Here is a 72,089-nt window from a genome sequence, read left to right as displayed (position 1 = left end):
CTGCTTGTCTCAACCACTCAGAATAAGAAAAAGAAAGCATCAGGTCGTTGTTTAGGTTTTTTTTTTGTTTTGTTGCCATTTTCAACTGCAGTTAATCCGTATTGATGTACTACGTGTGTGTAGTCTTCTGTGGTGATGTTTTGGGGGTTCTTCCTCCTCTTACGTTGTGGAGTTGGTTATACTGCTCCCTCCTGGCTGTGGTGTCTTCTTGCAAGCCTTCATGTGTCTTGGTGTGTTTTTCGCTATACTGTTTGATCACTGAGGCTAATCTATATGTTGGGGTGGAGTTTGTTTTGTTTGTCACCTCGCCTCGCCTCCATGCAGCTGGAGGAGGGATGGACACGTGCAATGCAATTACGTGCACTTAATCTAACCCGCTGACACTGCAACATTCCAAGCGTGCAGCGCTGAGTGAAACCAAACTCGTCGCTGTCAAGTGGGAGACCTTGTATACTGTACGACTACAGTATGTCCAAAACTGTTTCTATTTCAGGAAATGGGGGGGAAATTAACCTGTATTTTAACAGGTCTAAAGTAGTTATTATTTAGTGAAAAGCTACTTTTCACTGGTCAAATGTTTATGGAGCCCACAGACTGCACTTAACCTGCATGTTAACTTTCCACTTATATATATATGCTGAAATTGTGGAAAATGACAGATCGATAAGCTCGCATTGTTGCGAGCTTATGCGAAGCGAGCTAATAGATCTTATAACAAAGTGGGGTATTTATTTTTGGAATAAATCACTAAAGGTTGAAATATGGGCATACAAGGTGTCTGCCTGACAGCAATGAACTGCTCCCCGCTATGCACAATCATGCACAATAGATACTGTAGTACACTGTGCACGACCACCTCTCCACTCATTGCTGCTTACTCACATGCTGGATATAGCTGATCTACAAGCTCTCAACGCGCCACATCACAACGCGCTGAGAGCTTGTAGATCTTCAATGTTTTCGGTATGAGTCATGCTTTACAGTAATAGGCTAGGCTAGTTGTATATCTCACACATTGACATCTATAAAATAAACAATTCCATTTAATTTAAGATGCGGCGCACACACACAGCAGGCCCCATTATAACTAGATACTTTTGGCAATCGGCCATAGCCTACTTCTGCCCAATCACCTGCAGCCAACGACCATCAGGTTCTCATTCCAAAACACACTGTGCGTCTGGTGAATTTGCTAATTCAATAAGTGCAACTAAATTGAGATTTAGCTAGCTGGTGAGGAGTTGGGTTTGAATGAAACTAAACTCATTAACTCCACAACAACATGCAGTACACATAAACATACAGGATGGAACAGACAGGAATAATGTGGTGGAGCATATGGATCATTCACCATCACAGTGAAATGATCTGATCATCAATCACGGAGGGATAGATTTCACATGATTTCATGAGGCTCACAACTGGCCGTGAATACAGATGAATTGCACGCTGTTCCTTTGAACAATACATTAATTAATTATGCACTGCCACCCGTCCCTGCTAGCCTATATAGGAAACAGGGCATCATCATTGCATTTGGTCCCCTTTACAGCTGTAGTTTAATTTGACAACTCTCTTTTCCCCCCATGTTTTAAGCCTGTTTAAAAGCAGTTCATTGATTGTCAGAGATCGATGAACCGTGTTGGCTGTCATTAGGTACCAGCAGTGAGTCACTCGCATTATGTCCTGTTGATCTGAGTTGTGTCCTGTTGATCTGATCAAATAATATGTACTTTTCGTTTTCATATTGTGTAAAGCACTTTCTAAACTTTTTATTTTTATTTTTTTGAAAACTGTTACACAAATAAATGTTTTATTTATTTATTATTATTGTTGTTGTTGTTGTTATTGTTATTTACACACAGCCTACAGCAGGGTTCAGGGTTGCCAGGTCCTCAGTTTGCGAGGTGGGAGGAGGTCTTGGCAACCCTGCCCTACAGTAATACCATTTCTGTGCCATGCCTTTTTAGGAAGTCCATTTGCCTGCTTACAGTTATTGGCAATGACAGATGGATGGATTCCCAGCCCACATATTGCTGGAGGGTTGACAACTAATCATGAACTCATCATGTACGGCTACACAAATCAATGTGAATTTTTTAAGAAGAAATTGAAATGTGATAAAGAAAAAGAAAAAAAAAAAGTAAAGAAAATTTAAAGAAATCAATCTTTTGTGAACTTTGTGCTTTGTGGGCCAGGGCGGTGTTTAGATCAGTTACATGTTTACTAAGTATTTCTTTTTGTTGAGCTACTATCGCACAATTCTTTGTCACTGTTTTGTTGAGCTATTGAAACATGTTCCCAATGTACGTGGAGTCCTGTGGTATTTATATAAAATGCAAGTGTGCTATACCATTTGTATTAAGACAATAAATGTTCTACTTGTCGCATGCAAAGCTATCAATCACCGACGTGTCCTCATTGTTCATTACATGACAGGTGGCACAATGAACTAGTCTGTCTAGTTGTCAGACCATTACTAGTATGCCCTGTTATAATGAATGTGTAATGAGTCTGACATTTATGAAATTTCACGCACGCACACACACACAAAAGAAACACGATAGCCTAATATGTTGGAATGTAGTTCTATCAGTGTCATATTCACAGGAATGTAGCCACTGTACTGTGTGCACCCTGACTGCCTTATAAACCAAAACGTAATAACTGTATGTACTGTACCGACCAAGAGCAGGCCATGCACTTTGTTTTTGTAGAGAAGTCCCCAACGTGTCTTTTACACAGAGCCCATTGCTTTCCCAGGGTGCACCCCCTCTTTCTCAGCAGGGGGCAATATAGGGTGCACCCCCTCTTTCTTAGCAGGGGGCAATATACAGTATATATGGTATTACCATACAGAACATGCAATATACAAAGAAAACAACGATAACCATTATTACCCTGTGTGTGCATTAAAAAGGCCCTAAAGAGAAGAGAGGGAACATTGCGTCTGAGTGCAGCAGGGTCAGGGATGCTCACTGCTGGCAACCACATGGGAAAAGCTGCCCTGATGAAGACCCTGACGGGTTGAAACATTGTTCTTCCTTTCTATTATTAAACACTTTACTTAGCTTTAGCAGAAAAGAGCAGATCGACAAGCACTGCAACACATTGGGCCTGATTCTTCAACGCGCTTCCGCTTATATATTGACGTGACGCTAGCGGAAAGGCATTTACGTGGATTTCCCACATTAATTTGGAATTCATGAAAATGGCCGTGAACTTGACGCTGTCTTTGGTTGGTCGGAAATTCCGCTAAATCCTCCGCCACCTCTTTAGGTGGCGGAGAAATTTTCGGAAGCATACACTTGCATATAGATTTATTCAGAAGGCTTTAGTCTTCATGCTGAATCAATAAATAGTCCCCAAATCTCAGATAAAATATGTAGGCATGTGTCCCCAACATATTGGTCGATCAGCACATAAAAAAACGATATATATATATATATATATATATATATATATATATATATATATATATATATATATATATATATATATATATATATAAAAGCCGAGTGCACTTGTATGCCTAAATGCATGCATTATAGGCAAGTTAGCCTATAGAGTCCCATACAGAAACTGCCCCGCAAGCACGACACATTTCTATTTATTTATTAGGATATTTATATCATGCGCGATTGGGGCTGCAGCTCACTGGCAGCCTTCTACTCGGAAGTGCAACGGTTGTGAGCTTGTAGATCGGATCTCGCGGACTCGCGCTGCATGTTAAAAAACAAATTCACAGTTATAATAAGAACATAGGCTTATCTGCATTCTGCACTGTACGAATCCAACATAGTTTAGTGTAGACAGTAATGCCTGCAGTAGGCGTGTGTGTGTGTGTGTGTGTGTGTGTGTGTGTGTGTGTGTGTGTGTGTGTGTGTGTGTGTGTGTGTGTGGCGGGGGGCAGACAGCAGCGTGCTGCCGATCCGATTCACATTGGAAAATGAATAGGGCTAATTAGCCCTATATAAAAAATAGAAGACCACATTTATAGCCTAATGAATGCAGCGTGTTTGAAAGTCGGCCAGTCATATCAGTTTTAAACCATGCAGCTCGCCTCCACTCGTGAACATGACGGACAGACAGACAGAATTTATAATAATGTATATTGATATTGATCACATGGATGCCACACACAGAATAGTTTAACTCACTGGATTATAATTTCTTCAGACAAGAGGATCCCAGGCCTATAATATATTTACTTATGAATGTATGGGCTACTGTTCTTTATCGCGCAACAGTGTCGAGGGCCCATGCAGCCCCCCTCCCTCTCTCGTCTCTCTCTCTCTCTCGCTCTCTCTGAAAAGACGACTTTTGCATTGACAAAAATATCGGATATGTTTTACCTCTGCAAAGGTGTGAGTGAGCACCCGCCTTGGTCCCGAACTTAATTAAATAAATTATAATTATATTGCTTCAGCGGAGCACGCACTGTTGTAAGCTTGGATATAGCAGTGACCGCGGCTGTGATCTCAGACAAACTGCTGTCTGCTGAGTCATGCTTGAAGCCTTTTATGGTCGATATGGGGCGTGGATCAATGCAGATGAGGTTGTCGGTTGCTTTTCCGATCACTTTGCACCCGCTGCTTTCAGTATGACATACACCTGCGATACGCCAGCGCACCTGTGGTACACACCACTCTCTGAATAACACGTCATCTCAACGTAGCTTGATCGGACGGATAAATACGATATCTGTTTCCGTCACCGTTACACTCTGGCGCATTTCGTTTTTGAAGAATCAGGACCATTGTGAGCACCACACTTTTCTTTTCAGGCTCCGTGCAGGCTGTATTCTTTTCTTTTTATTATCCGTTTTCATAAAATGTTTATCTAGTATATTCCATTTATGTTAGGAGGAAAAGAGTGAGGGATTTTACAAAATTGTTTCCAAAAGAATTAAGGGACAGAGCCTTGTTCTAGCCCAGGAATTGAAATACTTAATGCAGACACCTCCAGCGCCGCAGCGCGTGCATGACACGCGCTGGAGGTATATATATATATATATTAGTCTTTGGCTATCAGACAGAGTGAGGGATATGTCTGTCTTTCGTAAAATGTCCATCTGAAAAATGAAGATTAAGTGAAGGCAGCTTATGAAACTGAAACAACAGCAATCGTGGCTGTGAATACAATGTACACAACGGTTAGGCTAACTGTCATACTGCAAGAGGCAAGCACTCAGGTTGACGTATGACTTGGTGAGTTAGGAAGTAGAGATACATAGCATGCTGTCATTTGTTTCCCCCATGGCCATTATCAAGCACCTAGGAAAAAAAAGGAAATGAAAGCATGCAGGACATGCAGCTTGAACAAAAATGATGAATTGAATTAGATTCAAGTCATTATTTTGCTTACAGGTATACAGTAATGCAAAAAAGCAAGAATGAAATATGTGCCCCGGAGCTGTAGTGTGTAACACTACATAAAATTGTAATAATTTAAATCAAAACTAAAGGTGCAGCAAACTTAATTTACAACTTAAGTTTTGATCATAAGTAGTTTGAGAACTACTTATTTAGAAGGCATATATTTTGTGGAATCTGCCTCTGTGGAGTTCAGAACCATAAAATAATCAGGGCTCGACAGTGCGACTAGGTACTCGCATTTGCGACAAAAAATATCACCGTGCGACTTGTAAAATTAGATTTGTAGCACAGGTGCGACTACAGGATTTGACCATTCAATCGTGATAAAGACAAGTCTCTGTCTACAGCAAGTGCACATTCTATAGTTGCGGTTCTAATATTCTATACCTAAATTTATATTTCTGAACGGCGGTGTCGTTCAGAAATAGAGCAGAGCTACAAGCTAACAACGTGTCGAGGCTCAATGCAGTGTTCATTTGAAGATCTGTCCCCTTTGCTCCCACCGCCCCTCCCCTCACTGTGTTGCTGCTCCGTTCTCTTCCCTGTCACTGCTTGCTGACTGTCAGCAGCGAAGACGGAGCGAACTCAGCAGGATAGCATTAGCATGATAGCACAGATTCAGAGGGAATTGCTTGGACCCCGAAACGTTATTTGCAAAGTTTGTTTGTAATGTTCAAAGTTCAAACGTAACTTACTTTTAACCAAACACGGGTGAAACAGCGTACAGCCGTGCACGCACGCGCGCACACACACACATGGAGTGGACGGATTGATGTTTATCAAAAACAACCCTTGCTTAGCGTTTGCTTACAAAAGCGTGTGCCCAGCATAAATGATAATGCGAATGACCGAACTGGCTGGATTACCGTATTAATATCAGTCAGTCAGTCAAAGCCAAGGAGAATGTTACAATACTAATTCACCATCGAGCAGCCTCTGCACTGTCTGAATGTCACACTAACATGACAGAACAGCAGGATAAAAATGGATAGCCTGTCTATCCATCCATGAGCAACATATTCTATCTAGCTCTGGTCCAAAGCTCTAATGTGTTGCACGTATTAGAGCCTAGAGGTATGGAACAGAGCTACTATCGATCTATCTACAAAGTATTAGCATAAAACAAATTGATTATATAGATTATATGAAAACAAACATAACAATGATATCACTATTTTGTGATAATTGCTGAAAAGATAGTGATATAATATTTTGACATATTATTTTCCACCCCTACCTCATATCACTTCATTAAAGAAAAATCACACCCATGTTAAGTGAGGGGCGCTCTTGTCATCATACATCATCAGATATACAATTTACAATTTAGGCATTTAGCAGACGCTCTTAATCCAGAGCGACTATCATCTCATCATCATATCATGAGATATCTGGGTAGATTTTGAAGGTGCGTTTTACCAATGGAAATACATAAATTGGCCTCGCTCTGCGCACATTCGTATTATGAAAGGCATATCGGCCCGTGTTGAACGCACTGGCCCGTGTTGAACGCACACACATTATGGTTTACCGCGTTGCTGAATATTTTAGCATTGTGGGAGTGTCCATATGTTAATTATTTTCGCTTTGCGCAATTTGCTATTAAGCCCCTTGACCTAAAGACACTCAGCGCATAACGATTAGACGTGGGTCTGACCACCTCATAAACGCAAAAAGCACTGTTTGATTTGACACTTGAGCGGCTCTGAGAGGCTGCTAGAGTGTTGCCATGTCTGTTTATTATAAGCGGCTTATTTTTCTGTAAAGTTGCTTTCTGTGTTGTTGCTTTTCTTGTTTCTAAAGTGGTTATTTGGGCTTTTCTCCTAATGTTGTTTAAACCAGTGATCCTCACACAGCACATTCCCATGTCAAGGATCCCCAGATGAATGCATTTGCCCAACTAAGGACAGCTAATCCAAAAATTAAATAAAATGATTACTTTTGAAAATAGCAGATCTATACCAGCTCACAATGCATCACATTCATTCATTAAAACTATGAACTCTGACTGCAGGGGGATATATAATGATCATTATAACAATGTGCAAGAACATATTTAAAAAGAAGGAAGAACTTTATATTTGTGGACAATCAAAATATGTTTTTTTATTTTAATGTGGTGTCATTCAAATTAATCTGGATATGGCAGACTCACTATTTAGAAAATAAAAACATGGCACTTCATTTAAAATAGGTTACAGACCCCTGTTATATGCGCTTATTTTTATAGACCTATTTACTTGTTTCTATGAGACATGGCAGTTTTGCGTCTTTTTAAAAAAAATGTTGAGATTAGAAACGGCCATAATTCTTTCATTTCTCAACCTTAAAAATAAATAAAAACATCTCCATAATCCGTGGGAAATGTGCTTTCATATGCTGTATCACACCCGATTCAAGTCTTCTTCAATAAAATGCTACGAGCGAACTCAGCGAAGACCATACCATCGGGGCCACAGCATTACGCAGCACGCATTCAACTCATTCCTTCGTCGTGACTGAATGAAATAAAATATAATAAACGTTATTTTACTGGTGTTTTTCAATAGAAACAAATAAAGAGCGTGTGTAGGCTACTGTGTGCAAGTGCAACAGTGCATATACATGCATGCACTAGGCTATATTTCTTCCGTGTCGGGATGGTGATTGAGCTCTTCAAGTTCACAGCCCGTTTGGTCTTTCATAAAAAAACGTTGATATTAGCCTATAAACACTCATGGTTCTCTCATTTCTCAACCGTTTTATTAAATGTAAAAATCTCCATATTCCTTAGGAATCTTGCTTTCATTCACTGTATTGTACATGGTTCTATCGTTATCGAATTAATTAATTACCAATTTGCCAATATGCTGCTATCTACTCGCAATTCCATTCCGATCTGAAAGGTGGGTCTGTTCTTTTGAAGCATAAAGGTGACAGCATGCAGTGCAATAGGAATAATTAACCCAAATGTGACAAAGGCATGTCATGTCTTCTATGGTGCCAGCCTGAAGAAATGTCATACCACGATCCCCAAAGTGCGCATTCCGTATGTGACATCAGCTGACTGGTAAAGAGAATAGTACGGACATGTTGATTGGGTACGTCTCAAACACGCCTTAAACACACCCATGACTAATTCAAGGCCGTTTTGCGCACTCCGGGGGGTGTCAAAAGCGCTTCTTAACATGCCCAAAATTGCAATATGACATACTACACGCCCCCAGATCATAATACTGTAATTAGATTAGTAATATAGAAGTAAGTAAAATAGAAGTCCTAAATCGACCCCATCATCTCATACTGGCCAATCAGAATGCCTGTTGCCTGTGATTAGTTAGCTGATTTGCTCGTTTACATATGACATACATTATCCCTTAAATGTCAATGGCGTTTAATTTATGTTATATTTAGCAGAATTTTGACGTAATTTCTCTGTTGATTGTCAATGGCTCATTTTGAGATGTGTGGGCACAAAGGCTGTATATAGGAGGGGCTAGCGCCCCTTAAAAATACATCATTTTTCATCGTGCTCCTAAAATAAGTTGTGTGCTACTAGATTTTTCAACTTAGGCGCACACGTGCTACTTGGAAAAATGCTAAGCGTCGAGCCCTGAACATAATATCCCAGTGCCACACTGAAGGTTCTCAGACAAACAGCATTCCTGTGACGGTACGCAGTGTGAAACATGCTGTACCATGATACATCTGACTAGCAGATGTCAAAACCCATTCTGTGATGTTTACCAGCTGGAGAAACACACCCTGATGAACAATATACACCTCTTTCATGTATTTTGAGAGGATACAATAATGTTGGTTCTGGGCAGATGAACAGCATGCTACATAGAAGCATACAATATAAACAGTGGTAGTACATCACGGCGAACGTTGTGTGTGTGTGTGTGTGTGTGTGTGTGCGTGTGTGTGTGTGTGTGTGGGGTGTGGTGGGGGTGGGGTGGTGGGGGGTGGGAGACCGCACACATCATTGGTTCTCAAAGTGGGGAGGGTACCAGGGGGTCCCCAGCTAAATTAGTTTATATAGCGTCACAATCATTTTAACCACTTTACGTTTAACCACATTTAATTTCATACCTCGGCTTCAGAAATAGCTGATATGCAAGCTCATAGTGGTAAAAGAAAAGAAATAGGTGAAAAATTAACATAAGAATCATTGTGGTAGTAATTGATTAATGTATACTAACTAAGTTGGCCAGCAGCTTGTCACTATCCGGGGGGTGGGGGGGGGAGGGGGGGAGGAGCAGGGCAGCTGCCTGATTGACGCAGCAGCTGATTCACGCCACCTATACTGTGTTTACTAATGTGACCTGTACTGTATGTGTGAGTTAGCTAAACAAACCCATGATGATCGAATGGAAGGGGGTTGGCTGAGACGACACAGTGGTCTCTGTGGGATTTGTAACGACGTCTAAAATGAAGAATATTGATTGGGTTTGCGTTCTTCCTGGTCTCAAATCTTTGAATAGGCTATACGGATACATATGTTTTTATTTCTTTTTTTTTTAGTGGTGCAACCACTCCAAGGAACAGCAATTAAGATGTTTTAAGCTGTCATTCTCCCTCCCTCCCACCTCCCTCCCTGTGATTTCAGTCCACGCATTGTGAAAATGTAATTGTTCATTTTGATCACCCACGTGTGTTAATCATTGTAATCCGGTATCAGGAACGGTCGCCCCTAAACCATCTCGCCCCTCGATTATTTTCTGCCGACCGATCGGTGCCGCGGTTCTTGTATTCTTTATTTTGTTAAGTTTAGGTATAGGGTTAGGTTTAGGCATAGTTTTACTGAGGTTAAGTTTAGGAATAAGCTTAGGTTTAACCGTTTAAGCATAATTTACTTAGGTTACTTTAGGTATACCAGTTCCGCCGGCTGTACTCCCGGGGCGAGTTGGTAAAGGGGCGACTCGTTTGGTATTATGTAATCCTGCTCTGACACCCCAATGAATGGGGGCCGTTTGTCTATAATCGAATCACAGCTTCCGAATAGAGGGATCAACGCAATGTGATGGTCCCTGTAAGCGGCTTTGTGTCTGGTCAGCAGGCTAATACTGAAATAGAGTCTAAAACGCTGTTCAGCAGTCCATTAGCCATGCCTCCCTACTCCTCCAATTGAATTGGACAGAGCATGCAACGCTCTGTAGACTCAGAGAGGCTTATCTCTGCCCTGAGTGGATCCATTTTTGCACACAAAAGCTTTTACTTTTTTTTTCTTTTTTTGTACTCTCGCATAGCAATCAAAAAAATAGCTAGGAGACATCATGTTCTCTGTCGACTGCGGGCTGCACTCGAATGGAGACAGAAGGACGCTGGGCAAACACACACGGGAAAAAACTGCTCTTCACAGCAGCTGAGAAGTGTCAGCTTGTCTCTGATGCCTCTCTCTTAACCCATTCTGACCCGAGATCAGATTCATACGAAGGTTTCCACTGGACACACACTGGTCTGATGAACCCATTCTGACCTGAGATCAGATTCTAAAAATGTCAGTCGTTCTTCGATTTTTTTCAAAAATAGCAGACCTACAAGCTCGTGGTGCGCCACTCGGTGGCGCGATATGAGCTTGTAGATCTGCTATTTTTAAATATCTAAAGCATAACATGATGCCGACACCAAAATGGGTGCCCGTTCAGAATGGGTTAAGAATTAAGGGATAAGATTAGAGCAATTTACAGTACAGTTATCTTTGCATATACAGGCTCAGCATGTTTTATCCTATAAGTCACTGCTGGAAAAGCAAATGAAATCAGTATTATGGAAAAATTAATTAATGCATTTCTGGTTTTCTGGTATGCGATTGCGAACCCTTGTATGCGTGTTAGTCATAGTAGCAGTGACGTGATGCATGCTGGGTGTGAGTGAGCATGTGAACAGGTCCATCACTGCTCTGCCGTGATAGACTGCAGCGCAGTGATAGACCAATAGGTCCCATGGGCACTCATAAACCAGGCACCACAGTGTCTGCAACGCTGCTGCTGTACGCTGTACTGTGGTGGGGGGAAAAAGTACTCACATTTTGTTACCTGAGTGAAAGTATCGATACTGCAATATGGAAATACTAATCCGTTACAAGTAAAAGTCCAGAATTCAAAATGTACTTGAGTAAAAGTACAAAAGTATTGGCATAGAGAAATGTACTTAAAGTATCAAAAGTAAAAGTGCTCATTATGTAGAATGTCCCATTTCAAGTTTTCAAATTAAAGAAACTTGAAAATAGCCGATCTACAAGCTCACAATGCGTCGCATTGCGAGCTTGTAGATCAGCTATTTTCAAATGGATGAAATGCATAATGGGCTGACGTGGCTAATGTATGTTTTGTAATAATAGTCAAAATCTACAAAGTTACTAGTAACTAAAGGTTTCAAATAAACGTAGTGGAGTAAAAAGTACAATATTTACCTCTGAGTGGAGTAGAAGTAAAAAGTACTGGAAATTGGAAATACTCAAGTAAAGTACAAATACCTCAAATTGTTACTTAAGTACTTAAGTACTTGAGTAAATGCACTTAGTTACTTTACACCACTGACACTATAGGACAGCGTTTCTCAACCTTTTCAGGCTGTGAGTGACGTGGCCTAAAAATAATCCTATTTGAACCTTGACCCTTAGGTATGGGGTATGGTGTTAGCTAGGGTATTGAACTGGTATGGGGACCCCCCACGCTGACGAGCACTTGGAATTGTAGAAGTTGATTACATTTAGTTTGACTCGGTTCCACGGATACATTATTTTTTATTAGTGCTGCCAACGAATATTCTGATATATTCTAAAGAATATTCGAAAATAAAAAAAATGAAGAATAACCGAATATAAAAAAAGATAGGCTGCAACATTTTTATATTAAAATTATATACATTTAACATTCAAATCATTCAAACCCACGTGGTGGAATATTCAAATGTAATTTTTGGCCAATTCTTTTTATGGTGTAAGCTTGTACGTACATCTGCAATTTTTTTAAAATGTTTTGCCTCTTTCTTATATATTTCTTTGACAATTTGGCCAATGTTTGACCATTTTTCATAGTATAGATTGTTGATTACTTTTGATGCAGCAGGCCTAATGTTTTTTAATTAATTGTATTATTATTGCGACCACAGGTCGCATTTACTATGAAAACTTTGATCAAAGTTGATGCCATGCCAAGCAACAGCACTCGCCCAGCAGTCTGCCGTCACCCAAGCGGATGTGTGCACACGCTGATCTGCCCCAGCAGCGCGAACTCCACACTCTCATGGAGGAGACTGCCGGCGAGCGGCGGCGCCGTCTGGCCAGGGAACCGGTGCCTCCTGAATAGAGAGCAGCATTGGCGCCACCGCCAGAGTCTCACGTTGGACGCTATCAAGAGCCTCTGCCGCATGGACAGAGAGCAGCATTGGCGCCACCGCCTCAGGCACCAGCCACCTCTTGCCACGCCTCAGCAGAAGTTCTTAGTCGCCGAGCAGAATCTGCAACTTCAAGAGTGTGTCTCTCTGCCTCAAGCTCAACGCCTGCGGGCGGCGTCTGCGACGTCTGTAACCGGCCAGCAATTCTACATCTGATTCATTGACACCAGATAGATAGTTGCTTCTCAACTGTGCCGTATTAAGAAGCTCTGTTGTTTCAGCGCGACCTTCGGCAACTTACTGGTTATTATTGTTTTAGGTATTATGTATTAAAGATTGTCACTGTCATCTGGGACCCCCACAGGTTGAGAACCTCTCTCTCTCTCTGTGTGTGTGTGTGTGTGTGTGTGTGTGTGTGTGTGTGTGTGTGTGTGTGTGTGTGTGTGTGTGTGTGCGTGCGTGCGTGCGTGCGTACGTGCGTGCGTGCGTGCGTGCGTGCGTGCGTGCGCGTGCGTGTGTGTGTGTGTGTCATATCAGATCCTATGAGGATCTGAGTAACGAGCTTCACTGGACCTTGGAGGTTAAAACAGCAAAAAGACGGGGCTGCATTCTGCTTTCCATGGCCAAACAAAATGCAATAAAGCAAAAGCAGATCCCTTCAAAACCAAACTAAAATACTGTAGCTCTCGACAGCATGCCGGTGTTCCTTTTCCCACATTTCAGAGCACGTTTCCAATGCCACACAAGTGCAATAATGCTCATTTTGTCCACGTGTCAGGCTATTTGTGCTGCCCTGTATGGTAGACCACAGTACTGTACTGTATGTACAGTACAATGCTGTATGCGCTATAGGGTCAACTGTTCCGTTAAAAACAAACTGGAAAACATAACATAAATGCATAGCAATATATCAAGGAACAAAATAGAAAACGGAGGAGGAGCTAGAAGAATTACAAGTTAATTCAAATTAACTTAAGGGTATTGTAACGTTGTTCCTACTGTATCTTTGTATAAGTTCCATGAATCTTTGTGTGCGTGCCTGTCTGTCTGTCTGTCTGTCTGTCTGTCTGTCTGTCTGTCTGTCTGTCTGTCTGTCTGTCTGTCTGTCTGTCTGTCTGTCTGTCTGTCTGTCTGTCTGTCTGTCTGTCTGTCTGTCTGTCTGTCTGTCTGTCTGTCTGTCTGCCTGCCTGCCTGCCTGCCTGCCTGCCTGCCTGCCTGCCTGCCTGCCTGCCTGCCTGCCTGCCTGCCTGCCTGCCTGCCTGCCTGCCTGTCTGTCTGTCTGTCTGTCTGTCTGTCTGTCTGGCCCTCCCTCCTACTCCATTCGCCCAAGGTGTTGGTGTTGCTGAGCACCCAAGGGAGTGTAGTATCGGAGTGTGAAGTTAATTGACCGCATGAGCGCTTCCCCAGAACCAGTTTGCTCTGAATGGGCACCTGTTCTGAAATGGCGGCCACACCCAGAAAGGCCACTGCACAAGTTTGAATCGATTTCTGTCGGCCGGCAGGTGTCAGAGGGTGTGGAGATACATTCAAATTTATTACTAGACCAGGGGAATCGCACTGACATAAATAATATATACTCTTTTTTTCGAGGGAGCTCTTTCCAAGATATAGAGGCAATGCAATAGTTACAATAATCATAAATTCAACATTAAAAGCATTTTGGTGGTGAAATTGATAATCAGGATGGGACAAAGACTAGTTGTGTGAACCTGGTCTGGGTTCAGGCGTCAATCATATAGTGAGTGTTGCTTTGATCCTTCTCTACTACAAATGAATATAGGCTATTTAAACACATTTCCTGCCACACCCGTCTTATGACGGGTTCAAAAGGTTATCTCTTACCTGACAAGCCCGTCTTGCGACGGGTTACGACCCCCGTTTATGGCAGGCCTCTTACGGCACCTGTCTATGACCTGAACGGCATCCATCTTGAAACGAATGAGAGAGAACAAAAACAGTCGATAAAACGGTCATCCGATCTCCATAGAGTCCCATAATGGTCACGATCTTCAGCAGAGTATTTCTCCGAACTAATCCTCTGATTTGGTGAGATGAGATAAAGTATGCTCTTAGGATGGCACTAAAAGGCTGCCGCATCGCTCCGGTTAGCATATTATCGTCTCGCATGCTAGTTGGGGACCCGATTAAGTGACGGACAGGATGCGCTCTTACAACGGACCCGTGAATTGACATCAATTTGTAGTTTTTGTCTGGAAATCTACGGTAAGGTGCCCGAAAACATGCCGGCAGGAAATGATTGAATTAGCCGACCACTTAAGCAATCCTTTATGATCCATCCTGCTGGAGAGGTTCAGCCTCTGAGGAAGAATTGCGTTAGAATTGCATATGATATTGTTATTATGACATTATTATGACATTGCCATTTTGCTTAAATGGCACAGGCCTGATATGCAGAATATTGTTTGGGTACAGCTGGGACTCCGACTCCTCCTGCTTCATCAATTACAGCTTGATCTAATCCAACCTTCTGCCGTAGTCTGAAAACCCACCTTTTCAGACTCCATCATGGCCCATAGCACTTACCCTACCCCCTTAGATAGCATTTCTGTAGACTTAGATAGCATTTGATACAGACTTATAGCATGTTATGTAGACAGCACTATAATTGCATTGTATGTAGTACATATGTATAGCATATAGTAGTATATATGTATAGTTTCATTATATAGATATTCCACTGTTACTTTCTTTAGCTTACGCATGTTTCATGATAAATGCTTTTTATGTGATGTATTCCCATGCTTTTTTTTGTTCTTGCTTAATGTAAGTCACTCTGGATTAAGAGCGTCTGCTAAATGCCTAAATTGTAAATTGTAAATTGATCTGTAAATGTCCTTGACGGAAGGCGGGAGGTGCCTTTGAAAGCTCAACACAAACACTGCAAAAACTCTGAAAGCCATGGATAAATAAACCCTGCCTGTGCCACATGCAGCACAAGCTATTCTGTACTGTTTAATTTCATATCCTATAGGTTTTCTTCCACTTGACATTTAAAAGATTTCCTTTCCTTAATGTTTTTAGCATTAGATTATTTTCTCTGAGTTATTCTTTAAAGTAGTTGCTCTCTCTCTCTCTATATATATCATTACATCATCATAAGTATATTATATCCTCTCAGTCAGCCAAGATAAAGAGACTGAAGTCTCTGGAAAGCGGACTATACAATGTTTATATTGTATACGCACATTCAGCCTATAGTATGATGAATGCAGTCTGGTCTACAGTGAAAAATTCATTCCTGGCTCCCGGTGTGTATATACTGTATTGTTGTATTGTTCTTTCTGCTTTGGCAATGTAAACGTATGTTTTCTCATGCCAATAAAGCCCTTTGAATTGAATTGAATTGTGTGTCCTCCATGTACGTGTGTGTGTGTGTGCACTCACATGTGTGTCCTGTTCTGTTCTGTATGTGTTCCTTCATTTCCTCGTGTGTGTGTGTGTGTGTGTGTGTGTGTGTGTGTGTGTGTGTGTGTGTGTGTGTGTGTGTGTGTGTGTGCGCGTGCATGCGTGTGCGCATGCATGCGTGCGTGCGAGTGCGCGCAAGTGTGTCATTCATTGATTGTATCTCCACACACTGTGTCTTTTCATTCGTCCCTGTTATTTAACCACTTTAACCTCATACGGTTGACTGGAATCTCTCAGAGCTCTAGTGTCTTTTCTGTTATTGTGGTGGAAGGCTGAAAACAGATGCTATAGGTTCATTGCACCTGGAGTCCAAGAAAAAGGTTTTCTTTGTGGGAGATTGAGAGCTTTGGACTGGAGTGAGTGGTTTAGTGACACTAAAGGACACTAAAAGTGGAATAGCGACCATCACAAGTCACAACCTGTACTTACAAACTAACGGTCAAGCATCCTTGTCATTGTAATACTCTGAAGGCTAAAATCCACTGATCCACGGGTACAGCTCAGTGAACAACACTCAGTGTTTATCCTGTTGAACAGTTCAACTTTGGCCGTGTGCCCCCGAAAAATGATATGCCCAGACGGCCACAGTGGCCTCGGTGCCCATGTGCCCCGACCGGCGCCCACAGCAGTTAATTTTACCGTTTTGCCTCTGCGCAATTTTCCAGTCATTACGGTAACCAATGTTCCCCAAACGTCCCACGCAGAACAAATCTGTGTAGCGCACATGAACATGAACACCAGAGATATATTTGTGTATTGTAGTTGTGTTTCCATTTGCCAAGTGGTTTGATTCTTTTGCGTTACTTTGCCTTAATAACTACCCCCGCTGGTCGTCATGACACGCGTGCGCACAAACACACGTCACAGCGTCCAGCCAAGCTGCTATTCTGCTGTTAAAACATGAAGGGAGATGATGGCTGACGAGATTCAGAGCGGGGTAATACTAAAGTAACCGGCCCTTCACTGTTATAAATGCAGGTTTCATGTTAGGTCAAATTGATAAACTGCGTGAGCCACGCATGTTTTACACAGTTGAGCTTGTCGGGTACAAACGCAGCTACCTCTTTCCTCTTGTTTTATTGTTCCAAATACATTATTCCATCTGAAAAGTCCTTAATTCAGTAACAGCTTCCAACAACAACAACGCAAGACGTTGCTAACTGAAGTTGTGATCATGTTAAAAAAAAAAAAAACATCCACTCGTCTCTCAACCCATGCACAGCTGGGCATGGAGCGTTGACGACGCGCTGTCTGTCACTCTATCGCCTGTAGTCAATTCAACATACCGGTAGTAAATCTTCCCAACGTGTTTAACAAACTACACAACAACTACAACAGAAAGTGTGAATCTCTGTACAGAGCTTAAAATGTAACTGTAGCAGTGAGTGACATGAGGTATTTGTCTTTTCCTTAGGCAATTTAATGCAGACATAGGCCTGTACTTGTCTGCTTTTCTAAACTAAGCCCTCATTCAAATTGTATTTTCTGTGAATTAACTCACAGTTTAACCCATTGATCCTCAGCCATTTTAATTTCAATGACCCCCAAATGAAATGTATCTGAATTAGCCTAGGGTGACAGGGTCCTAGGCCATTTCATTATGATTTTCATCTCTGGACTGGGACCCCAATACATGTTACACACATGTTTACAATATTTTACATATATATATATATATATATATATATATATATATATATATATATATATTTAACAGTAGTTACTTATATTTTGTTATTTAAAGCTGTGATTATTTATTTTTACTTTTCTGAACCAATGTTCGTCTTGAAATAAAAATAATGTAATCAAATGTAATCATCCTTAACCTTTAGGCTAAAATCATTGTTTTAATTGATGGCCTTCATGCCCTGGCACTTGGCCTTGTGCCCTCAAAAAGTTGACCAAGGCCTGCAGGCAAGGCCAAGTGGCCTTGCCCCTAAAAGGATGAGATTCCAGGCCTGGTGTGGGTGTGTGTGTGCATGTGCATCATTGATTGTCTCTCCACACACTGTACCTTGCCATTCGCCCCTATTATTATTTAACACAGCCTGTACGACATACGAATTAACGGCAGGCACCCTTGTCATTTGTTATACTCTGAAGGCTAATCCACTGATTCATGGCGGTACAGCTCAGTAATAATAAAAATCACACCGTCACTCATTATTTAGCCTGATGAATGTTCACAAAGGGAATGGCATCCCTCCATTTGTATAGCAAGTGTCATCAATTATTTCTTGGGAGCATTCGACAGTATTTTAAGGCCCCGCCGGTGTAGGAAAGAATGACAGGTCCCATATTTGTGACTTGGTCATCATGTTCTGGCCCGTCACTGCCAGTGAAGGAATGTCCCTGGCTCTGTCACTCCTAATCTCTCTCTGATGAGTGTGATGTGTGACTGCCTCTTACTGGCGTCCCGCGACACGTTAACAAAGCATACTAAATAAGAGACAACTCTTGTCAGCAGAGCAAACGCGCGGATGCCTAATATGGTGCCACAGATAGGGACATACGGCAGTGTGATCTATGGGGTTTGTGTGTGTTTGTGCACGTAGTCAGTGTCCTCGCTAGTGCATACAGAATGTGTGTACAGTATAGTGTGTGTGTAACTGTACTGTATTTGTGCTTTTGCATGCATGCATTAGAGCGTGCATGCATGCATGCAGAATGTGTGTCCTCGTGTGTATGAGATTATTTGTGCCATTGAGCATCTGTGTGTGTGTGTGTGTGTGTGTGAGTGAGTGCGTGTGTGTGTGTGCGCGTGTGTGTGTGTGTGTATGTGTGTGTGTGCGCGTGTGTGTGTGTGTGTGTGCGTGTGCGTGGGGGGCTGGGTGGTGCTTATGGTTAGTGTCCAGGACAGGAGAATGTCCAGCAGCAAGCTAATGGAAGCTATGTGTTGTATTTCAAACACATCTCCAGTCCAATAGTAAACGCTTGACATGCGGGCAGTGCACTTCACTGTGTTCCCATCAGTACACTCCACTGCTCTTTCATCTGACCAAAGGACATGCTTCATTTACTCTCAGATATCTGCCGACTAGGAGTCGCCATGGAGAAAAGCAGCAAAACAATGATTAACCTTTGTCGTGTCTTTAAACTTGACCCACAGGGTGTGCTTGGGTATAGAGTTTTGGCTGATGTGCATGCACTTACTGTACAGTACAAGACAAGCCAGACCTATGGTGTAGCACTGTAGCTCATACTGCATACCAATGCCTTTCAGTCATTTTAATGCTTTGAAAGTGAACATGCGAAACGTTAGAACAGACTCAAGGGATACTTTGTTAGCGCTCCGAACACCATCATAATAAATTGTCATGGCAGCTTGGTTTCAACTGAAACAGACTTCCTCTTCCTCTTCAAAATAAAAGCCACTTGTGATTAGTCAACACTATTTTTATTTCTAAGTCTACTTACAGGACATAGGCAGCCGCAGACATTTGTAGTGCGTAACACCAGAGGCGCGGCGGACGCAGCCGGTGTGTGGTGGCCGGATTTGTACCTTTTAAAAGTAAAAATAGCAGAATTACAAGTTCACCACATGTCACAACGTGATGAGTTGCGAGCTAGTACGTTGTCGTTATTTTTGAACATGTTTTATGGCTTAAGTGTTAGATAAGGGTGAATAAAATAAACAGGAGTGCACAATAAACAGGAGTGCACTCGTATTGCGCAAGTGATCAAACAAAATGAAGCGGTCATTGACCGCTTCATTTTGTTTGATCACTTGCGCAATACGAGTACAAATCCGGTCACTATAGGTTGCATAATTTGGCGCTACAGATCTTGTCAAATTATACCTGAGGCATGGCAAGCAGCATGAGTGCATGCTATTTAAACACACCGGAAATAAAGTATGTGAATGGAAAACTCCTGCTGTCTGTTCCCATACTGAGCCCTAGCTACAGTTGGATTGTAAGGGATGGTTTATGGAATACTCGCTTTTTGTTAAGCCTAATTTATACTGTGCGAGACAAGCCATGGCCCATGGCTCACACTATGAGCTATGAGCCATGACTTGTCTCACGCTGTATAAATTAGGCTTCAGGGTCTGGCCCCATCACCTACTCCTCCACATGACATGCAATGTCATCGCTGTCTAGGCAACATGCAAGATATTCCCTTGTATCCCAGCCCCACCTCAATATCTCTGCATGCCTCTTCCAATTAATGCTTGCATAAGAAGTAACTTTTTTTTGAGGACTTTGTATAAGTTCTCTATTTAAATTGTTACTTTAGCCTACTTTTAATTTATTTATACAGCAAGTAAAACACAACAAACTAGAAAAAGTGCCCTTCTGGGCACAGGTCTCCACCAGGATAGGAATGTAGGACATGGCATGACTATGGAGATCATGTGTACCGATTTGCGTGAAATTTGGATAAAATCTGAAGGAGTAATAATAGAAAATGTGTTTTACATATGTCGGCCTCCTGGTGGCGCTATAAAGAGCAGATGTGAAAAATTCCAGGCAAAGGTTTTTCCTTGGCCTCTAGGGAGTTGGCATACAAAGTTATCCACAGATCCGTGCAGATAGAGGTAAAAACACTTTTCGGCCAGTTATAGCGCCACCTTGAGGCTGAGTTGAAATTGTTCATGTGGCCTTTCGTCCTCGGCCTAGTAGGAATGTGGGTGCACAATTTCACGGAAATCACGCGATGTGTTCATGATTTGCAGCATTTTGTTTGAAAGTGAGCATTCCTGTGAACTTTGGAAGCCAATCTTAACCAATAAGGATGGAGTCTGAGAAATGTGAAAGACCGGTTTCGTTGAATGGCTCTAGAGAGACTGTGTACCAATTTGCGTGATGTTTGGACAAAATCTGTAGGTGTACTGTGCAAAAACTTGTTTTGCACAAAGCGGCCTCCTGGTGGCGCTATAACAGGCCGTTCTGGAAAGTTTGGGGCAGAGGTTCATCGCTGGCATCCAGGGAGTGTGTGTGCAAAATTTGGCATCGACCGGGTTAACGGTGGCCGAGATTAGCTGCTCACGGACGGACGGACGGACACACACACACACACACACACGGACGGACGGACGGACGGACGGAGTGCAAAACATACTCTCTCCCCATGCCTTCGGCCTGGTGGAGACAACTAAGAGGCAGACGGGCATACGTACGGTTGGCAGTCCTACACTTTTCATGTCCAGCTGGAAATAATTCCTCGTTGGATTACGAAATGGGGAGTAATTGGAAGCAAGTATTCTTCTGTGAAGCAGTCGGACCAGCACATCCCAGTGCAAACTAATATTGTCTCAGATGACATCATGCCTTTTTTAATCTCTTCGTATAGCCATGTCACAATTTTCATTCCTCCTCCTTTTTGAGTACCTGTGAGTGTGACCTATTGTTGTTGCACTTTTGTTTATTTCCATGTGTCCCTATAGATCACAGCTTTGATTCACTGTACTCACATGTATTTTTTGTGGCTTTCGCCTTTATTTTATATTTTTTATAGAGAGACAGACAGACAGTAGGCTGACAGGAAATGGGGGAGAGAGATGGGGGAGTGACATGCAGTAAAGGCCGTCGGGATCTGGAGTCGAACCCACGGCACACTGCCAGACTCGGGCTTCCGGCCAAGGTGCCTGGACCGCTGAGCCCACGGCCCAGGCCTGAATTCCTCAATTTGATGGTGAAATTGGGCAGTAAGGGGGCAAGAACAGTGTAGGCTACATCTGCCGACATGCGTGGGCGGTTAAGACTCACCCGTGGCTTCCACGTGCAGTTATATAGGTTAGGGTTTGGGGTAGGGTGTCAGACTATTGTATGTCGGACTGTTAGTAAGTCGGACCAAAGATATGCACCCACTTGATAGGAGGTGGAGGTAAGAGGATTGGAGGTGTGGTCCTGCTCCTGAACTTCTGCTATAGGACCTGTGCAGTATTGGGGGGACAGAGGGACAGGGACTAAAGGGTGACATTGTGACGGAGAAGCAGACTAATATTGGAACACAAGATGATATTGTCTCCACCAGGCCGAAGGCCTAGGGGGAGAGTATGTTTTGCACTCCGTCCGTCCTTCCGTCAGATAGATAGATAGATCTTTATTTGTCATTGCAACGTGTACAACGAAATTAAAAGTGCCAACCAATCAGTGCATCATATCACAAAACAACATACTGTACAAGCTAAAACAAAAACACACATGACTTCTTGTTATTGCACAACCCCAGCAGCACTAATGCACAAACATGTCATTTCAGCTGTTATCGCACAACAAACCCTTATTGTACTTAAGATAGCAGAGAAACTAAAAAGTGTCGCAGCAACAGATCATTTTTTAGCAGCATTGAGTGCAACTACCGCTGTGGGATAGAAGCTGTTGCTGAATCTGTTGGTCTTGGACTTGATCACTCTGTACCGTCTGCCTGATGGCAACAGTTCAAACAGTGAGTGAGCGGGGTGGGAAGTGTCTTTTATAATGTTCAGAGTTTTTTTATGACAGCGTGGGGAGAGGGCAGCCAACGATCTTCTGTGCCGTATTTATGACCCCCTGGAGCTTTTTCCTCTGCGCCACTGTACAGCTGGTGTACCACACACATATGCAGTACGTTAGTATGCTCTCTATGGAGCACCGATAGAAGGACACCAGCAGTCTCTGTGTGATGTTGTTCCCCCTGAGCACCCTCAGGAAGTAGAGTCTCTGCTGGGCCTTCTTCAGCAGCTCAGAGGTGTTCGTGCTTCAGGTCAAGCCCTCCTCCATGTGGACTCCCAGAAAACGGCAGGAGGACACCCTCTCCACACAGTCCCCATTAATGAACAGGGGTGGAATGACTGTTTTCTTCCTCCTGTAGTCTATGACCAGCTCCTGGGTCTTGGATGTGTTCAAGAGCAGGTTGTTCTCTCTGCACCAGTCCGTCAGCTGCACCACCTCATCCCTGTAGGCTGACTCATCTCCCTTGGAGATGAGCCCTACTACTGTGGTGTCATCCGCGAACTTCACCATGGTGTTGCTGCGGTGGGCGGGGGTGCATTGGTGTGTGTAGAGGGTGTAGAGCAGCGGACTCAGCACACAGCCCTGTGGGGAGCCGGTACTGAGGCTGAGGGACGTAGACATGTGCTGTCCCACTCTCACCCTCTGACTGCGACCAGACAGGAAGCTTTTAATCCAGATGCAGGTGTTGTGTGGAAAACCCAGTTCCCCCAGTACATCCACCAGTCTGTGGGGGAGGATGGTGTTAAAAGCAGAGCTAAAGTCCACAAAGAGCATCCGCGCGTAGCTCCCCTGCTGCTCCAGGTGGGACAGTGCAGCATGGAGGGCTGTGGCCACGGCGTCCTCTGTGGATCTATTGGCCCTGTAAGCGAACTGGTGGGGGTCAAAGCCACGGGGCAGGAGTGATGTGATGTGACCCCGGACCAGCTTCTCAAAGCACTTCATCACCACTGGTGTGAGTGTGACTGGCCGGTAGTCATTTAGACTGGAGATGTTGCGCTTCTTGGGCAGGGGGACTATGGTGGAGGATTTCAGACAGAGTGGGACAGTGGACTGGGCAAGGGACTGGTTGAAGATCCTGGTGAAGACCCCAGCCAGCTGGTCCGCGCAGTCCTTCAGTACACGTCCAGTGACGCCGTCAGGACCCGCAGCCTTCCTCGGGTTGATGGCCCGCAGCGTGCGCCTCACCACGTGCTCCTCCACTGTGAAGGTGAAGCTGCTGTGAACCGTGGGGTGTGACGTTGCTGCCTCCGGTGGCTCTGCCTCGAAGCGGGCAAAGAAGGTGTTTAGCTCCTCTGCCAACGAGACGTCACCCTCGACAGCTCCGACGGTAGTCCTGTAGTTGGTAAGCTGCTGGACTCCCTGCCACACCTGCCTGCTGTTGTTGCTGTCCAGATGGTCCTCGATCTTCCTCCTGTAGTCAGCCTTGGCCTCTCTGATGCCTCTCCTCAGGTTCGTTCGGGCTGTGCTGTAGTTAGCCCTACCCTCAGACCTGTAGGCGGTGTTCCTCTCCTTCAGAAGCCGCTGGACCTCCCGGGTCATCCAGGGCTTCTGGTTGGGGTAGACCCGGATGCGTTTGTCCACTGTGACATTGTCTGTGCAATTTTTAATATAGCACAGAACACTGTCTGTGAACACATTCAGGTCCTGGTGTTCAAAAACATTCCAGTTGGTCCTGTCGAAGCAGTCCTGCAGCTGCTCAGAGGCATCCTCAGGCCAAGTTTTGACAGTTTTTGTGATGGTGGGGGCAGTTTTCCTTAGGGGGGCATATGCAGGAATTAAAAGCAGGGACATATGGTCAGACTTGCCCAGGTGCGGTAGTTGTTTTGCCCTGTAGCCAAGTTTGATGTTAGAGTAGACCTTGTCCAGAGTGTTAGCTCCTCTCGTAGCACATTTAACATGCTGGTGGAATTTGGGGAGTGCTGCTTTCAAATCCGCCTGGTTAAAGTCCCCCGCTACGATGTGTACAGCGTCAGGATGTCTGCTCATCTTTTGTCCGTGTGTCCTTCCGTCCGTCCGTGTGTGTGTGTGTGTGTCCGTCCTTCCGTCCGTCCGTTATCAGCTAATCTCCGGCACCGTTGGCACGATCCATGCCAAACCTTGCACACACACTCCCTGGATGCCAACGATGAACCTCTGCCCCAAATATTCCTCAACGGCCTGTTATAGCGCCACCAGGAGGCCACAACCTGACCTGCCCTGGTGGAGACCTGTGCCGATTGGCACTTTATCTAGTTTCCCCTGCTCTGCACAGGGACATTCAACCATGGCTCTTTGTCCTGTGACATTTCGGGCCCAAATCCCCTTATGTTTAGTTCTTGATTGAATCCAGGCTGTACAGCTGCGCCAACGTCTCCAGACAGTACTCTCTGTAACAGAAAGGTCTCTCTGTGCGGTGTAACTCAAAACAAAGGTTGACTAAAACCATTCCTTTACTAAATATATGATAATAAAATATTTAAATTAGCCTATCTACAAGCTCACACTGCATCATATTCATATCTTCACACGTTGGGAGCTTGTACATCTGCTATTTTTTTTTTACTGTGGACCACCAGTGCCGCAAATATAAAAGCAGCTGGTAATAATATGACTATGTCATCAATTCTTGTTTTTACTTTAAATGTATCCCACGATTGTGCAACCCATTTATTCACCCAGTGTCAATTATCTAATATAATCCTGACAGGGGGGAGTTTCCCCAGCTGGACGTAGCGCATGGAAGGAACACGTTATTCCAACCAGTTCCTTCCCCCTGCATGTTTTTTGTGAGGGTACCTATACCTACCCTATGTGACACGGGGAGAACATGCAAACGCCACACAGAAATGACAGACACATTCAGTCCAAACTGCCAGATAGACACCCCCTCACTCCCAGACACCCTGAGAATGGGGACACATTTGTCTGAATGCATCTATATGAGGAAGAGCCAAAAGGACACAATCTGCTGCCATTACTGTACTTCGAGTATAGTACGATTTACTTACCCAAATTTGTCAAAGCAAAGATCAATTGTTTCTTTCCAAACGTGCAGTACATTCCACGCATACAGTACATGGGCTTTAAAAGTCTGGTGTAGCCCGGCTGGTATACCAGCTCACTTGCTCTGTTAACGGCCATTGGTTTGTTATGATCTGGAGTTTCATTCTAAAGGTCGACTGCAGACTGGACGCATTTTTCGAACAACGGCGGAAAAATGCTGCTAAAAATCCGAGATGCTATATAGAAGGACAAGACCTGAAAAGGTCAAGTCTTCTTTTAGCATCTGTATTCTGTTTGAGTTCCATCTCAGCCTCTGTATTGAATGAACTGAATGTTCTCTCTTTGTAAACACTTAAATCCTGCTCCTGTGGTTTTTACTTTTTGTCTGTACTGGACTGGTTCCTATTAGAATAATGTTTGCCTGTGTTGGACATAACTCGAGAACCGTTCACCCCAAATGCGACACACACGTTCCACACCCCCGCAGGGAGTGCAGTGCCTGGTGTCGAATCGGTCGGACCCACGGTTGTCCAGAACCGCCACAAAAGGCCTCTGCCTGCGATCTGGACAGCGCCCCTGCCCAGGCTCCATAATGGAGCTGGCCTGTTCTGAAATCACAACATTCCATATTTGGGCATGCCTGACACAGAACTCCATATAGGAATAAAGTGACACAGAGAGACAGATACAGAAATCTCCATATATGGGCATAAAATGGACACAAACATATGGGTGGAACGGGTACTCTGACATGGGTACAACGGGACACAGAACTCCATATATAGGAATAAAGGGACAGAGAGACAGATACAGAAATCTCCATAATTATATTGACATGGGTACAATGGGTTGCTATTGCATAGCTGGGTGGGGCATGGATCTCCAACTTCCATTGTTACGAAGACTCCAGCTTGCGTGCGTGTGTGCATGTGTGGTGCATGTGTGTATGCGAGGGCATGATTAGCCGCTGGTTACCGTGGCTACAGACAGAAAGTGTAACCAGGGCACAGCTATGTCTCGCCAAAATTGAGTCAACACAGAGACTCTCGTTGTCATTCACCTTGACCCTCCCTGTCTGCAGCACAGACAGACAGAGGGGTCGTCTTGTTGTCATTCACCTTGACCCACACAGAGGGTGACCCTCACTGACCCTCACTGTCTGCAGCACAGACAGACAGAGGGGTCGTCGTGTGTTTGGAATGTGTCCCAAGTGTTGAATGAAGATCATCTGGACATGTTGTTTTTTTTGTTGTCTCCGCATCATTAAGAAGGAGGACTACCCTTAGCAATAATCCATGATGGAAATCAATTGAAAAATGATGGCATGGTAAATGGTAAATGGTAAATGTAAATGTGTGTGTGTGTGTGTGTGTGTGTGTGTGTGTGTGTGTGTGTGTGTGTGTGTGCGCTTGTGTGCGTGTGCGTGCGTGCGTGCATGTGCGTGTGCGTGCGTGTGCGTGCGTGTGCGTGCGTGTGTGGTTGATGTGATTTGCTCGTTCATCTGTTTGGACAGTGAAAGATAATGTAGCCGGAGAAGAGATGGATTTTACCCAGGGGAAGAAGAACAGATAGAGAGAGGTGAAAGAGAGAAGGACGAGAGAGAGAGAGATGGGTGGGTGTGTGGGGTATTCACATGTGTGTGAGTTCATAGGGTTTATACTTTAAAGTATGAAATACTGTGCACAGCTCAATCTCATTGCTTTCCTAACCCTTCCTAACCGAACCTGCAGACCATAAAAATGTAATTACAGTCTCTCAGTGATTAAAGGACTTTTTTTTCAACCAAGGTTCATGTTTTAGGTTGTTATTAGAGAAAGTAAATGATGAGTGTTAATTTCTTTTCATTTGCTGCTTTCTTTTGTTTTAACGATTTTAGCCATTTTCTTGGCAGGGCGGCGGCCCGCGGGGGCATTCGAACAAATATGTCTTCTTTTTTCTTACATAAATGTACGGCAATTTCTTTATTATTATTTACTATAGTCCTACTAGACCCCAGGAAATTACATCTGGCCACAAAAGATCACGGGATCTATTGAATGTGAAGAGGGAGGTAGTAGGTACTGTGTGTCGTGCATCGTTTGTCACCTCGACCATCACATTCATTGAATCCCGTGATCTTTTGTCCAGGCAAAGTTAAACAGTTAAAAAAGGGATTGCTTACACACAGAACAAGAACAAAGTTAGTGAAAGCGAACGCTCAATTACAAAACTTCAGCCTCAAACATGCTACTAATAAGAACATTCTCAGCCTCACATTTTGCAGACATTACACACAGTGTTATGCATAACACTATAAACCCATTTTTCAAAGATCTAACATTAGCCATTTCAAAGCACACTGCCTTTAAATGACCAATTATGAAACCAATCATGCTGTACACAGTGTACACAGTTTAAGTTTTTAACTTAAAGTAAAAGTATCAATACTGCAATGTAGAAATACTCTTACAATTAAAAGCCTGGTATTCAAAATTCACTTGAATAAAAGTACAAAAGTATTGGTATCAAATTGTACCAAAAGTACTCATTAAGCAGAATGTCCTATTTAAAGTTTTCAAATAAAGATCTACAAGCTCACAATGTGTTGCATCGCTTGTAGATCTGCTATTTTCAAATGGCCAAAATATATAGTACATATAGGGCTGAAATGGTTAATGTAATGTTTTTGTATTCTACAAAGTAGTACAAATACCTCTAAATTATACTTAAATACAGTACTTAAGTAAATATACGTTAGTTACTTCACACCACTGCAGACACATTGGTGCTTAATAATTGTAAACTCACCAGTAAAAGCGCTCTAAAAAAAAAAGACAAAAAAAAGGCAACAGGCTAGTGTGCCTGAGGCTAGAAGACTGTTAGTTATATTATTCGGGAGAGAAACAGACTGCAGTGCAAGGATTCCAGAGACAGTGCAAGGACTCGCCATTCATGATTCTTCCCTTGCGGCTTGCGGTCTTGTGAGAGAGAGAGAGAGAACATAGCCTGTGTGATCTGAACGCTGTACTCTGGTCAGATCCAGCTTAGTTGAAAAGATGTCTTTATCTTTTGACATAATTTATTCAGTTTGTGTCTCCACAAGTATTATTATTATTTTAATCTTTGTGAATGCATGCATGAGTAATTGACTGCATATAATAATATTTTCCTCATTGTGCAGCACTGGTCTTGGTCTTGTGACAATTTGAAACATATTATGTTAAAAGTGTTTTAGATTGAGCAGTGTTAACAATGTGTGCGCCATACGTCGATTTTTTATTGATTGATTTATTAACAGTTTGCAGAATTACAGTACATTTCAAGTACAACTCAATACAAAAACTGTTAACAGTGAGTGGACGACACCATAAAGCATTACACTTGTTTACAATAGGGCCCACCATTTTCAATTCATCAAAACATTTAGAGACGTACGAATATACACAACTATTATAGTCAAAAGGAAATCATCATAGGAGGTAAAAAGGGAAAAGAAACATATACAGTGAGGGGGAACAGGGGTGGGTGGGGGATTCAGATTTTACGGGGGCCAGTTTCGAATTGCAGCCGTCCTTTCCTATTTTTGAAATAAATGATTATAAAGCTTTGAATAGTGGTGAAGTGGTACTGTATCTGTGTCTGTCAACTCTCGTTTTTATCTTCCACTGGGACCACACAGAGCACGTAATGGTACAATCTCCCCGGCTCAGTTCCAGCTAGAGAGCTGTGCTGCATAATCTTCTTCATCTGTTTTCCTGCTCAATACATTAAAGGCTAAATTGCTTAGAAATAAGCTTTATATCTGGAGACCCTAATTTGTCATGTAATCTCAAATATTTTCAAAAGCTGAGAAAATAGCCCACAGCTCACAGGGCCAAGTTTAGACCCCTGGTGGACACCGGTCAACAAAGCACATTGGATTTAAGTGGTTAATAATCTTAGTAGGTCCAGGAGTAGGGTTGTCCCGATCCAATCACGTGATCGGAAATCTGGGCCGATCATGTCATATTCCAGTTTTTGGTCGGAATCGCAAAGAAATTTGATCGGAAACATCCCTTGTATCAATAATTAAATCCATATCATGATATTAGACTGGATATTGTCTGTGATTTTAGATATTGTACTATTGTGATATTGCACAAGTGTTCTATAATTTATTTTTTTATTTTTTATTTACCCAGGGAAGTAGCTGAGCACAGGTGCTCATTTTCAGCAACGCCCTGCACATAGAAACACACAGACAGACACACACGCACACACATTAAAACCTGGGAGCTGACCAGTACAACCACAGTCTTATACTGTTGGCCACTAAGCAGCTCCAGGGGGAGCAGTTGGGGGTTCAGTGCCTTGCTCAAGGGCACTTCAGCAGTGTTGGGTGAGTGATGACAATCACTTCCCCACCCAGAGTTTTCCTGCCCGTCTGGGGAATTGAACCGGCAACCTTTCGGCAACAAGGGCGCTCCTCTAACCCTTAGGCAACCGCTGCCCCAAAATCAAATCAAAATCAAATGATCAGAATAGAATAATCGGGAGCAAAAAAAAAACATGATCGGGACATCCCTACAAGGAGCATTTAGAACAGCATGAGAATTGAGAACGCCTGACATTGACAAGGTATATCATGGGATATGAATGAGCATCATTGCATCCTTCAAATGACTGCTCCTGTGGCTGTCTGTCTCATCCTGGACACATCATCGTCAAATGACTGCTCATCTAGCTGTCTCATCCTGGACACATCATCATCATCGTCTGCAAACTGTCACACTGTCAAGGCCCTTACAGATAGAAAGCATCGTTGATGATGCTGTCAGCTGTCGGGGGGCTTTTAGAGAGAATGACATTGAGTCATTGAGACATTTTGTTTCGCCCTTAGAAAAAGGGTTCAATAAAGCATACCATTAGAGACTATTCAGAAAGTTTGTATTGGAAAATATTAAAGACATTGCAAGTTACAAAATAAAAAAACGTGCACTCTGTCGGCAGAATAATGAAAAAAAAAAAAAAAAAAAAAAAAAAGCTTTGGAGTTGTGTTCACTGAATCCGTTCTCTTTGTTTGAGCTCACGTATCTAGCGTGATGTTTTGGATCCGCTGTGGATTAAAATGGTCACAGTCTCATAAGTCTCCTTATAGGAGAGCGGGAAGTGAACTTGTTGAGCCAGGGTGCTCTGAAGGCTAAGTTCAACCGAGACTAATGTGAATGACAACAATTCTATACTTGTTTTGGAGTGGAGCCAAATAACACTCTCGTCTGCAGTGGGGAGCTATTAAGGCCTGCCACGATGTTATGCATGCAAATCATGTACACAAACATTCCCTCTTTTGGTTGCCATTTCTTCCTGAATGGCCTTGCGTGCTCTCATCACGCAGGCTAATGTTCACTGTGGCAGCACAGTGGAAAGTAGGCCAGTAGAGCGTACCCAGACCAGTGTGATTGGATGCATGCTGTATTGCAGATAATATCTTCATTACTGTAATTCAACTAGTGATTACTCAAAATAGGGGGGAAATCATTTAATACTGCTGTAATCCACCAATTACAGGGAGGCATACTTTGGTCCGACGGACCATTGGTTCGAAGGAGCATTGGTCCGACTCGGGGTCAGGTTTAGGTGTGCTGGCCCGTGCTCGCGGTTATGGTTAGGGTGAGGGTTTGGGGTAGGTAGTCGATGGGACCAATGGATGGGACCTATGCCCCCTCGGACAAAAGGCATGCACTCCCAATTACAATCAGAGATTGTTGTTCCTTGCTTGTAATAAATAAGTAGAAATAAACATACCTGGGGTTTGATTTGTAATAACAACAGGAGGGGGGGGGTATCATTTTATTAATACAGAACCCAGCGGTAGAGTTGTCAACGGGCCTGAAAATTATAGCCCGGCCCTGGTATGAACGGCAGCTGGAGGGTGCGTGAGTACCAGGAAAGTATTAATAGACAATTAGACAATTTGTCTACCAGTCTAACTGCATTTCACTGTTTTTAAAAGGAGAACAAGGGGCATCTTGTATGAAACAATTCAAGGCTTATGTTGGGACAGGATTATAGGCTAGTTCATTCATGGGTCACCAATGTGACCAATGTTGTCTGGATTTCTCCTTTAAACCTTATCATTCTTCTTTGCATGACACATAGCTCACATTGCATCACACCCGGGGTTAACGTGAATAACAGTACATCTTTAAATAAATGTTAAATTGTCATATCAGTCTACGTTTCCCAAAAGGAAACCCATGTACCTACTAGGATGTATCAAAAGCAGAGGCATGGATCCATCCCCCTCCAGCAAACCTAACCTTGTTCCTTGTTTATCAGCCTGATGGTAGAGTGTCAGTAGCAGCGTTTCTTCCTATCTGATTAAAATAAACCCGATTGAAGGTTTTGGATCAAGTGTTTACATGTGGCACGATCACTTTAAGGCCCTCATTTATCAACCGTGCGTACGCCAAAATATGGGTGCACGCCGAAATTAACGAAATTTTCGGCTTTTACCATTTCCGCCAAAGCTTGAAATTGAACTTGACAAAGTTCAAAACTCACGTCTGGTCGGGAGCTGTCGTACGCTTTGTCCTCACCTGTTTTTCTGTCGTAGAACAGCGGAGCAGCATTGTTTGACCAGCTGAGAGGCTGTCACAGGCATCTAAACATATGTTTTCACTCCTAAAATGTATAAAACTAATAATAGCCTACATGTGAAAAAAATATATTTTGTAAAGGCATGTCATATGAAATTGGTAGGATATTACCAAGTGTGCAAGCTTATTAAAATTGTGCAATTAAAAACAATGCTTTAAGCCAGGGGTCCCCAAACTACGGTCCGCGGGCCGTATACGGCCCGCCATGTCATTTTATGTGGCCCGCCCGCCTGCCTTTTCTTTTTTTTTAATAGCCAAAATATAGGATTTTATTTTGATTCTTCATTAGCACTGGATGAGAGCACGGACGTGCAGGACACACACAGCGCAGCTGCTCATTTTTATTAGTGGAGTTAGCGCAAACTTTGAGATGTGCGAGGAGCTGGCAGCCCTCCAAAGTCTCAAAGGGACTACATCACGACTGACGGGGCTCCTAGTATGGTGGGCGCGTCTCGGGGTCTAATAGGACGCATGAAAGGGAAAATGAAAGAACGTGGTCTCACCGCCCCGCCCACTGACCACCCAGAGAGGGTTATTTGGTTATTATTTATTTCATAAATAGTGTTATTATATATTTCCTGACTTTATTTTCTCTGTGAAGAACCCAGAGAGGGCTATTTGGTTATTATTTATTTCACAAATAGTGTTGTGTATTTCCTGACTTTTTTCTGTGAAGAAGTACGTGCACTATGCAGCCCTGTAGTGCTGCATGTACAGTACAAGCACTATGCAGCCCTGTAGTGCTGCATGTACAGTACATGCACTATGCAGACCTGTAGTGCTGCATGTACAGTACATGCACTATGCAGACCTGTAGTGCTGCATGTACAGTACATGCACTATGCAGACCTGTAGTGCTGCATGTACAGTACGTGCACTATGCAGACCTGTAGTGCTGCATGTACAGTACATGCACTATGCAGCCCTGTAGTGCTGCATGTACAGTACAAGCACTATGCAGCCCTGTAGTGCTGCATGTACAGTACATGCACTATGCAGACCTGTAGTGCTGCATGTACAGTACGTGCACTATGCAGACCTGTAGTGCTGCATGTACAGTACGTGCACTGGTTATTAATATTTGGTTATGTGTGGCTTTCTGGAGAAAAAAAAATGTTTACGTTTAGGCACCCCTGCGATCATCACACTTTTTCTGTTACAAACGGACCCCGGCCCCCATCAGAGAAGGGAAAAGTTACGTGGCCCTCACAGGAAAAAGTTTGGGGACCCCTGCTTTAAGCCATTTAAATAGTGTTTTGCATGAGCGCATACCGGTAGCCCCCCCCCCCCCGACCCCCCCTCCTAACTTAATTCCATGACTGGATCGAGAGGCATTTGCACTGCAGTGCTGCAGCTTTAGATTTTCTTTTCGTAGATAAGTAAGACTGGGACCGAGGCTATGCAGCTATAGTCAAGTCTACCAACCAACTGCAATCTACAGCCATGTCTTTCTCGCGTTACGTCTCGTCCTTTTAATTAAGGATAAACCCGACGCGCTCGAATGCCAATAAATGTGACATGCCGAAGTCGAGGCAGCGCAAAGTGGGGACCGCTTCTTTTTTTTTGTCATATGGAAAATCACGGGGTGCCAACTTCACTTCCTAAACTTTAGACTGCATAAGGAGGCAATCTAATATACAGTGAGTAATGTCATAAACGTGCATGCAGGTCAGTGACAGAGACAGACAGAACAGGAGCGGAGGAAAACAGCATTTGTCACGGGCTGTGCGTGTCCAAACTCATTCCAATGACGTCGTGAGCAATGTTATTTAATTAATGCTTCACATAATCACAGGTTCAGGTTTTCGTTCACTAATCTTGTTGTATATTAAATTAATAAACATTTTAATAATTGCATATACAACTAACACACAGTGACAGTTGCTTGCAAGTTGCATGTGCGTGCGTCTGTGTGTGTGTGTGTATGAGAGGGGGGTGAGGCGGTCAGCAAGTCAAGGAAGGCTTGACTTGACTCATGTAACTATGGTTTCCAAGGTCGTACTGCAGTTGTTCATGTCGCAAAAACGAGGACGAGGCTTATTTCATAGGGCGTGCCAGATAGATTTCAGCCGTCACATTTATTAACGTCGGAACGAAATTAAGGAAGGATCAGCTGTTTGCGATCCCTTTATAAATGCCGTGGCGACGTGGGTGTACTACGAAACCTACACTCAAATTTGAGGCATATTTTACACTCAATTGATAAATGAGGGCCTAAATCAGGTTAGCTGTGTGTATAATGAAATCAGACCCATCTGAACAGAGTGGTGATGTACTGTACTCGTTCTGTACTCGTACTGTACTCGTACTGTACTGATACTGTACTCGTACTCGTACTGTACTGATACTGTACTGTACACATGTGCGACTGCGTAGATTTGGTATAATGAAGATTTATCATCCGTCTCTGCAGGCCTAATCACTACAGCATACAGTACATCTAAAAAAATGCAATAAACGTTTGCCTCTTGTCAGCAACACCTGCTGGTTGACTGTGTCTGTTTAGCAATGGTACAGCATGGTAGAGCCTTCAGACGTCGGAGTTGATTGATTTCCTGCAGCTTAATTTGTGGCTAGTAATTAATTCCCCTTATGGTCTGAGTCGTGACTCGTCTTTATACTATTTATTATTAATTCAGCTTTCACATTTTACCCTCAATTTACCTTCCTGCAATGGAAAGAATATATTAAATGTATATCTATATACAATGAAAAATATTAAGAGTACATGGCATGCAAGCCATTTAAAATGTTAAATAGGCTAATGTGGAATTGTATGCAGGTGGTTCCAAATGATAAATTGTGCAGATGTGCAGAAAGAACATGTGCAGAATGTGCATGTGCAGAAAGAAGTGCAGAAAGAACATAACAGATTCTAATCGGGTTAAAAAGTCTTCTGAAAGAATATATATTCAAAGATTTGTGCCGCATTTTCACGATTTTTCAAAAATAGCAGACCTACAAGCTCGTAGCGCGCCACCTTGTGGATCTGCTATTTTTCAATAGCTAAAGTATAACATAATGCTTAGTTAAAACACCAAAAGGAGTTCCCACCAAAAATGGGTTAAAAAAAAAAGTCTAGACCAGGTAATACTAATCCAAATCTACAAAGTAACTATAGTACAATACAATATTTGCCTCCCGAGATATAGTGGAGTAGATGTAAACAGTATTGGAAATTGGGAAATTATACTCAAGTAAAGTACAAATACCTCAAAATGGTACTTGAGTATAGTAGCCTACTTAGTTACTTTCCACCACCTGGTAACCACATGTACTTTCCATGATTCTGCAGCCAGCTGGGGTTGTGCCATTAGCAGCCAGGTGACCATGAACTCTGTCTCTCTGTCTCTCACTGTGTATCTCTCTCTGTCTCTCACTGTGTATCTCTCTCTCTCTCTCTCTCTCTCTCTCTCTCTCTCTCTCTCTCTTTCTCTCTCTCTCTCTCTCTCTCTCTCTCTCTCTCTCTCTCTCTTTCTCTCTCTCTCTCTCTCTCTGCTGTTCACCTGTTGCCAGTTGGCAGCCCATGTTAAGACCAATGCCAGGAGCTGCTCTACACTGCCCCCTTTTGACAAAACCCAAGTACTACCAAGCAATATGCTGGCCATTATAATAAAACGGCCCTCTCATGCCCTCATGTGGTTTACTTCAGAAATGCCTTTGTTTTAGTTAGATTAGACAGTTGCATTGCTCACAGAGCAAAACAGCAAACACTATTTGAAGTTAGATCAACACTATGAAATAGAAGAAAAAGTCCACATCCACACTTTACATTTTAGGTCATATCTTTCATTGAGATACAAAAGAAACATCTATTTACAAAACATATATTATAAGCTGACATACTCTGTAATATACAGAAAATGTAAACTATACAAAAAGGTACACACTTCAGTGTTACTTAATCTGTGAAAAGTATCTACAATTTCTACATTATAGCAACATTATTAACACATCGTATACAACAATACGTGCATGGTGGTCAAAGGGCTGCATTCCAAGTGAACAGGGGCGATAATTTGCCCTCCCAGAAGGCTATACGTAGATGTCATCCAAGTCTATGTGGCTACTAGCCATGTGGCTACTGTCCGTCGTTGTATCGCCACTCTCAGTCTTCACGCTGTAATAGCAGGTGCTCGATACACTTTCGCTTTTATCGGCGTCTGTTTTGGCGATCTCTTTTTGGTCAACGTCACACGGATTGTCTTCGTCTTTTCGGATTGCGTCTGCTTCACGGATGTGTCTACTTGTCCCTTCGGTTGTGATATTTCCATCTTGCTCGGTATCAATGAGCGTGTTTTGGGTGGTGGAGGTAGTTTCTCCACTCTGGCCCGAGTCAGCGTCTGAAGAGCCTTTCTGCAGCCATTTGCAGCCATCTGCTAGATCCGTGCGGGTTTGGAAATAGTCGTTGGAGCCACTGGAATCCGTGATGTGCTCTTTCGCCGTGTCAAAAGACTCTGTGAGAATACTGTCTGTGCGCGAACGGCCGCTGGTGACCTCCGCTTCGGTGGCGACATCCGCATTTGTACAGCCAACGTCCTCGGCGTCTTTGTCATCGTTGTTATTGTCGTCTTCTACATCAGCGACACCAAGATCAGAGTCTATATGTCCGACCTCTGCATCTGCAGGGACCCCCCAGGTGTCCGTGCTCGAGTAGTGCTCACCGCTTTCATCCTGATCGTCGTCACAGACGCACCCGACACAACCAATCAGCGTGGGCTCCGTCGCATGAGACACCGAGACCTTAATCTGCTGTTCTTCTTCTTCTTCTCCGCCCGCATCGAGGACCTCCTCTCCCGACAGGACCCTCCTCAGTTTGTGAGCCTGGTCCCTGTACTCCTGGCACAGCCGGGCGTCTGGCATGTGGTTGGCATGGATCTCTGCCAGCTTCATGTACAGCACATACAGATCCCTGGGATTCGCAGGGTCCTCCAGGGAGGAGGCCAGAGCCAGCTGGAAGTATCCCACCGCGTCAAAGGCATCCTGGGGGAGAAGAGAAGACCCATTAGAGCCTGAACAGATTCTAATTCCAAGATATGTGTGCAGGAGTTGGTAAGAGGTGAATCTTTGCCAGTGTGTTAAATACAAACACTAAATAAACTATAAACGCCAACGGTTTATATTATTAAAACGTCCTTGTTATTCTTTGTTATTCTTTGTTAATCTTTGTTATTGTTTTTACCCTCTGCGACCTTAACAGGTATTATGATGTGACATACATTGTTGATGGGTGGCTCTCTCATGTACCTTGAGCTGGTAGAGCGTGATGTTCCCCAGCCGGGTGTAGACCATGGAGTAGTAGCGGGCCTCTAGGGGGTGCTGCAGCACCGCGGGGCAGAGCGACAGGGATTTGAGGTAGTAGTTCTCTGCCATCTCGTACTGATGCAGCCGGTAGTAGACAGTCGCCATGCGGTGGTAGGCCGTCCTCTCGTTCAGAGGCACACCTGTGAGGGACACAACAATGTACAGTCACTGTAGACCAAGTGGTTTTCAACCCTTTTCATATCAAGGCCCTTTTATTTATTTGGCATTTGAGCCACATACCACCAAAGAAAACTAAAATCACACCCATGTGAAGTGAGGGGCGCTGATATATTAAAGTCTAACTCATGTTTATTAGGTGATGTAAAACAAACGGTGCCAACACAATTAAACACACATTAAATGCCATTAACAATAAAGAGACAAAATGACGTAAATCTTCCCTTCATTGTCAATGGCGTTTTTAAAACAAACATTGAACTAAAAACAAACATTAAACCTGTATATAGGCGCGCCCCTCAAAAGACAAAAAGAAGACTTTGTTGTTGTTGGATAGGATATTGTCCACAATTTCATACTTTATTGATGTTGGTACCATTAGGCATTACCAACAGGCATTGATCAAAATTAACAGCATCTACATTCTGTAATTGTTTAGCTGGGGACCACCTGGAACCCCCTCAAGGACCACTGGTGGTCCCCGGGCCACTTGTTGAAAACCACTGCTGTAGACCAGTGGTTCTTTCAAGGACCCCCAATTTGGTATGCATGATTAAATCACGGACGCCCATAAATCAGAGAGTGTACAAAATGGAACCAAGTACATTACATGTTGTACACCATGTACACCAGTGACGGTGACATTCACAGTATCCTTCCAGGTCAGTATACCTGTTTTGCTGCCAATCTGAACGGCCAGTACGGCGTACTGAAGAGCCTCCTCCTGTTCTCCTTGGGTCATCAGCAGCTCTGTCAGCTTGCTCAGCAAGCGGAACTCAGAGTGGATGTCTTTGATGCTCCGCGCGAACGGCAGACTGCCGTCCTACAAGACAAAACAAAACAAAGCATAGCAAATAAGCATAAACCGCTGCTGCGGTGCCAGCTGTCTATGTCTGCCAAAACATATCCGTGATGAGAGGGGCCCATTTTATAAACCCATTGATATGTACAGTGTGGTTCTACCCATCCTTTTGTTTTTCGCTGACATCAAAACTATGTTTAGATACAGACGTACCGTATGCTCATCTTAGATTACAAGACACATCCTGTGCTTTGATTGCATAATGATACCTGAGATGACTTAAAACCCACGTCACTGCACTGATAACTATGACGATTGCTTTAAGGCGACAAATCAGACATCCCTTAGCTCCTACTGTACTGTATGATCTTACCCTGAAGAACGGCAGCGAGGCCAGGCGGTTCCTGTGGCCTTTGAAGAAGACATCGCCTGCTTCCTCGTAGATGCTCATGGCAAAGCGAGGGTCGTTCATCCGCAAAGCTGTCTTCACTGCTGCCTGTCAATGACACGCAACATGTGAAATGAACCCATTTTGGGCGGGAACCCGTTTTGGTGTTAGCATTACGTTATGCTTTAGCTATTGAAAAGTAGCAGCTCGTAGCGCGCCACCGAGTGGCGCGCTACGTGCGGCGCGCTACGAGCTTGTAGGTCTGCTATTTTTGAAAAATCGAAGAACGACTGACATAGAAACATAGCTTTTTCAGAAAACTGTCGGGATGCAGAAGACATTTTTAGAATCTGATCTCAGGTCAAAATGGGTTAATGAGAAACACAGAAAAACTGTGCAACCCCCACGGTGTTTGCAATGTTTAGTTGTTGTTTTTAGTTTTAGTTAGTTGTTGTGTTTAGTTGTTGTTTTTTGTATTGTAAAATAGGCCAAGGGAAATGGCACTGGAACAGTGGCAGAATATTGATCCGTATATTTGATAGGACCAGTGTCTCTGTTGGCCAGCTACAGTAGTGATGAATGCACACTCAAAAGGATCAATATAGTGCTGTTGACTTCTGAGAGCAGATCACATACAAAAGACAAAACCAGTGACTGAGTGGATTAATCCCCTCTCCATCATGTACTGTAACAGGTTATTTTATTCACCCCTGTATCGTTTACCAACGCCGTGCCCACATCCCTCCCTCCTCCCCTCCCTCCCTCCCTCCCTCCCATCCTGCTCCCTGCTCTCACCTGTAGGTACATGTCAGCCAGCTCGTCCTCGTGGATGAGGTAATAGATGCGTCCCACCTGCAGCCACGTCTCAGACTCCTCTTCTCTCTTGCCCAGGTCAATGGAGATCCGTAGACTCTGCTTGGTGTAGTCCAGAGACTTACGAGACGATCTGTGTAGGGTTGCGAACGGAAATATTGTCAGTAACAAGTTAGAGAAGGGTGCAGACTGCAGACCGAGAATGATGATGAAGCTCATGATCTTTCTCGAGACTCACTTCTCGGTGTTGAGAGACAGATACAGGCTGCTGAGGATCTCCAGGTATTCTCCTTCCAGACGCTTGTCCTTCAGTTCTCTGGACACGGACACACAGTGCTCATAGTAGAGGATGCTCTGGCCGTAGAGCAGCATGTCTGCATACAGCCTGCTCAGCACCTTGGCTACCACCATCTGACCTGTGAGACCACATAAGGCCAATCTGTCAGTTAAGACCTGAGACCGGATCCTCATCCCGTCAGTCGTTCTCAAACTATTAGGACCCCCAGAAAGATATGTATTTGACCACCGAACCCATCTCAAAATACAGTATGTTGTTCCAGGGACCCACCAGAAGTAAATATATGAGTTACAAACGTTTGCTGTGAAAGAACATATATTCAAAGGTTTGCACACGTTTAAAAAAAATAGCAGATCTACAAGATTGTTGTGTGGCACTCGGTGCCGCGCTATGAGTTTGTAGATCTGCTATTTTTCAACAGCTACAGTTTAAATTAATGGTTAAAGTGGTTAAAAGCTAAGGTGACACGGATGCGTTCCAGGTCTTAACGGCTTAACTATGGCGATTACACTATGCTTTTTGCTATATATATATATTTAAAAAAATAAATCATAATACAAATTATACTCAGTGTACGTCTGTGTGCATGCTGGACTGACTCACTGTGCAGGTTCCTGGCTTGTAACGAGATCAGTAGCCCCATTTCGTAACACACCCTGACCTCTTGACTCCTCCGCCTGTCCTTGTAGCTCCGCCCCAGCCACAGGTATGTCTGAACATGCTCCTCGTCTATAGGGCTCTCCCCGAGCTCCAGGAAAAGCTTCAGGGACCTGTTACAAACAAACAGAGTAGACAGACATACATACTATCAAATAATGTCATTATGTAACATCTGTTGTAGTACTCCAGTCCGGTCTCTCGATTTTTCATTTACTCTGTCTCGTCTCGGTCTCGCACATAATTTGACTCGGCCTTGACTCAGTCTCGGACCAAGGGACGCTTCCCCCGCCAAGTCCACTGGAGTCACGAGTCTCTACAATGCAATAAATTAAATATATTATACCCATATTATGAAGAGCCCATTCACATGAACATTATAAGACACCTGTTTGGCAATTAGTGGACAGCTATCTTGTTAAGTAACAGAGTGTATACGCGCCTGCCTGTTCTCGCAGTGTTTCTGTACCTATCAAATGAGAAAAAATGAACTCTAGTCTCGGACTCACCCCCGACTCCCTTTAGGTGGACTCGACTACAACAAATAATAAAAACAAATTATAGACTTAATAAAAATATGATCATATAAAGTTGTTCTGGAACAGAAACATTTAATTTGGAGTTGATTTTTTGGGGGGAGGTTCTGTAATAAAAATAAAATGATTTTTTTTTATATCTGCATTTACTGTAAGATTAGATTTCTCGGATTTCTCCCAACCTCTCAAATGTTATTTTTTAAATATAAATATATGTTAATGACATTTAGAAGATTTAGAACACTTTCCTGGGGGACAAAAGGAAATATTCAGGATTTCAAATCAAATACTGTAATAGCTCAAATAGCTGATCTACAAGCTCAAAACATGCTGCACTGCGACGCATTTTGAGCTTGTAGATCAGCTATTTTTTTGTTTAACAGTAATATGCAATGTGGCCCTCTGGAGTGAGTGTTGAAATATAGTGGCCCTCTCCATCGTCAAAGTTGCCCACCCCTGTTTTAGGGGTTGGGACAGATCTCTGGTTTCTAGTCCAGTTATGTTATCTGGTCACATTTTAAAATGCCAGCCAGAGTCCTTGAACACGACACTGAACCTCTACTTGTGCCAACACAGGGTGTCCTGCTTTTAACTTGATGCTCACTCACAGTTTGATCCCCACATTATATTCACTATACTGTGACAGAAAGCTAACGTCGCTGTGCATTACGGGCCACAGATAGCGGATTCGAATGATGCAATCGACCTACTGCACGTATACTGGGAGCCTACTGGCTACGATTAGTAGTACATATCAGTCTTAACCGGCCACGTAAGTCCCCTAACCTCATATCAGTCTTAACTGGCCACGTAACTCAGTTTCATGATATTTCACTTCCGCGTTTCCTAATCGCAGATCAAAAAGCAAAAGCTCTATTTCTCAGTGTCTCAGAGTGAGTGATGTGATGTCTGACCTGACGAGGAAGCGTTCTGCCACCCCAGACGCTCCCACGTCCAGCGCCAGGCAGCCTAGGTTGGCCAGACTGAGGGCCTGGTTCCTCTGGTTCCCGCTCTCTCTGGAGATCCTCAGAGCGTTGTTCAGGTGCCAGCCGGCCTCCGGGACGCGACCCTGTCGCCTCAGACACAGTGCCAGCAGGTTGTGGATCACCCCCCGCTGCGTGGGGCTGTCTGTGCCCTGGAGACGAGAGAACAAACGCGCACACACACACACACACACACACACGTACAATGTACATTACAGTGGGTAGAGAGGTCGTCTGGTAATCGGAAGGTCACTGTGGTTCGCTTTTCGGCCCACTCATGCATGTCGGAAGTGTCAAGGTGTCCCGGAGCAAGATGTTTAACCCATTAAGACCTGAGGACCCGATTCTACAAATGTCTTCTAAATACTAACAGTTTTCTGGTGCTCAAGATATTTCATGTCAAGGACCCCAAAGATTATCTGTATTGGCCACCGACCTCCATCTGAAAATATGTTGTTCCAGCAGCAAAGTTAAAAAAAAGTTTTCTGTGAATATCTTGAAATTTGCACACATTTTCACGATTTTTCAACAATAGCAGATTTAGCAATTTAGCAGTTTAAATTAATAGTTAAAGTGGCTAAAAGCTAAGGTGACACAGAAGCGTTCCAGGTCGAGGTTAAAAACTCGAGGTTAAAAACGATGTCTTGATCTCATTGAGATCAAGACATCGTTTCCAAGAGACCTGGAACCGTAAAACATAATTATATAGCATGAAATCTGGGTTCATTTCGGCTCAACGTTATTATATAAGGATACAGAGCATCTGCTTTCTACAATGCTGACTCAGCGTTTGCGTCAGTACATCATGACTTCCTTGACTGTTGCCAGCCGGTTTGTTGGCAGAAAACAATAGAACTGCCCTCTAGTCTGTTCACTAGAGGACACTAGTGTTCATGTATTGGACATTTTGCACAATGAGTACTTTTACTTTTGGTGCTTTAAGTACATTTTGATGCCAACACTTTTGTACTTTTACTCAAGTAAATTTGCATTCCGGACTTTTACTTGCAACACTGATACTTTTACTTAAGTAAATCAATTGAGTAGTTTTAACCACTACTGGTTAAATGAGATAAGATAGTGGAGCAGCGTGTTCAGGGTGTTGTTACTGCATGTGACGGCTGTATACCTGGTTAAATGAGATAAGATAGTGGAGCAGCGTGTTCAGGGTGTTGTTACTGCATGTGACGGCTGTATACCTGCAGTGACGTGAGCAGGGGCAGCAGCGTGTCCTCCGCCTTCTCGGCCTGACCGGTCAACACCAGCAGCCAGCCCAGCAGAACGGACGCCTCGAAGCCCTCCTCCTCGTTGATGTGGCCCCCCGTCTCCACGGCCTGCCGGGCGCAGGGGACCGCCTTCCCCAGAGCCCCGTACTGATGGTAGACGGAGGCCAGACCCAGACACAGGTCCCTCTGGGTCTTCAGGTCGTCCCCCTTCTCCGCGATGGCCAGAGCCTGCTGAAGGTAGACCACGATCTGAGCGGGGAGCAGCGACGTGCCGTCCTTCCAGCGGGGGTTCAGGCGCACAGAGTTACGCACGAACAGCTCCACCCGCTGGAAGGCGTCGTGGAGGCAGTGGTCCCGCGTGGTGTCCAGGCTCAGCGAGGCCAGCGCCAGGTAAGGCATGTACTTCCGGTGGTAGAGGCGGCTCAGGAGCCAATTCAGGTCCTGGGGAGCGATGGGCTTGCCGTCCTCGGCCGAGAGCGCGGCCGAGAGGAACTGGAGTCTCTCGGTGAAGGGCAGGGCGTCGTCCGTCTTCCGGAGGAGCAGGAAGAGGCTGGCGGAGAGGTAGCAGACGCGAGCCTCCAGCAGCCGGTCCCCTTGGACCAGAGACCTCCGCAGGAGCAACGTGAGGAGCTCAAACTCCTCCACGGAGGTGAAGCTGTGGCTGGGGAGACAGAGGAGCAGGGCGCTGGCCTTCTCCAGGGTCTGGCTCAGCTTGTCGTTCATGTGCTGCTTCAGGTACACCGACGTGAGGTTGGTGTAGAGGGCGATGAGCAGGGGCAGGTCAGAGAAACCGTCCACACAAACACTCACGGCCTCCTCATAATAAACACGTGCCTGAAAAGGGAACGCATCAAAAGTTATAATATTGTAATCAAAAGTTGTAATACTGTACAACATGCATGATGTACAGAATAGAATAGAATATAGCATGTGAAAATTATATCGGGTGTACCTAATACTTCAGAAGATATATTAGATATACAGTATCTTTCATATAAAAGCTTTTTCACAATCATTTGAAAACTATCGTATCGCCATTATCCCAGCTTGCAATGATTTCTGAACTATAATAAAGATGGCGGTACATCTAGTGCCCTTCACACAGGCCCTCAGAGCGGCTGGGAAACATTAAAGCTGTTCACTGTTCGAGCAAAAGAGCATGCGGCGCAGCTGGGGTTTAAATTGACTGGAAAGAGGAGAGGTCGCACAGCTCGTAGTCACGATGCAAGTTTTTATTTCCAAAAAAATAATAAAAACTTGCATCGTGACTACGAGCTGTACGACATCTCCTCTTTCCAGTCAATTTTATCTCCCGCGGTCAGCACCTCTTTACTACTGGTGTGCGCTCCAACCTCCTTGTTTGTTTGAGCGCAGCTGGGGTTTAACACAAAGCGATTAGAGTCGATTCAGGCGCGTTCATGAAGGTTATCACTTTCGGGGTTAGCGTGCTTCAAACGCCTCTGAGCAACTTTCATTGAAATTAATTTCCTGGGAGTGGGGCAGTCCGCTCTCTAGTTTATATATAACTCTATGCCTTCACATAATTTTATTGACAGCTACTTGGCTACTCAGGCCTTCATCTGCTGACAGAGGCCTGAGTAGCCGAACCACATCCGTTTGGCAGAGACCGCTGCTGCACTAAATAATACAATGAAAGGAAAAATCACCTTGAGAGTGCAGACTGTTTCTATAGACTGCACTGAGAGTCTGCACCCGTCTATCCTTCTGCAGACTGTTTCTATAGACTGCACTGAGAGTCTGCACCCGTCTATCCTTCTGCAGACTGTTTCTATAGACTGCACTGAGAGTCTGCACCCGTCTATCCTTCTGCAGACTGTTTCTATAGACTGCACTGAGAGTCTGCACCCGTCTATCCTTCTCTGGAACTATTGACAGTAAAGCACGTTCTGTCCCCTAGTATTTGGGTCCTACAGTACCTGACACTATAGGGTCCAAACTTCTCAGTAGAAGAGTATAGGAGACCACCTCTAACCACTGCAGATGTGCTAGTTATTCAAATAAGCATTACGCATTGTAGCTTTAATGCGTGTCTGCTTTATTTAAATTATAGGCTAAGAAGTGACTATAAGAGAGGGTAGAGAGCAGAGATGGCGTATGTTATGGCGTGCCGTCACTGCCGTGATTCTTTTACTATTTCTGTTTTGCATGTGTCTATGGCAGTGGTATTCAACTGGCGGCCCGCGGGCCAAATGCGGCCCCCACACACAATCATTCTACAGTTGTGGCCCCTAGCCTAATCTAGTTGAATACCCCTGGTCTATGAAGTTAACATTATTCTAATAGACCCCCAGGTGTGGTTATTATATTCAAATACAGTCTTCCCTGTGTATTTTTTGTTTCTTCCTGAAAGCCTTTGCATGCGGGAATTTTGGCCATTTTTACGTAGACTCGGCTCGGAGCGACCTAAAAATGCCACAACATGCTGAAGGTGAAAACCAGGTATACTTAATACACTCCATCCTTAAACGTAGAACTGGGTTAGGTTATCTGATGAGAGTGTGCTAACCCAACGTTGCATTCGGTTCATATCAAACGTTGCACAGACATCCCAGTACCCACACACCTGGGAGTATTTGAGCTTCCTGCCACAGAGCCGTCCCAGGAGGAAGCATGCCCGTCGGTGGGCCCAGTGCATGGCCGTTCTCTTGGCCGTCTCCCTCACGTTCTCCAGATGTCCCAGCAGCTCCTCCTCACTCCTACCGCTGAACGTCACGCTCAGGAAGGAGTGCTGGAGGTCGTACAGAGGCAGGAAGTCCTCCTGGAGACATGAAACGATGAAAGGACAAATAAATGCGTGGATGATGAAATGATAAACGTGACATAAACGTGACTGGACTCCTTCAAAACCGTTATCAAAGAGCACTTATGTGCGGCTGCAATTCGAAAAACTGCCCCAGAGCCGAAGGAGGCGCCTACTGTACCACGTCTCTGGTCTCTCCTGCTCACTCACCTGGAAGTGATTGTGGTTGAGCAGGGTCAAGGTTGGGTCACTGAGCTCCGTGTCGTCGCCCTCCCAGCTGCTCTCCTCCAGGAACAGAGCGGGGTCCTCCTGGAACTCGTCCAGCTCCCTGAAGGTGTCCTCCAGGTTGAAGGACAGGGCCTCTCCCTCGCGCCACACCGTGCCGTGGGACTGGTAGAGCGACGGGCGGGGGGACGAGTGGGAGACGGACTGACGGGGCGAGGTGTGGAGGGGCGGCGTCCCGCCACCGCTTTTCACCGAGATGAGGCTCTGGCGAGCGCTTACAGGAACCTTGTGTTCTGGAAGAGAGGAAGTTTGCATTTTACGCTTGAGATTAATGAGAGCACACACAGTACAGTAGAAGCTGCGTTTACATGAACACCTTTCTTCCAATCTGATTAAAATAAACCCGATTGAAGGTTTTGGATAAAGGGTTTACATGTAGCCAGATCAATCCGATCTGGTGTTTACATGTGCCACTTTTAATCGGGTTAGCTGTGTGTATAATAATAATAATATTATGACTATAAAATGGGTCACCACGACATGTTTTTTCCTTGCTTTCACGCATTCTTCCCTCCCACCTTTACACACATACATCATGGAAGAAATGTCCTTTTGATCGCGTTGTGATTTGTGAAAAGGAGTCTAGACCACCCCTCTGCACCTACCCATCGGGTTGGGCCTGATCAGGTTTATTTAGGTGTATACATTAGGTTTATTTTAAATATTGTTTTAACCCGATTAAAAGTGTCCATGTAAACGCAAATAAATGGTCTCATGCCCGGTGTATTTTTTTGTGGAAGGTTTCCGTTTCATTACACTCAGAAGACTGTACAAATGGACCTGCAAGGGTTCTATTTGCACACACTTCTGAGTTAAAAAAAAACAAACAAAAAAACAAACACTTAAGGAATTGTACTGTGTAATACTGTAATAACTGTCCAAAGATGATGATTTTAGAGCAGCACATTTGCAGCCTTTGAAGGAGAACTGATGTCTTCACTTCCCAGTAGAATGATTAAGCTTTTTGCATGCACTGGGGAGCTCATAAAGGAGTAATGATCTCATTATTTGGTGATGTATTACCTTGTTTTGGCCGTGTCCTGATGTACATGAAGTCGGACTCATCCAATCTATCTGAAAGAACAATAAATCAATTTAGCTGTTTATACCCGTTTAGAAGGAGGAAGAGACGACCTAGATTTACTTATCGGGAGCTATACCAACAATAACAATGTTCAGAGAATGAACTTTGACCAAACGTGAATCATCTATCAGCCTGAGTACTCGCGTACACACATAGCATCTCTTAATGAATACTATGAATACTACTATCTTAAAGTTCATAGCTTATTGTCTGATTGTATGCTTCGTATTATGTGTGTCCTCGTTTAATGTGTTGTTATCACTTAAAGTGCCAACGTAAAGTGCTCGTATGGATATTTTATTTGACATTCAAATGTTTTGGATTCAGGCCAGCCTTCCCGACTCAACCTAACTTGCACTTGTAACTGCAATGTTCTGGGCTCAGATGGATCCAGGTGGGAATGTATTTCTATAACTTTATTGTTATAGTTGTGGTGTTCAGTGTGAGTGGCCCTTTGTGCTGCTCAACAGTGCCACTTTAGGTCACCCAGCGGTATTGCAGACATACGGACATATAGGGACACACACGGTCAGTCATTGGAGCGGTGTGCACCACTGCAGTCACACCCAAATGACACGTCAGACCAACTAAACCTTGTCGGTAACAGCACTACACAACATCTACTACAGGCTGGTTTACCTACCTAGCCTGTACACACAGCTGATGTCTGACGAGAAGAGCCTCTCCAGCAGGCTGCTGTCACTGGGCTCGGCGCTACAGGGGTTAACCTGGGCCAGAGCCTCCTTCTCCTCTGCAGTCAGAAAGAGCAATTGTCCAGCCCTGCAGAGCGGGGAGACAAAGGCAGCATTATCAGCCATGTGACTCCCATTGCATTGCTCTGTCCTCATTGGCCCCCTCGGGCCAGTCCACCCTATCCAGACTGCATAGACACAGTAAATAGAATCATGTCAACATTAGTGGAATAAATAGATCACATCAAACGTCCTCGAGCGCTGATGCGATCAGTTCCCCAGAAGTGCACTACTGTATATATACAGTATAATATAAATGGGTTTGTAAACAGTCACTCACTTTGAGTGACAAATAAGGTAAACACACTGCATGCCACGCGGAGGAAAGTCTTCCTAAGGAGGTTTTAACTGATTGGTTTGGGATAACTGATTAATGGGTTAGAGTAAACCCTTTTGACCTTTGAATGGCACATTGCTAACAAGGGAATTCTGAGTATTTGTTCGTCTGTATGTTAACTTACACCCACTTAATTAAACCCTACATTCTTAGTCATACGACGAATAGTAAATTGGCCAATCTACATTCTACACACTCACAAAGTGCCGCAATTATAAATAAAGTACATTGGATTGGATTGAATGTGACAAGCTCACATGCAACGCTCACGGTCTACAAGCTCACAACAAGTTTCGCCCTTAATGGCGTGCCAAAAATAGGGACACCAGAGTTAAAGTGGTTTATAAAGTTGTCTGAAGTTGAAGTTAAAACATTGCTGGACCAGTGAGTATCAGTCACACCATGTCTAGATAGACATCAGTTCAGCTTCATTGGCCTGAATTGGAACAGTTGTCTTGCATCAGTAAAATGGAGTAGAAACATGAACAGAACCAAGCAACAGAACATCTTACAGTGGCGTGGTGTTCAGCGGCTTGACGTGGGCTTTGTGCACAAAGCCTGTGTGTCCCGTCGAGACGTGGGTTCCTATAAACATGTCCAGGCCACGGATCAGCAGTCCCTGGATCTCAACCAGGTCTCCTTGACTCAGCAGGAGTTCTTCTCTCCCCGTTGGAATATAGTCCACCACTGCCACACACGAACCTGTCACTGGAAGAGATGATGATGGGAAGAGATTAGTTTGATCTACGCGGCCCAAACCTCTTGTTCTATAACGTTACAGTTGTCTGTCTTGTCTGTGAGTGTGTCTGGACAATTATGGCCACATTATGGAGAGCCTTTTTCACCCCCAAAATAATCTGAGGCCACCGAAACCTGAACATGCTGGTTGACCGTCAGCGACCAGCAATGCCAGGCAGGCTGATTGCTTGTAACAGATGCCTCAGCCTGATGACTTAAAAAAACCCTAGTATAGTCTAATATCTCCCCCGGTCTATAGGAATATCCCATCTAGTGGTTAAGATATTGGACTTTCACGCGGGAGACCCGAGTTTGAATCCCGGGCGTTACATTGGTGCCGTGACCCGGATGGGGTTTCCCCGTGGGAGGAGGTCAAAAGGGGAGTGAGTGTAGCAGAGTGACTCACAGATATTGGACTTAATTTCAGACGGGAGACCAAAACAGGCAGCATTTCCCCTGAGGGGAATATCAGCGCTATCCTACACACAGCTAAGATATAGCCTACCGTATTTGTGATATATTGGTAAATGGAAATAATCGTCATGGGTGGCATCAATGTCAGTTACTGTATGAGCAGGTGACTCAGGCATTACAGATGTGCCATTCCAACTCTTCACGCTTTCCTGAACTTTTCCTGAAGATTTTATGAAAATGTCATGCAATTCCTTGCCGGTTTTATTCAGGATTATAGCCTTGCTAATTCTACTGCTTTGCTACTGCAAAGAAGTGTCAAAGAATTGTCATTTCTCGCTGACGTTGCTCTGTTTCTGACAATGCACTGACAATCTACTGAATTGCCAATGGCAGGACATGACATGTGAAGTTCTCAAACGGCACATCTGTATGTCAATCCATGTTTCGGTTCTGTGCGTATGTTGTGTAACGGAAGTGTCGTACCCATAGGATGATCAAACAGTTCCTTGTCTGTCGGCGAGCAACCAGCAAAGCCAGGGTACTTCCTCAGGAACCATCTGACAAAACAGGAAATGGTTCACAGCAAGAAAAAATGCAGTGCATGGGTACAAATGGCCCCATTCATGTCAAATAATTATGTGGAAGGAGAAGTGGTCACATTCATATAATTAATGCATTCATATTACTGTATGGTTGGCTCATTCAACCAAAACAGCTCAGCAGGATAATTGGTATAGTTAGTATAATGTTAGTAATACATAGGCTACTGTAATGTTCAGTGGTGTAAACTAACTACCGGTAACTACTTGTACATTTTGAATTCCCTGACTCCCTACTTTTAACAGAGTAAAGATTTGTTAGTACTTGTCCCCACCATGGGTAACTTTGTTGTGCTCTGTGCACAGAACGGGTACAGGATAGGCTGTATGTGACTTTATAGAACTGATATGTTAGAGGCTGCATGCATGTGACTTACTGGTAGAACTGGTATGTTAGAGGCTACTCTGTGACTTACTGGTAGAACTGGTATGTTAGAGGCTGCTGTGACTTACTGGTAGAACTGGTATGTTAGAGGCTGCTCTGTGACTTACTGGTAGAACTGGTATGTTAGAGGCTACCCTGTGACTTACTGGTAGAACTGGTATGTTAGAGGCTACTCTGTGACTTACTGGTAGAACTGTTATGTTAGAGGCTGCTCTGTGACTTACTGGTAGAACTGGTATGTTAGAGGCTGCTCTGTGACTTACTGGTAGAACTGGTATGTTAGAGGCTGCTCTGTGACTTACTGGTAGAACTGGTATGTTAGAGGCTGCTCTGTGACTTACTGGTAGAACTGGTATGTTAGAGGCTGCTGTGACTTACTGGTAGAACTGGTATGTTAGAGGCTGCTGTGACTTACTGGTAGAACTGGTATGTTAGAGGCTGCTGTGACTTACTGATAGAAGGGGTATGTAGAGGTGACTTACTGATAGAAGGGGTATGGTAGAGGCTGCATGGCGCTGATGGGCACCAGGCCATGGAGCCCGGTGGAGATCAGCGTTCCTTCCCACATGTTCTGCTGGCCCGTGTCCCTCACCATCAGCAGGTCGTGCTTCTTGAAGGACAGCTCGTCTTCCTCGTCCTGGTTCCGCTCTCCGCTGGCGCACAGCGCCTTGGCGAAGAAGGAGCCTGCACACACGATGTGTCCCCAAAGAAAAGTGCATGGGTAGACGGTCGGACACAAATGGCACACACAAACGCTCGTGCACGCACAAGCACGCACACAGTGCAGAAATGTGCTGTATGTTTGCATGCATGGATGCACACACATGGATGCAAAGAGGGTATTTCTTTCAGCACTGGTGCGATGCTGTAGCAAGTCACTGTCATGATTTATGCTTGACTCAGTGGCGAAACACTCATCTACGTAAGCATTGAGATCCATGATATGATGACCATCCACTACTGTATCAGAGAGACTGACTGCATGTGCACAATGATATGAGATCGAGATGCATGCTTTGTGTTCCTGTTCATTCTGTTCTCATCCTCGTTTCCATATCTGCTAGGGATGTCATATATCCACTGTTCATACTGTATTTCTCTAAACCAGAATGAATGTGCACTACAGCCTGGTGTTGACATTATGTTCTCAGACTCAGCTGATCCTCACCCACCACCCCTTTGGTTCAGACGGAGACTCGTGGTGGTCAACCTAAATCACAACAGTCACTACACTTCAATCAAGAGTCTCAGCCATACAGCTGCAATTATATAGTGTGTCCTCGTTCAGTCAACTGCCAATGATGGATGTCTCCGCACCACCTTTTAAGTTAATGTAATTCTGAGGGCTATTTGCCAGCATTGCATTTCTGTTATGAGTTTTCCCTGGCCAGAAGCCTTTTGCCTCAGGGTAATGCTCAAAGGGAAGTAATGATGTCTGAAATGGCCAGGCTGCCACAAATCAATATAAATTCCCCCCCCCCCCCTATATACACTATAATGATTCTGCTACACCATGTGACTAACTTTTATTTTTTTGATGCTTAAAAATAAGAATGGTAGGAATATGGTTATACTCTGTCAGGGCAGAAACCGCCTAATTCCAAAATGTAAATTGTTGGTGGTCCATTGATTAAATTTTACGCTCTCAAGAGTTAAATTATTGTGAAACATCTGCATTACCTAATTTACAAGAAGTCTACACAATTTAGAGCATGTAGAATAATTATTGTTACGTTTGTTGTCTCTCCTAATATAATGGTACCACATCAACACAGCATGGAATTGTGGAAAACGATAACAAAATGTTCCAAGTCTTAGGTCTGAGAGATCATCAAATGACGAGCAAAACTTTAATGGGCCTTGACATGAAAAAGGTTAAAAACCCCTGGCCTGGCCCAGGCCGTAGCGTAACGGTCTGGGCACCGGACTGGTGATCCAGTCGCGGTGTGCCGCGGGTTCGACTCCCGGACCCGACACAGCCTTTACCGCATGTCATCCCCCCATCTCTCTCCCGTTTCCTGTCAGCCTACTTTCTATCCCTTAAAAAATCAATAAAAGGCGTAAGCCGCAAAAAAAAAATCTTAAAAAAAAAAAAAAAAAAAAAACCCTGGCCTATTATTCTTTTTATGATCAGTACTTTATTTGGATTTTTAATAAACAGAAAAAACAAACACAAGCAACAACAACAACAGAATACGTATGCATGGACATTATGTATGAGCATAAAACATAATATAAAACAAGGATAGACAAGATAAACAAATACAAATAAATCAAATTAAAGAAATATTATAGTTTACACGACCAAACAAGCAGCATCATCAACCGTATCATATACTGTACTAAGACAGTGAACAATCAAAAGGGCATTGCCTGACCACGGATCACATCAAGGACCGGCAACATGAATCATATTTTTATCTAAGTGATTATTCACCCCTGGCCTATTCTGATTGTACTGTATGACATCATGACTCACCTTCCTGGAGCAGCAGTCCCAGGTACAACGTGGCCAGGTGTTCCTCGTCCACGCTGACGTTGATCTCCAGCTCACTGAGCAGCACCGGGTCCAGCCACACGGACTGGTCACACAAGAAGTTCTCCAAGCAGCGAGCGACGTAGCCTAAAGAACAGAGCACAACCCAGCTCATTTTGTCTGTGTGTGTTTTACCGGTTGTACCGGCGGGTACTACGACGACACTGTTGGATGCAGTAGCGCCGATCCATCTGTGTTGCCAGATTTTGAGAGAGAAATAAGCAACCAGGTCGAAAACAAGTCCAACAGAAGCGACTAGAGAGCGATCTAAACGTATGTGGGGAAACAAATCTTGAAATATTGGAATATTTTTGAAACATTTTAACTACACAAATCTTGTATGGGGGGCACCAAATATTTTCAAATGGGGTTCCATGGACAAATACATTAATTTGGGGAAAATGCCTGAGAACCAGTGGTTTAAATAAATAATTTTCTTAACCAAGCCTAAATAAGCAGCTACACTTTAGACACTTTTTTTTTACAGAAAAACAAGCCCACAGTCACTTATAATAAGCGGACATATATCCTTCCTACCTAAAGCGAGGTACGTTGAGAACTTCCAGATTTCCTCCACGGTCTTGAAGGTGAGAACGAAGCTGTCCTTCTCAGCGTGTACAGACACCAGGCGTGCAGAGAGGTCCTGCAGAGAACATGATGCTTATGCTTTCATTTTATCTTCTTGTATTGCGTCTTCATAATAATAATAATATCTGGGACTTATATAGTGCTTTTCATGACACTCAACGACGCTTGCTATGCTCTGCCTAATGCCCGGTTTGTACTTGGTTGCAGATGTCACACACCAAAGAATATCAGATCTACAAGCTCTGACATAGCATATCAACTTAATTATCTATGACAGCAGCTAGTCTGTATTGTAGTAAATGTATTTTATAAGCAAATGTAACATTGATTTTTATGTTTTTCTTTCTGTTAATATAACAGTAATGTACAGTAAATGTCAATACACCACAATACAATGATATGAGAACATTGAGGGTGTGTCTCACTAACTTTAAACAGCTGGATGACATCTTGGCTGTTGCTCTCCACCACTCTGAGTCGCGTGCGCAGCGCCTCCTGTAGGGCGCGGTCAGGTAGCACGCTGGAACGCTTCCGCCCCGTGAACACCAACACGATGTCTAGACAGGAATGATAAACAACAGCAACAACCCCACCGTGAGTGAAATGTCCACTTTCTTCTCATGGGGGTTGATGTGTGTGGACAAATCTGGACAAAATGCTTCTAAGAAACAGAGATGGCTGCCAACAACAGTCTTGACTCACTGAACCAGTACGCCGTCTATCTGGCCGAGGTATCGAGGCACAAGTTCATTAGAAAGCATCCCTAAGTGAGCTCGTGTTTCAGTGAGTGAGTCTCTGGAGGGACGACCATGCTATTAGGCGCCTGAGTGGACCACGCGGGAAGCCATTGAAATCCATTTGAGAGGAAGTTACTCCGGAACTTACAGGAAAAGTATGATGGACGCTGTTAAACTGCAGCGTAGGTAAAACTCTGGCAGAGAGACAGACAGATGGGCATGTCAAAAGATACTACATACATGAGAGCGGGGTAAAGCAAAACAAAACGGAACATACCTGAGGAGAACTTCTCTCCGACTCCCAGCGACACCGTGCTTCCTCGGTTAAAGGCCTCCTTCCTCTTCCAGTAGCTGTCTGACTCCACCCCAACTTCCTCAGACTCCACCCCCGGCCCCTCCTCTTCCTCTGCTAGCCCTGGAGAGATCAAAGGGAACACAGGCTAAGATCAGTGCATCAGACATGGCAACGCAGCGGGGATTATCTTTATCTTCATGGACGAGATTTGGATAAAGGTCATGTCCCGAACGATGTATAAGCCGGTGTTTCTAAAACAGTGCAGGCCTGTCTGTATGTACACACACACCAGACTGGCTTTGCGCACACACAGACAAAATGTAAACATTGTTTTCACAGGACGTCTGTTCTAGCCTGGCTAATAAGCCAGACCGAATCAGCCGTTGTGATATTAGTCTGGCTTATTAGCAATGCTACGTCTGTTCAACTGTGACGTGGTCGGGGGAAAGAGTTGAATGTTTTACCACCGAAGAGAAAGAACTCATCTTTAGTGCTCATCAGACGATGTGGGTATGATGAGCTGGTACATTGCAAGGGTGTGTTCAGTCTGTACTTAAACAGGATCCTCATCTGTTTCACACCTATAAATATCAGCCAGATGGTGGTTGGTTGTACAGAATAGTCTGTGACTGTGGGTTTCCCCAGACTGGCTTCCATTGTGCACAGAGGATGTATGTCCCAAACAATTTGTGCGACATCAGATGCCCTAATTGTGTGTCACTGACAGAGACTTCATGCTTACTTCCAGTTGTGGGGTGGGCGATATGGAAAAATATAATATTATATTATAATAATATTTTATATGATATTATTTTCAAGCCGTATCATGACACACGATATTATCACTATTCTTTTTCATGTTGGTTTTTATAATTATTTTTCAAGTTACAGTACAACCATCTACAACAAGGTAACGGAAACTAAAAGAAAAAGGAGTAACAGACCATTTAGACCAACATACTTATTTATTTTTGGCGAACGATACCGTCGTACTACAGAAGTATAAATTAATAATTAATTATAATAATTAACTCATTTTGGGGTGCGGGCCACATTGGGCAAAAGCTGACTTGAAGTGGGCCACAACCAGTTCTCACACACATTCACTTATGTATACAGCATTGTTTAGCTACTTAAATTATTGACATGAAAAAGTGAAAACATTACCAGGTCTAACCCATTCTGTACGGGAACCCCTTTTGGTGTTTTAATTAAGCATTATGTTATACTTTAGCAGATCTACAAGCTCATAGCACGCCACCGAGTGGCGTGCTACGAGCTTGTAGGTCTGCTATTTTTTTTAAATCGTGAAAATGCGGCACAAATCTTTGAATATATATTCTTTCAGAAGACTTTTTTTTATTTCGATGTCAGGCCTAAGCAATCATTTGACACCCCTGGTCTCGGCGATATTTATCACCATATTGCTTCCAGTGTCTCCTGCTGTATCTGTGAGTGTGTCTTGAGTTTCTGTTTGACTGAATGTCCTTCACCACAAGGGGTGGGATGTGTGTGTCATTGTACTCTTCTGATTGTCCTGAAAGTATTCACTGCGTGGTAAGGCTGTCTTAGTGATGCCTCACGTATAAACCTCACACTGATTATCTGCCTGATTACTAAGCATTTAAAGTATGAGGTATAAAGTACATGCAGCAGCCTTGTGTTCATATACAACAAAATATTAAGACTGACGTTATGTATCTTTCGGGACCTTTCACTGCTTCGTCTCAACCATTACTCTATGGCTCTGGTCTCAGCCACCGCGGTTTGACATTCCGTTTTCTTCCCAAAGTTGAATGTTGCCACTACTGTTGGAGCAGCCATAAACTACACAGGTTCATCCCGATGTTCTGGGCATCTTTGTAAAGTTAGTGTTAGTAAAAAGCAGGTAAAAGAGTAACGTTTGACTTTGAGCAGACTAACATCAGTCACTCTACCATTCAATGTACTATAAGACATGCAGGTTTACACCGCAGCTATGTCGTCTCCGCCTACAGGAAATACGTTTGCTGCGACCATGAGACCCGTTTCTGAATGCGTCTATAACTTACCTTGAGTCATGATGTCATTTCCTGAGAAGTGCTCATTGGTTCCCCCCAGAGTGTATGGGGGCTCCGTCCAAAGAGCATCCAGCTCAGCAGGGAAGATGTCTGTGGGAGGAGGAGGGGGGCATTCGAGAGATCAGTGTTTTTTTTTTTTTTTTTTTTTTATATATATTCTTTTTTTATCCCACGATTTTGTAACCCATTTTTCACCCCTGTGTCAATCATCTAATGTGATCCTGGGCTCTACACACCCTCCACCAACCTGGTGAGAGCAACGGACTTGAACTCATGCTTCCTTCATGCCTGAGTGTCCAAGTTGCTCCTTTACACCTGACAGGGGGGAGTTTCCCTGGTTGGAAGGAACACGTTATTCCAACCAGTTCCTTTCCCCTCCATCAGGCAGGGGGAACAGGGGGAGGCAGTTTAGAGACCAGGATTACTGAGAGATCAGTGTTGCGCAAACAATAACACTGTCATGGAATTGTCTAGCCTGATTTCCAGCCTTATTCGTAAGGGGAAGTTGCAGCAGTAGAGCGCATTGATACCACTTCAAACTGGTGTTTCTGTCCCAACCCACCACAGATCAATCAGAAGCCTCGGGTCGGCATATCCCGCCTTAGTGAGTATAGCAAAGTGACAATACAAATCACAGAACGCAAAGAATCAGGCTGGAAGCCAGGCTAGGAATTGTCCTGTTTCTCATCTAACTCCATCCAGCGGTTTTCATGCAGACAAAACCACATTGCAGCTTAATGACGAACAGTAACAGTTAATTAGGAGGGGGGGGGGGTCACAGCAGGGCACACACTGTGCAGCGGTTTAGACAGAGCGATGGGTTAGTCACACAGTGGTTTGTTGTCAAAGCAGGGTCCAGGCGGGGACCCCCAGCGGTCCTTGAGGGGGTTCCAGCCAAGGGGTCCCCAAGTCTTGAGATTATTCTAATATAGAAACTGCATGCTCGCACAAGTTGACCATATTTACAACATGTTTCAATATAATCACTGATTAGATTTTCATATCAGGGTCCCGCTGTGACAGAATAATTTTCAATCGGGGGACAGGGTCCATTGCCTAATGAAAGTCAATTTGTCGGCGACACAAAACATTATAAAATATATATATATTATTTGAAAACCCCCTGGGTTAGTGTAATAGCTAACAGGGAGTTTGGGGGTGGGGGTCTCACAAAGACCCTGCACAGACAGACACACAGCTACACTGACAGGACGTGAAGCCTAACAGCCACCTAGATACAGTACAGTGGCAAACACGCTGCCCTGCCCCTGACCGCCAGTGCACAGTGACATGTCAGCAAGGTCACACACACACACACACACACACACACTGCCAGCCAGGCGTACAATAGTGTCACACACACACACACAGTCAGGAAGGGAGCTCAGGACATGACGTGTGCGAATAGGAAACCTTTTGTACACCTTGTTCCGTCCATAAACCACCCTTAGGCGTCATTCATCTACGCATTTTAATCTGCTGATAGTCATTTTAATATTACTTTTCTTCATTTAAGCAAACCACACACGATTGGTCAGTATAGTGCACGTTCACAAACACAGCGGCAGTACTTGCTACTTGGCAACATTGGAGGAAGGGGAGGAAGGGGGACACGAAGACAATAAGGCACAGTGCAGTGCACACACACAACTCTGCATGACAGCACAGGAACAACAAGGGAGAGCACAGTCTTTTCCTCCCTTCACTGTCCCACACAACAACACAGAACAAAGTTATAGCTCCGACGGGGGCCACCTAGACACGACACACACACACACACAGTCTGGCTGCTGCGATTGTTATAGCGTCACACCAACATGCCTCGCTCCCCCTTTACCTTCATGGGCAAGTCTATTACCCATGGTTGTCTGCACAGAGAGCTACTACAGTCCTGTCTTATGTGTGAGCGCACCGGTCCGCATCATGGCAGTGCGGTAGGTAGGTAGGTAGGTAGGGACTGTAGGTAGGTATAGCAGCACATACAGAGCTGCCTGCCTGCCTGCCTGCCTGGGACCACCGACCTGTGAAGGAGGAGAGGCAGGCTTTCATCAGTCGCTCCTCGCAGCAGGGGGAGTCCAGCGGCGGCGGCTTGCAGCAGCAGCAGCAACAGCGGCAGCATGCCGCCATGCGGCCCAGGAGCCGGCTGCCGGCGTCCATCCTCCCATCCGCTGCTCCACCGGTACGAACGTTACACTATCCCGACGACTCCCTCTGTCCCTCTGACGACTCCCTCTGTCCCTCTGCCTGGCTGTTCCCTTCCCCTGCTGCCGTGGTATTCCCTTTCCTTTTTTCTCTCTCCCTCTCTCTTTCTCTCTATCTCTCTCTATCTCTCTCTCTCCCTCCCTCTCTCTCTCTCTCTCTCTCCCTCCCTCTCTCTCTGTTACGTTCTTCTATCTACCTCCACCTCACTGCAGCTCACTCTCTCTCTCTCTCCCTGTAAGCTCCTCTGTCTGTATGAGAGCTCCCTGTGTGTAATCCCTCTGTCTTGGCGATGCACACTCCATCACTCCCTCCCACCACCACCACCATGCCTCTCTCTCTCTCTCTCTCTCTCTCTCTCTCTCTCTCTCTCTCTCTCTCTCTCTCTCTCTCTCTCTCTCTCTCTCTCCTCAGTAGCTGCCCAGTCTGGGAGCACAATACAAAGCACTCTCTGCTATGGGTTGGTGTGTGTGTGTGTGTGTGTGTGTGTGTGTGTGTCTGTCTGTGCGTGCATGCGTGAGTCCAGACTAAGTTTCTCTTTGTGTTGTTGAGTGTGTACTGTATGGGTCAGTGAAAATATGTTCAGTATGCATGTGTGGATAAATGTGTGTGGATGCGATTGTGGGTGGAATAATCCCAGTTTGTGTGTGAGTGCGTGTCCTTGTTTTTTTGCTCGTGCATGCGGCTCTCCGACGTGTGCGTGTGTGTGTGTGTGTGTGTGTGTGTGTGTGTGTGTGAGTGCATGCGTGCGTGCGTATGGAGGGTTGTACTCTGCTGAGACAATGGGGTCGATTTAGGACTTCTATGTTACTTACTTCTATATTACTAATCTAATTACAGTATTATGATCTGGGGGCGTGTAGTATGTCATATTGCAATTTTGGGCATGTTAAGAAGCGCTTTTGACACCCCGCGGAGTGCGCAAAACGGCCTTGAATTAGTCATGGGTGTGTTTAAGGCGTGTTTGAGACGTACCCAATCAACATGTCCGTACTATTCTCTTTACCAGTCAGCTGATGTCACATACGGAATGCGCACTTTGGGGGTCGTGGTATGACATTTCTTCAGGCTGGCACCATAGAAGACATGACATGCCTTTGTCACATTTGGGTTAATTATTCCTATTGCACTGCATGCTGTCACCTTTATGCCTCAAAAGAACAGACCCACCTTTCAGATCGGAATGGAATTGCGAGTAGATAGCAGCATATTGGCAAATTGCCAATCCATGCGTAATTAATTAATTCGATAACGATAGAACCATGTACCATACAGCGAATGAAAGCAAGATTCATAAGGAATATGGAGATTTTTACATTTAATAAAACGGTTGAGAAATGAGAGAACCATGAGTGTTTATAGGCTAATATCAACGTTTTTTTATGAAAGACCAAACGGGCTGTGAACTTGAAGAGCTCAATCACCATCCCGACACGGAAGAAATATAGCCTAGTGCATGCATGTATATGCACTGTTGCACTTGCACACAGTAGCCTACACACGCTCTTTATTTGTTTCTATTGAAAAACACCAGTAAAATAACGTTTATTATATTTTATTTCATTCAAGTCACGACGAAGGAATGAGTTGAATGCGTGCTGCGTAATGCTGTGGCCCCGATGGTATGGTCTTCGCTGAGTTCGCTCGTAGCATTTTATTGAAGAAGACTTGAATCGGGTGTGATACAGCATATGAAAGCACATTTCCCACGGATTATGGAGATGTTTTTATTTATTTTTAAGGTTGAGAAATGAAAGAATTATGGCCGTTTCTAATCTCAACATTTTTTTTAAAATGACGCAAAACTGCCATGTCTCATAGAAACAAGTAAATAGGTCTATAAAAATAAGCGCATATAACAGGGGTCTGTAACCTATTTTAAATGAAGTGCCATGTTTTTATTTTCTAAATAGTGAGTCTGCCATATCCAGATTAATTTGAATGACACCACATTAAAATAAAAAAACATATTTTGATTGTCCACAAATATAAAGTTCTTCCTTCTTTTTAAATATGTTCTTGCACATTGTTATAATGATCATTATATATCCCCCTGCAGTCAGAGTTCATAGTTTTAATGAATGAATGTGATGCATTGTGAGCTGGTATAGATCTGCTATTTTCAAAAGTAATCTTTTTATTTAATTTTTGGATTAGCTGTCCTTAGTTGGGCAAATGCATTCATCTGGGGATCCTTGACATGGGAATGTGCTGTGTGACGATCACTGGTTTAAACAACATTAGGAGAAAAGCCCAAATAACCACTTTAGAAACAAGAAAAGCAACCACACAAAGCAACTTTACAGAAAAATAAGCCGCTTATAATAAACAGACATGGCAACACTCTACCAGCCTTCCAGAGCCGCTCAAGTGTCAAATCAAACAGTGCTTTTTGCGTTTATGAGGTGGTCAGACCCACGTCTAATCGTTATGCGCTGAGTGTCTTTAGGTCAAGGGGCTTAATAGCAAATTGCGCAAAGCGAGAATAATTAACATATGGACACTCCCACAATGCTAAAATATTCAGGGACGCGGTATGCCAAATGTGTGTGCGTTCAACACGGGCCGAGTGCGTTCAACACGGGCCGATATGCCTTTCATAATACGAATGTGCGCAGAGCGAGGCCAATTTATGTATCACGACCTGGTAAACTGCACCTTCAAAATCGACCTGAATGTATTGCTGATCCACTGTAAGGCAATGCCACATGCAGACTACAAGGTCGCAGCAGGACGGCTACAGTATAAGGCCTGCACGTCACACAGATCTGGGATCAGCGTATTCCGACACACTCATCACGTTTTGCCCTCAGAACAACAGAGCAGGTGAACTGGGACGACCTCATCCATGTTACCATACCGTAGAGACCCATCTGTGGGTTACCGCGGACTCGTTTTTATGGGGTCACGACTCAAGTAAAAATCCCATTTTAAATACAAACGTTTAAATACAAATATATATTTCAAACGTATATTTACGTAGTTTTATACATTTTAAAACAAACAAATCTGTCCATGTCCATGAATACAAATAATAATTAAGTAGTGAAAATATGATCTACGATTTTCACTAGTTTGGGTTTCCGAGAATCTCTAATCTCTCTTTTGGGTCTCCACCGGAAAGGTTTGGGAACCCTTGCTGTAGTGTATATAATACTGACATTTGGGTACCCTGGGATACCCTGTTCGTGTCCCATTTGGGTACCCTGGGATACCCTGTTCGTGTCCCACGATTATTGACCAGGATGGATCATTATTAACTGACTACGCAACTGGAACGTCACACTGTGACTGCACTGCATGATTCTGACGGCATGCCTGCCTTGTTTCAACTTTAAGGCATTCGGCAGAAGGCACTCGTTAATATAGATGTTTATCATTATGTGCATAACAACTCATAAACAAGGTTTAAGTATTATTATTAGTGCTGGTCATAAATTTGCATTATAAGCTCAGCACATAAAATCAAGTCCGTGGCAAACAGTTGTCCTTGTCCGTGGCACATTTTAGACCATGATCGTCTTATGTTGTGCATAAGACCCAATTAGCTGAATGTCAGGTCTCCAGGGTTTCTTCAGAATATGTATGACACTGATTTACTTTGACACTATGGCATATTTGGAGTCCATCTGTGACACTGCCACATAGATGTGTGAAGAAATGTATTTACTGTCCTGGTATTATAAAAGAAACTAGGGAATATATTGGTTAAAAGATGGTTGAATATTTAACCCTGAAATGTGTAGTCTACAGAAGATATTTTTTGATTTGTGTGGTTAAACCATGGTCATTCATTTTCTGTTTGATCATAGGGGAGCTGTGGGGGAAAGCATGTTACAGGTAGCAATAGTTCCAGGAAGTGAGGTACCAGGAACAGCTATAAAAGTACAGGAAGTGAGGCAGCCAGCCGGGGCTTCAAAAAAGGTGGTGGTTTGTCTAAGAGACTCTTTTAAGGCCAATACTAAACCATAATCATAAATTATGAAAAAGAGTACAGTGGGGCCGGATAACTTTGAGATCTGATGAAAAAAAGTTTGCTCTAGGACTAGGAACATTTCTGAGGGCATAGCTTTGAATCAATTCAGAGCTTTTGGACCAAGGGGAAGCTGCTGTGGCAGATCAGGCATCGAAATGCTAATCTGGGTGCTTGCTTTCACCTGCCAGGTAGGTAAGGGTATGCATGCATACAGTACTGTACTCTGCTTAGGCTACTTGTTCACAATGAAACCACCACCAGCAAGAACACCCTGGCTGGCCACAGCGATGCCATGGCCAGGCCCCCATGACGATTATAAAAACATTTAGTCTCTGACCCAGAGTACAGGAAGTACTGGAAGTACTGGCTAGGCAACAGCTAAGATTAGATACCAGATGAGGAGCTTTTGATTTGGTGTAGGGATGTGTAAATGTGTCCAAAATGAAAATCAATTTGTATAATTCAATATTAACGATTAATCGTTTGGGGGGGGGGGGGGATTTTCTTTTCCTTTTTTTTTTTTTTTTAATGAACCCTACAAATAAAAAAAATCTTCCCCCCAAGGGGTACCTAAGTCAAAAAAGTTTGGGAACCCCTGATGTAGTTGATTAACAATAATTGTAACTCTTGAGAGTTAATAAGGGTCCATTTGGTTACTAACTCCATCTTTTAAATGAGGACCACTGGTGGTCCCTGGACCACTGTTGATCCAATTGATCACCATAGCAACCCCAGCCTAGGCCTGATTAGGTAAATTCCCAACACCTGCTAAATCCTCCAAACCTGTATCTTGATTGGAATCAATCTCCACTCACACTCCTCTCAGTCATGCAGCTACACAAACACATCCCAGGCACACTTTGGTAGGCCTATAGCCCTGTCCTGTTTGGATGACAATATTGCCTTTCCAACAGATTTTCATTTAAAAAAAAAAAGAAAAAAAAAGATTAGGCTATCGATTATTAATTTTCCTAATCGATTTCGGATCCTATCAACGATAATCTATTAATCGATTAATCGGACCCATCCCTAATTTGGTGGTTGGTTGGTTTTGATTTTGTCTGCTGACATCATGCACAGTATGTCAATAATCCGGGTTGTTTAGCTTGTAAATGCTATCTTTAGTGCATCAGCCTCAGGTGAAGACCTAAACCAATCGAGTGCATCATTCATAATAGTGTTCATCATTGCCTGTGTACTGTACTGTGAACCATTGCAATTTTGGAAGGAATAATTATCTTACAGTGGAAAGTATCCTCCAAGGATTGCTTGGGAAAAGCAATTATTGTTATTTTATTATATTATGAGAGGTTTTGTGTTACAACATGCTTATTAACCACATTAACCTTAGCCTCCCTGATCTGGGCATGTTTTTTTAATCGGCAAACATTTGGCAAAAATAGTTCTAGTTCAGCGTTGTGTTGCATGGACATTGGCATCAAAACGCATCTCTTCGCGCCACGTTTTCCAGCTTGTAGATCGTCTACTTTTGTGTGACGCTGTAGTATGATCAAGTAGGGGAATTAATTTACGAAAAAAAGTAAAAACACAACAAGTAGACATTCAGTAGATGTTCTGTGGTCTGAGGTTTTCTGAATAATTATCGCCTCAAAAAGTGTTCCACAGGCAAACTGATTTGCCTGTGGACCATGATGTCATCAGAATCAAGATCTGGATCTATCCGTTTAAGAAAATGCATTTCAAACAATGAAATTGATTGCCAGGTATATAATCAATGTGTGAATAGTTTTCATTGTTTGAAAAGTGTTAAAATATGGAGATAAGAGATTTCTGACCCGACAACAATGAAAAATATAAAACTACTAAGTCTACTGGCAGACAGTGTGTACAAGAAAGGTGGAACTGATCAGTTCAGCGGTTTCTGGGATTACTATAACTCTGGTCACACAGACAGAGAGGGACTCACAGATAGACAGACAGGAGCCATGCTGTCAGAATCTAGGCCTTTCAGGAGGCCAATTATTTTGGTGGTCCTCTATTAAAAAATGGCTGCTATCTTGTATTTCGTAGCTGTCGGGCAGAAACGGTTCATCTCTAAATCAACTTTTCTGTGTTTTTTCGTAAAATAACTCCATAGCACCACTGCCGATGTGATCTTAAGTTAGCAACAGAACAGTAACAGTTAAAAACATACGTGTGCGTGCGTATATGTGTCTTGTGAGACTAATGGCTTATGGTGTGTCAAGGCGTACGCTGACAGTGTTTATAGGAACCTTTCTCTGTTTCCCACAGTTAGACAGATTCTGCCTAATTTAATAAACAGGACTGTCACAATCTGGCCCTTTGTTTGCCCCGAAAAAGCCTGTGTAAGAGGCGACAGCGGTCTCAAAATGCATCCAAAACAGCAGTGAGCATGCAGTGTAAATAGGTCCATGCTATGTGGTCTGATGGCAAACACAAATACCTGTACAGTCACGAGATTTTAATGTCATCAGATTACACTGGCTTACTGAAACACCTTCACAACAGCGTGACAACGGACCGTTGCTTTCCTCACAGCTCTCTGTTCAGCCAAACTAAATGACTGTTTTATCGTGCACGGCTTCACTCAGCACAAACATAAAGAAAAGGACACATTAGACCACAAAACACTCCTATTGTCTTTCCAAAGGCAGGAACTGGAGAGTCCACGGGTCTGCACACACTGCTAAACAGCCTTGTTTTTCAAAGAGACTGTGGGACCTCACAGGGAAGCTCAGCTCAGGCTGCAATTCTGACACTCGGCGGTCCGTGACGGAAACATTCAAGCGAATCATACTGATTAGAAACACATGGTGCCAACACAATCTGGTGGTGGTGGCATGCACTCCATCGGGAGGGATTCCGGGCAGAGTCGTTAGAGGTGCTGCATGTGTGTACAATGTGGGTCTGTGGGTTAGGGCAGTCAGTGTGGTATAGTCAGCATGGTATACTGTAGCTATCAGAGCGGCTCTTGTACAGGCAGGGCTGTAACACGAGACAGGCGGGGGGTACAGCCTCTAAGTTTAGACTAAACCCCCTGTTGGCTCAACTCGCATGCCTGTGCGTCTGGGACAGTACAGTAGTAGCTGCAGGGAGATTCCCACAATATTAAACGGTCTCCCAAAGCAGCACGCCCCAAATAGATATACCCACATGTGGGTTTTGTCTGTTTCTTCATTTTGTCAAACCACTCACTCCCTTATTACTCACTTCCGTTAGGAGCAATCCACAGCTATAAAACAGTATGATATACAGTATCTCATACATTGACCAGTGAGCTCAGCTGTTTATTGGCCTCCTGCCCATACAGTAATTCAACAGATATGACAGAGATTCTTCTCATGGTGCTTCAAAGTGAGCCAGTGACAGATTAGGGAGAGTATGGAGATGCAACACTTGGCTATTACTTTTGGACACATAAATCTGAACTTTGGTTTCATCTGCAGTATTTTTTACAGCCCTCCTCTCTTATTTTTATCAGCGGTATTGGGGTGGAGCTGAAGAGATTGATAAAGGACAGTGCATGGTGGGACATGAAGAGGCGTTCAGCTATGTGACTACAAGTCGCTTTTCCTGTCCTCCGTTATGCAAGGAAGTGCTTCCTTCACTACGCACCAAGTCAAGACAACCTATTGTACAAAGTACAGAAACTGCTGTAACACAGAATTACTGCATGACAGCTATCAGTCACTGTCCCTTGTACATTATGGCCCACACACACACACACACACACACACACACACACACACACACACACACACACACACACACACACACACACACACACACACAAACACACACACACACACACACACACACCGAGAAGTGACAGCAGTTTTGTGATGGCTAAGTTACAGAGTAAAGTTACATGATTGCTCTTACTGCTAAACCATGTGCCATTTAACAAGTTTGTGAGACAATGTGAAGCAATGTGAGTATCGCTCAACTCCCAGAAACAAGATCATAGAATATGCTACTTACCCCTGTCCTGCTGCTGCCCACTGTCCTCTCTCACTTCATTCCTCATTGGCTGTGTGTGTGTGTGTGTGTGTGTGTGTGTGTGTGTGTGTGTGTGTGTGTGTGTGTGTGTGTGTGTGTGTGTGTGTGTGTGTGTGTGGTCAGGGTTTAGTGGGTGAAGGTCGCCTCACCGCTGCTGTGTAAAGCTACAGTCATTCTTCACCGGCAGTCCAGATAAGTAGTGGACTGAGAAAAACAAACTAAATAGAAAGTGAGTTCTGCAAGTCATCAGAGTGTTGCTGTGTGTGTGTGTGTGTGTGTATATGTGTGTGTGAAAGTGTGTGCGCGCGTGTGTGAGTGTGTGAGGTACTGAGAGGCTGTCCTGGTCGGCATGTCACAGGCTGAGGCTGTATGTTTCAACTCCTCCCCTTATTCCAAGGGACAGGGGAATAGTCTCTCTCTCTCTCTGTGTCTCTCTCTCTCTCTCTCTCTCTCTGTCCGTCTCTCTCTCTCTCTCTCTCTCTCTCTCTCTCTCTCTCTCTCTCTCTCTCTCTCTCTCTCTCTCTCTCTCTCTCTCTCTCTCTCTCTCTCTCATCTCTTTTGCAGATACCATAAGAATGTGCAAACTGTGCAGTTTCTAAACTTTTTCATGCATTTGTGTTGTCCAAGGGGACTGCAGTTACAGAGAAAAGGAGCATAAATAGATTTCTTCTCATTATATATATTTTTTAACATATACATGTGTGTATATATAGTATAAAGAAGCACATCTCTCAGAGCCTCTCATATGACACCATTACGCTCCAGAATGTAAAATACGACAGTGAAAGGTGCCTAAGATTTCCTCATTCCCTGACACCAGTTCCACCAGTTTGGTGTGACGTGCCTCGCCGAGCACAGAACAATCAGCTGGCTTGTATGATTGGTAATTGCCCGAGCCAAACGAATCACTCTGCTACATTCCAGAGGTGCCTCGCCTCTACAAATATGTTATGATGTTTAGATTTATTTTTGTTGTTGTTGCTCGACCACAAATGCTAGTAGAATGTTTAGTCAGGTGGTTTTTGATTTTTGATTTGGATCTCTTTTAGCCTTTCGGCTGGTATGATATGATGTTTACCTGCTGCATGGTGTCCAGTGGTGGAGAAAGTACTCAAACGTTTTACTTAAAAGTAGGCTATCAATACTGCTAGATAATAATACTAATACTACGGTGTTACTGTACATACTGTAGTCTACTTGAGTAAAAGTACAAAAGTATTGGCATCAAAATGTAGGTTAAAGTACCAAATGTATGTGTGCAGAATGTCCCATTTCAAGTTTTAAAATGTATAACAAAATCTTTTGGAAATAGCTAGTTTTGCAATAATAATAAAATTCTACAAAGTGAACTAGAAACTAAAGTTTTCAAATAAATGTAGTGGAATAAAAGTACAATATTTGCCTCAGAGATGTAGTGGAGTAGAAGTAAACGGATTGGTAATTGGACATACTCAAGTAAAGTAGGTTACAAATACCTCCAAATTGTACTTGTAGTAAATGTACTTTACACCACTGATGGTATTCTAGTTGTTTATTAACTACAAATTGTATTATTATTATTATTATCACATTAACCATTTACCTTGTCTTTTGTTGATGGTTCATGTACTACAGTGATAGCTGGGTTGGTTAAGGTTTGTTGTTTCATGTACTACAGTGATAGTGATTAAAGATTATTATTATAGCTGGGTTGGTTAAGGTTTGTTAACCCGACCCTCCCTGACCCGAACTGATCCGACACGGAAAACCACAGTTTGAGTTGGAACCAGCTGGAACCTGCTATGCGATAATTACATCTCACTTTTCACTGGATAAGAGCATTCTGCCAAATGCCTAAAATTGCCTAATAAAAAAACACTTTCCTCAGTTCCCACATCGCTGTGTCAGCATTCCACTGAACGATAACGTCCGAACATCACGTCATGCACACACACACACACACACACACACACACACACACACACACACACACACACTCACACACACACACACACACACACACACTCACACACACACACACACACACACACACACACACACACACACACACACACACACACACACACACACACACACACACACACACACACACACACACACACACACACACACACACACACACACACTCAAGAAGGCACACAGCGTGATGAGCATGCACAAAAATGTGATAATATTATGCGTGCACCCCCCGCCCCCCCCCTCTCCCATTCCACAGTTATCTCTTCCGTGTACCTTTGGTGACCTCTAGCTCTTTCACGTTGTCTCCCTTGGTTTTCTGGGTCATGTCCATGCCTATCTGTGTGTGTGTGTGTGTGTGTGTGGAGAGATAATAATCCCCAGAGTAACGGACGGTGCTGCTGCAGTTTCTTGGTGTGTGAGTCTGTTTTTTTCTTTCTTCTTTTGCCCTGCTTGGTTAAATATAAACTGTGGAAGTGATTTGTGTTTTTCTCCCCTGGATCCCCGGGGGGCACACGGGACAAAGTCACCCTGAGCACATGTGATCATACATGCCGGTAGTATGCTGTAAAATCATGGCTGTTGGTTTAACTCTGAGAGTGTACAAATTGACCCTGAAAGGGTCCATGGAAGGCCATGTGTACAGTATGAAGGTCCATTGAAGGGGTGTGTGTGTGTGTGTGTGTGTGTGTGTGTGTGTGTGTGTGAGTGGTCAGGGTTTAGTCAGTGGGTGAAGGTCGCCTCACCGCTGCTGTGAAAGCTATAGTCATTCTTCACCGGCAGTCCAGATGTATGTGTGTGTGTGTGTGTGTGTGTGTGTGTGTGTGTGTGTGTGTGTGTGTGTGTGTGTGTGTGTGTGTGTGTGTGTGTGTGTGTGTGTGTGTGTGTGTGTGTGAGTGAGTGTGTGTGCGTGCGTGCGTGCGTGCATGCGTGCGTGTGCGTGCGTGTGCGCTTGCACTTGCGTAGCAGAATAAAAAAGCATAATATATCTCCCTTGGGTGGGGGGATTCCACAATTGGATGAGTACTAGATGTTTTGTTTCCCACGCTGGAGGCACGGCAGGTGGTTACATTACATCATGTACAGTACATCCATTGGTAGCCGAGTATGCAAAACACAAGTCCACGTGTGTGCGTGCGCGTGCGTGGCCTGCGCGGTGCATGTTGTCATTAGCCCGGCTGTGCGTCTGGACAAAGGGCAGGGATTGTGAGCTTTAGTGAAGAATGCTCCATAGTGCTGATGATGGGTGCTGGCGATAGTGAAACCAAATGCCTGTGAGTGTCATTGTAACACAATAATAGACACACTCCCTCCATTAGAAAAACATCCAAAGCATGGATGAGGGGACACAATGACTGGACAGACCAGCACCATACCAAGGCTTGAAACAAGTCCCCCGTGACCTGTCTGTCTGTCAGCCGGTCAGAAAAGACCTTGTTCATAATGTGGATTATAGGTCTGGGGAATATATCAATATCGTGATATGATGAGACTAGATATAATCTGGGATTTGGGATATCGTGGCATGCCACGAGGGTTGTCTTTTCCTCCTGGTTGTAATTAAAGCATGCCCCAGATTTGTATCCGGGTCTCCTGCACAAGTGCTGATATATTTCTTTTCTCCCACTGAGCCAATTGCTAGCTCAGGGGAGAAATTTAATTTCAACCTTCATGTTGAATTGTGCATTACAATTACATGTGTGCATTACATTCACACATCGATGGCAGAGGAAACCATGCAAGGCACCAACCTGCACATCGGGAGCAAGTAGGGGTTCAGCGTCTTGCTCAAGGACACTTCGACACTAACTCACGGTTTTACCATCCAGCCGTTCTACCGGCCACTCTATCCCTGAGCCACTGCCGCCCGTGAAGAAAGGAGTGGACGTTTCGGTCCTCATTAGCGCTCATAGGTTAATTTGTGCCAACGGCCAAATAATTGTCCTCCCCGCTATTGAGCGTGAACCTCAGTCCAGAACAAACACAAAGCATGGGATGTTTACCGTTAAGTGTCCAGTCGGGGGCACCGGTTGACCGCAGCCGGCCCCAGAACATCCCTGTGACCCCCGGCCGTTCTCCTGCTGCCCCCATCGGCCTCCTGCGCTCAGGAAGGAGCGCTTCCTGTTTTTCTGCCCTGTCAGTTTGTGAGACAAAAGCCATAACACAGAACTGACACAAGAGTGTTCTAGTCCCTCATATCAGTGGTTTACAACCAGTGGCTGGGGAGACCACCAGTGGTCCTTCAGGGGGATTCCAGGTGGTCCCCGGCTAAATGATGGAGAGTTGCTTGGTAACCAAATGGACCCTCACAGATCTTTAACTCTTGAGAGCGTAAAATGAAACCCATTGGACCCGTGTGACTGTCCATTTGGTTTCATTTTACGCTCTCGGGAGTTAAATTATTGTTATGGATTGCCTGTTATCAGTCCTATATTACCACATTAATACAGCATGGAATTGTGGACAAAAATCTCATTCAACGATAATAAAATATTCTTTAGTTTTGGGTCTCCGAGGCTAAATCTCCGAGCCTTCCTTGATATGACAAAGGTTGAGATCCACTGCTTATACACCAGGCCCACAGGGTACACACACACACACTAACGCAAGCACACACACGCGTGTGTGCACACACAATATTAAAACCGATTTAACTGGGCAAATCACTGTTATATAGGACTTAAATAAGTGGGACTATGTGATAAAAAACGGTTCATGTTTCTCAGCAGCGAGCTCAGTAAACACTGTGGAATCCAGGACACATCTAACATGACCTGTTCCATTTCATTCACCGTGTCTTCATTCATAGTGATCTGAAGAGAGCAGGCAGGGTGATGTTGATCTGAAGAGAGCAGGCAGGGTGATGTTGATCTGAAGAGAGCAGGCAGGGTGATGTTGATCTGAAGAGAGCAGGCAGGGTGATGTTGATCTGAAGGGAGCAGGCAGGGTGATGTTGATCTGAAGAGAGCAGGCAGGGTGATGTTGATCTGAAGAGAGCAGGCAGGGTGATGTTGATCTGAAGAGAGCAGGCAGGGTGATGTTGATCTGAAGAGAGC

The 72,089-nt window shown here is 44.0% G+C and overlaps 2 protein-coding genes across 4 annotated transcripts in view; one reads left to right on the top strand and one right to left on the bottom strand.

Annotated features, from left to right (window-relative positions):
- adrb2a (adrenoceptor beta 2, surface a) overlaps positions 1-2,407 on the top strand; it is a 7,385-nt gene extending 4,978 nt beyond the window's left edge. The window contains exon 2 of the mRNA XM_083786123.1: positions 1-2,407. This exon is cut by the window's left edge and continues 4,181 nt beyond it. The gene's annotated coding sequence lies outside the window, so the exon portion shown is untranslated.
- A 33,538-nt stretch (positions 2,408-35,945) lies between these two features.
- On the bottom strand, positions 35,946-67,373 carry sh3tc2 (SH3 domain and tetratricopeptide repeats 2). 3 transcript variants are annotated; one of them, XM_083785934.1, is made up of 23 exons: positions 67,060-67,373; positions 58,759-58,942; positions 56,913-57,011; positions 54,844-54,981; positions 54,259-54,386; positions 53,779-53,884; positions 53,185-53,328; positions 51,188-51,389; positions 50,205-50,278; positions 49,082-49,277; positions 48,124-48,260; positions 47,420-47,470; positions 46,322-46,629; positions 45,935-46,129; positions 43,324-44,184; positions 42,056-42,276; positions 40,552-40,718; positions 39,889-40,066; positions 39,633-39,783; positions 38,823-38,945; positions 38,320-38,470; positions 37,414-37,610; positions 35,946-37,149 (listed from the first exon to the last, which is right to left on the bottom strand). In XM_083785934.1, the coding sequence occupies exons 2-23, from the start codon at positions 58,781-58,783 to the stop codon at positions 36,202-36,204; spliced, it is 4,800 nt and encodes a 1,599-aa protein (XP_083642060.1). In that variant the 5' UTR covers positions 58,784-58,942; positions 67,060-67,373; the 3' UTR covers positions 35,946-36,201. The 3 variants fall into 3 exon arrangements, with proteins under 3 accessions (XP_083642060.1, XP_083642061.1, XP_083642059.1); XM_083785935.1 differs by having other exon boundaries at positions 58,780-58,942; XM_083785933.1 differs by lacking the exons at positions 58,759-58,942; positions 67,060-67,373 and adding an exon at positions 58,943-59,322.
- Between the last annotated feature and the right edge of the window lie 4,716 nt (positions 67,374-72,089).

The sequence above is a fragment of the Protomyctophum parallelum genome, assembly GCF_964188405.1.
Source record: "Protomyctophum parallelum genome assembly, chromosome: 16".
Lineage (NCBI taxonomy): Eukaryota > Metazoa > Chordata > Actinopteri > Myctophiformes > Myctophidae > Protomyctophum > Protomyctophum parallelum.
The sequence above is the reverse complement of the archived record's forward strand: the minus strand, read 5'-3'. Positions and strand labels throughout refer to the sequence as shown.

Bases quoted from the DNA above. Each gene is read 5' to 3' on its own strand.
- sh3tc2 (XM_083785933.1), bottom strand. From the start codon at position 59,078: ATGGACGCCGGCAGCCGGCTCCTGGGCCGCATGGCGGCATGCTGCCGC. The intron at 57,012-58,942 runs GTCGGTGGTCCC...CTCCTCCCACAG, and splicing joins CTGCCTCTCCTCCTTCACAG to ACATCTTCCCTGCTGAGCTG. The intron at 37,611-38,319 runs GTATACTGACCT...TGTCCCTCACAG, and splicing joins TCAGATTGGCAGCAAAACAG to GTGTGCCTCTGAACGAGAGG.